Below are 62478 nucleotides of genomic sequence, written 5' to 3' on the forward strand. Positions count from 1 at the left end.
GTGTGCAAAATACTCCCATTTCCCTAAACCACAGTGTTTTCGCCTGTAGAATGGGGAGCTTGATACTGGTTATTTTATAAAATTTTGTGAGAATTAGCGGAGATAATATATGTAAGGCACTTGACAGATGTTAAGTGATAAATGGAACACCTCTATTTGTAATTTAGTTCCATTTCCCTGGATAGTGAAGGGTGAAGGATTCTATGAGTGTCAAATTAGATAAGGATTGGTTTCCATTTACATTGTTGTGATAGCTCTATTTTCTCTGTGCTTGTTCATAATGTTCTCATTTAGCGTGTAAATATGTTTTAGTCCTGACATAGTGTGCTCCTGGTTTTATGACCAAATCTGTTGCTACGCTGCCTATGGTTTTGTTTTTCATATTTTAATAAGAATCCATTGGTTTATCCTTTTCATCAGATTCTTGTGAGAATCAGCCAGAGCTAAATAGCAACGCTTCGCTAAATACCCAAGACAATAAAGAAGGAAAGGAGCAGGGCCTTGGCAGGAAGCTAGGTCACCCATAGAAATATGAATAATAGACTCTGGACACAGGAAGTGGTGGGAGTGTCATTCATACTAAAATAAACATGCTGATTAATTAAAATTTCACTCACCATGCTTTGCTTGCAGGCACTTCATTGTTACTCTCACCAGCAGCAAAGCTGTATTGTCATTCTATGATGTCCAGAGATTATGGTCTGAAATGTTGTATTGTAACTGCAAAAAGCAGCTCCAGAATCACCAGCCACTCCCTACCACACAACAATTAAAAAAAAAAAACCCCAAACCCCACATTTTGTGGGTTCTAACAGCCGTACGTAAACCAAACTCCTATGATCCGCCTGATTCGATTCCTAACCCCATATTCTCATCACACTCCGATTTGATGGTATTTATGCCAGGCTTTCTGCTCAAGCAAGCTTGTTAGAGCTTTTTCAAAATTGGGAAATATAACACACATGCAAAAAAATTGCATAAAGTTTAATTGGCGAGCATAATGAATAATCATAAAGAGAACGCCCAGGATGAGAAATAAAACCTGCCGCCTCCTGAGTTCCCTACCTCACCGGGTCTCCTCCAGGTGCTGCTCCTCTCCTGTCCTGCTTGAGGTACCATTGCCCTGATTTTACAATAACACTTTCTCTATGGTCCCCCCAGATGTGTGTGCATCCCTAAAAATTTAGTTTTTTGGGGGGTGGGGTTTTGGGGAACTTCATATGAGGGGTATCATACAAAATTTTTGTCTAGTTTCATGTATTTAATATTGTCTGTGGGAAGATTTGGAATCGGGCCAGACTTTACTTAGTTTTGTGACTGTAAGATATTCCAGTATATGAAGATACCATGATCATCCGTTCTACTCTCTTTGGCTATTTGGCTTCTTTCCACTTTGGGATAATTAAGAGCAAGGATGCTATAGACATTCTTTTACACATATAGTATTCTGGTCTGCATGAGCAAGAGATTTTAGGAGTTCTCTCCTAGGGTTAAAATTGTAGGATGATGACGTAGGCATTTCTTCAACTTGACTGGCGAATTCCAAATTGTTTTCCAAATTGTTGCACCTGTTTACACCTCACCAGCAGTGTATGCAACTCACACTATTCTCATTTTGGCCGATTTTATGGATGTGTAATGGTATTTCATTGTGGTTTTAATTCACCTTTTCCTCATTACCAGTGACTCTGAACACCTCTTATATGTCAAGCAACAATTTGAATTTCCTTTCTTGTGAAGTTCAAATATTTTGCCCATTTTTTAATTGTGTTTTATCTCTATTTCTTAATAGTATTTTAAAAATAAAGTCTGGCTTCCAGTACTTTGGAGGTCCCCCACCCCCAGTTTTAGGATATAATTGAGAAATAAAATTGTAAGATCTTGAAAGTGTACAACGTGATGATTTGATACATGTATGCATTGTAAAAGACTCCCCCATTGAATTAACACATCCATCACCTCACATATGAAATCTTTTAAAAAAAATTTTCTTCATTTGAAAGAGAAAGAGAGAGAGAGAGAGAGAGAGAGAGGGCTGAGCAGGGGGAGGAGCAGAGGGACAGGGAGAAGCAGACTCCTCGCTGAGGGCAGAGCCAGAGGAGGGGCTGGATTCCAAGACCCAGAGATCATGACTTGAGCCAAAGTCAGTTCCTTCACTGACTGAACCACCCAGATGACCCTACCTCTCTTTTTTGGGGGGGAGTGTGTCAAAACATGTAATTTTTTCAGCAAATTTTAATTTTATGATACAGTATTATCAATTATAGTCACCGTGTTATACAGTAGATTCTGTGACTTAATTCAATTTATAACTGGAATTATGTGCCCTCGTCTTGAATTTCTCCCACCCCTCAGCTCCTGGCAATCACTTTTCTGCTCTCTGTTTTTATGAATTCTACTCTCTCTTTTTTAGATTCCACATGTGAGTCATACTACTTAGTTTATAATGCCCTCCAGGTTTATCCACTTAGTTGCAAATGATAGGATTTCCCTTTTTGAAGGCTGAATAATATTCCTCTGTGTGTGTGTGTGTGTGTGTGTGTGTGTGTGTGTGTGATATTAAAAAAATTCATTTATCCATCTATAATGCTGAAGTTGTTTCCATACTTTGGCTGTTGTGAATAATGATGCAATGAGCGTGGCAGTGAAGATATCTCTTCAAGAGATACTACTTATTTCATTTCCTTTAGATGTGTATCCAGACGTGGGATTGCTGGAATAGATGGTAATTCTATTTTTAATTTTTGGGGGAATCCCCATACAATTTTCCACAGTGACTGCACCAATTTACATTCCCACCAACAAGGGTTCCCTTTTCTCCACATCCTCACCAGCACTTATTATCTCTTGTTTTTTTTTTTTTGTTTTTTTTTTAACAACCATTCTAACGGATGTGAGGTGATATCTCATTGAGGTTTTGACTTACGTTTCCCTGATGATTAGTGACACTGAGCACCTTTTCATGTATTGTTGGCCATTGGAATGCCTTCTTTGGAAAAATATTTAAGTCCTTTGCCCGGTTTTAAATTGGGTTATTTGGGTTTTCCTACTTTTTTATGGTATTGAGTTATATGAATTCCTTATGTATTTTGAACACTAGTCCCTCATCAGATATGTAGTGTGCAAATATTTCCTCCCATTCCATACGTTGCCTTTTCATTTTGTTGTATGCCAAAGCTACTCAGGAGCTTTTTAGTTTGATGCAGTCCCATTTCTTTATCTTTGCTTTTATTACCTTTGTTTTTGGTGTCAAATCCAAAAAAGTCATTGCCATGACCAATGTCAAAGAGCATACCTGTTATATTTTCTATTAGGAGTTTTACAATTTCAGGTCTTATATTCAAAACTTACAAACATTTCTCTTTCTGTTCTGTGACTTGTATTTTCACTCTATTATAATTATGTCTTTTAACGTACAAGAGTTCTTCCTTATTTTAATGTAGTCAAGTTTACTCATTTGTTTCTTGGATATGCCTTTTTTTTTTTTTTTTTTTGGTCTCATTAAGAAGGAAATCCTTCCCTAACCCAAAGGTTATGAAGATAGTTCCCTATAGTATCTTTTAAAAGCTTTAGAACAAAAACTTTGTCTTTGACATATAAATCTATAATCTACCTGGAGCGTTGCTCTTTGTATGGTCTGAGGTAGGGGTATGATTTTTTGTGTGTGGGGAGGGATGCCATTTTTCAATCAGGTAACTAAACTGAGAGATCATGACTCATTCATTGCTATTTAAAATAACCTATGAATAACAACAACAATAGCAACAACAATAATGATAATGATAAAGAATTGGTCTACACTCATTTAATAAAAATGTGAATCTCTGTTCCCAGACTCTTTTGTACCATTGTTTATGTGTTTACCTACTTCTATACCAATATTATCTTAATTGTTATAACTTTGTATGTGCTTAAAATGTTTAAAGTAATAATAATATAAAAACATATTGAGGGTATTGCAGGGTAGTAAAAACTAGGTATCGCTTAGTCAAGTGTCATAATTACGAATGGTCAATTATTCATGGTCTGCATGGTTAGAATCCATGTAAGACGTTTAAATTAGTTAAGTCAAGAAGTCATTTTTAAAATATGATGAATGATTCTGATGATCTGAGTCAGTTAGTTTAGGAAGGAAGATGATTTATAATAAAGAAGCAAAAGGGGAAGCAATGGACCTTACCCAGGAGTGCATGTCAGAATAAGTTATGGAAGCCTTCAAAGTTTACCTATGTTTGCTTAGTCCCCAGAAGTCTGAGATATAGGTTAGGCATGTATAGTTTGATGAAAAAAATATGTGTTTCCAATCATTGTTCATATTGATAATTACTCCAAAAAGTCAAAAGGTGATTTTGAGTGATGGATTGACCACTTACTAGCTGTATGACCTTGAATATGTTACCTAAACTTTTGGTTTCCTCAACTGCAGAATGAGGACACCTACCTAAAAGGGGTTTTTAAAGACTTGTACGCATCAATAAATTTTATTTCTCTTTCTCTTTTAATCTTGGTTTCCTGATCTGTAAAGTGGAGCTAATAATTGCCTAGAACAAGAGTTGTTGAAAGTATCTAAAAGAATCCAATTATGTAGAACTGGTTTATGACCTGTAAAACATTATTTAAATAGAAATATTTTCAGCTGAAGAGCCATGTCAAGGAAGGGCTAGGCAACAAGAAGTGATGAATTTATGTAATATAAGGTATGAATGCAAACTTTAAGAGATTTAGTGGCCTTTTATGCTCTTTCTAGGATACCATCTTGTGTGTGTGGTGATTTGTCAGGTAACATAAGTAGCAATACAGGGAAGTAGGCAATGATATTTGTATCAAGCCTTTGTATCAAGTCAATCATACCACTGGGGCTCCATGGTGCAACTCACATGTAGGTTATATCACTTGCTCTCTATTTCATTTATTTGGTTATTATTTAGTAGCCAAAGTGACTTGAACAGCAAACTGGAATGCGATAGACTTGCCAAATAAAAGTTAGGGGCAAGTCAGTATAGTTAGAAATAAAAACTAGCTGCATACCCACAGAGGTCCCCAAGAGAGCCTCTTCATCCTAATAAAATGGATAAACACAAATTTCTGCTTAAAGCAAATGAAAGTGCATTTGGGTGTCACCTATTGCTTTCAGATTTCTAATATACTGTAGATATCCACAATAAAACCATATCTTCTTCAAGAAACCTAAATATATTTAACAAACTTCTGAGTCTCCCGCACTGTCCTAAGGTGCTGCTTATGTACCAACAGCTGTATTTAAGGAAGAAACATCCTATAACAATTGGACTTGGAACCAACAAGTTAAAAAGAATAATTCTTGAATATGTTCGTTTTCATGAACATTAGCTGAGATTTCATTAACAGTTATCTTTGATTAATGTTAGCTCCTTTCTCAGCTAAACTATTTGTTCTTACTAAATGTTTAAAAATAACTTTTGCTTTGAATGTATAATGTATAACGTAGGCAAAGAAAAAAAGCAAAAAATTCTAATAATTTTGTTGTATCCTGTATGACTTGGCCAGATTAAGATTCTCCATAATTCTTCCTGTCATGTGGTAGCAGGCCTTACTGCAACTAATGCTCTTGCTCACTTTCAAGGCTTGGTATAGATGTCTTCAAGAAGCTTCGTTCAGTCTGAAGAAGGTAAGTACTTCCCAGAAAAGTGTGAACATGCATTTGGGATTACATTCACTACCTGCTATGAGTTAAAATGATACATTTCTGTGCATATCATCCATGAATTTAATGTCTGTCAAGAGTAAGGTCAGTCTTGTTTGGTTGCCAGCATCTTCCAGAGAACTGGGCACTACTTAGGTTACTCATTAAATACTAGTTGAATGGAACTGAACTGATGCTACCGTTTGCTGAGAGCCACAGTTTCTAGTATATTAGCTTACTTTGTTTTCACCTTGTTTTTCTTCTTTTGGTGACTTCTTTGAAGAGAGTCTAATAATGCTGAAGCATTTAGAGTATTATCTTGGCTACTTAATCATAAATTATAATTTCACTCAAGATGTGATTTTCATATTCTTCAAACACTATTTATTTATATGCAGATACAATCTTTCCCTCAAAAAGTACGTAAGGGGGGCTGGTGACGCAGGCGGTGAAGTGTCAAGCTCTTGGTTTCAGCTCAGGTCATGATCCCAGGATCGCAGGACTAAGCCTGCTCTCATTCTTGCACTCTCTCTCTCTAAAAAATTTTTTAAAAACACAAAGTACTTACATAGGAAAATAAGATGTCCTTGAAAAAAGAGTCTAGTTGTATGGATGTGCTCAAGCTGAAAGCTATATATACAACTTTTAAAACTTCCATTTGCCTGCTTGTGGGAAGTATAATAATCCAGTGTTTAACTAGACTTTTGTTGGAGTCACCCAGATGTGGGATTAAATTCGGCTTTTGCAAATGACTAACTGTGATTTGGGGGAATGCTATGTAATCTTTGTGAACTGCGACTTCCTTATCTAAAATAACAGCAGTGTCTAACTTATGGCTTGTTGCAGAGTTCTAAGCGCTCACTTGGAAACTTTAAGTACAGCCTCTATGAAATAATTTGTACTACTAGCCATTGATGACAAAGGATTTCTTTCCCCATAGCCCTTTTCCTTCATTGGGAATGAGGTTGTTTGATCGCTTTTGTTACTGTTGTTTGTTGTCATTTTGCATTAGTGCTTTCTCATTATATGTTTCCCAATTTCAAACCTTTTATTGGAAAGATAGACCACCGTCTTCCTTTCAACACTTACTGATTACTGATTTTCCCTATTTCCTTGGACCTCAGCACAATCTCCTGGCCTCTGTGGTCCTATGCTCTTTATAGGCCATATTGCATCTGAAGTCCACTCTGTATAGAGTCCATTAGTTGGGGCAATTTGCTTTCCTCTCCCCAACTTCGTTCACACCCAAATATATTTCTAAATATCTTATTCTGTTCCCAGTCTTAAACTGTCTTTTATATGACCTTTAAAAAATTTTCCCATTTGGAAAATCAGGTGCCTTCCCCCAGTTGGCTCCTCCATACCCCCGACTTCCCCAGTCTACCCCAATCTTACATTCTGTTCCAGTCAAACTTGTTTCCCTTTGGTCACATGTTTTAGCTTCTGCACCTTGCCCCAGTCTGTCCCTATGTGTGGCACAGGCCTCTTACTTTGCCATACCATGTCTTTCCTTATTTTTCAGGATAACCCCTCTGAGAGGACTTGTTACAAGTAGAACATTTTACCTGGAAACACTCCCTAAACAGGTATCCCTTTTCTATTAATTCATTCTTAGATTTACTTAAATAGAATCACATGATTTTGGAGCTTTTATCTATCTTAGATATAAAATAGAGATTAGATATAGATATACCATATATATAAGATGTAGATATATCTGCATATAATACAGATATTATTTAGCCTAATTTCCTTATTTCACAAATAAGAGTGCTGAGGCCAAGAGATATTGGTGCATTACAAGCGTTTCATTTATGTCTATGAAGATTACCTAGGGAACACCTGGGTGGCTCAGTGGTTGAGAGTTTGCTGTCGGCTCAGGGTGTGATCCTGGGGTCCTGGGATAGAGTCCCATTGGGTTCCCCACAGGGAGCCTACTTCTCCCTCTGCCTGTGTCTCTGCCTCTCTCTGTGTGTCTCTCACGAATAAATAAATAAAATCTTAAAAAAATATGTACTGGTGACCTGAGACCTTTGTTAAGTCCCAGCGATTTTTTTAATAAAAAAAAAATGAAAAAGATTACCTAGAAGGAATGCATGAATAGTAGTGTTAAAAGGAAATAAGCAATAAAACGAGACTGATGGAATGAGAGAAAATGTTTGATATGGGTGCTTACTCATTTCACTAATTTGTTTTAGAAGCCTTAAAATACTAAGGCTAAAGATAAAAAAAGAAAATAAAAAAGTAAGGGTCAAAACACTAGCAAAATTAAATTAAAAAAATAAGAAAAACAAGTCACACTTTTTTTTTTTTTTTTTTTGGTCATTTGGGAAAAGCACAATATTTTGCTTGATTACTCTTCCTCACTTTTCAACTAGTAATATAGATTGCATGAAAAATAAACAAAACAAGTAAACTTTAAATGTTTGCTTGTGTAGAGGTGAATAAGAACAATCCATGGATTTTGCAATCACAGAAATCTAGGTTTGATTCCTGTGGGCATCAATTTACTCATTTGTAATATCACGAGCTAATGTAGAAATAAGAACATCTGGTATCAGACCTTGAGTCAGACACATATTTTAATGCAACATTCCCACGAGGCAATTTAATAAAAAAATCTTTCTCTCTCTCTCCCTTAAGTATGTAAGAGGTAAATGCAAAGCCTGACATCAATACAAGTCTGTAGATCAGTAACTTTGTCTCTGGGACTTATTTTGTGCATATCCAGTGAATCCGTATGAGCATTAATACGACAGCTTTCACTGGAAGAAGCCAGAACACTGCATAGATATAATGAGAATGACAAAGTATGAAATATTGTGAGAATTACCCAGATGCAACACAGAGACATGAAGTGAGCAAATGCTGTTGGAAAAATGGCACCAACAGACTTGCTCAACGGAAGGTTGCCACAAAACTTCAATTTGCAAAAAAACAAAACAAAACAAAAACCACCATGTTTGCGAAGCACAAGAAATTAAAGTGCATCAAACCGGGTATGCTTCCTTATGACATTCTGGAAAAGGTAACATTTTGTGGAATAGAAAAGGGGTGAGAATATGCAGCTAACAGTAAAGGAACAAAACTAATATGAGTAATCAGATTCAATTTTTAAGTAGAATTCTCTAATTCACAAGGGAATTAGAGACACATATAATCCTAATGGCCATTTTCTCTCAACTTTTCCTCACTTCATTCCTTTCTACAGCCAAAATCAGAAAGAAGGTGAATAGTAATATTATGCCCTAATAATTTAACTTGTAAAGAGAGAAAAACAAATTATTTCTAAAGCTCTATCATAGGTTCAGCTCATTGCTTGGTTTAATAGCCCCGGACAGACCTTGGTTGGATTCTTGCTCCACCTGTGATGCAGCGTGAGGCTCAAATTTTACAACTTTGAGCTTCACGTTCCTCTTAGGGGAAGTGGTCTCCTTAGTCATGCATCTTCACAGCTACTTAAATATTTGACATACTACTTGGCACATGCTAAGTGTTTAAAACTTCTAGCTACTATCATTTTACTCTAAATTCATATAAGCTACACTGTAATTATGCTCTAATATTAAGACAGTTGATGGATTCATTTGTTCTTGGGTTTAAGAAAACCCAGTGGTTCTGTAGTTGCTATTGTCGTGCATGTTTATTTCTTCTTGAGTCACTCTGGATCTGTTGTTGATTCAGATTTTACTAGTAGTTCATCAACATTTATGGATAAAAAAAGGATTTTATATTCAGTTCATTATTTATGTAAAGATGAGGAATCAGCAGCCTACATAGCTGAACGAGAATCTTAGAAATGGCTATCTCAACAAATGTGCTGACAAAGAAGCACCTACGTGTTAAGGCTGTTCTCAAGTAGCAATTTGTTTCCATAGCACCTAAGTGGAGAAAGACAAGATTTCCCATTAGTCCCCTGAAGCAGAAAAGTGTTTAAAATTCCAGATTTTGGTAAGGAAAGATGATGAGATTTTCCAATGTACGTTAAAAGTTGGTCTTAGAATTTTTTTCTTTGTTCAGTTAACTTAAAGTCATTGTTAGGTGGAATCTGGATGCATACAAACACTCACAATGTAAAAAGTTTAATATTTGTTTGAGTTACAGGACTATACATGCAAGTCTCTGAAATCTAAAATATCATTTTTGCCTAGCTTAGAAAGGAAAATAACATAATAAGAGGGCAAACATCTCCTTGGTAAATATGAACTTAGAAGGAGGAGCCCCTCAAAATTTCAAGTTGTAAAGTCTGTATGATCATAAATGAGAAGGAAGGAAATTTATTGTTTATTCATTTGTTTGTTTAAGGAATATTTAAAAAAAAAAAACAAACTTCAAAGTATCTGGCACTGTGTTAAATTCACTGGGGATGGAGTCATGTAAAGTAGCCATTGCCTTCAAGAAGCTTCAAGAAGCGGAGGAGGAAGACCACAGGGTAGAAAATGTTTCATTAATAAGCAGAAATAGGATGCTGTGGGAACATCATGGGAGGGAGACTATGAGCCAAAAGAAAAAGAAAGAGGGATCCCTGGGTGGCGCAGTGGTTTGGCGCCTGCCTTTGGCCCAGGGCGCAATCCTGGAGACCCGGGATCGAATCCCACGTCAGGCTCCCAGTGCATGGAGCCTGCTTCTCCCTCTGCCTGTGTCTCTGCCTCTCTCTCTCTCTCTCTGTGACTATCATAAATAAATAAAAAGAAAAAGAAAAAAGAGAAACTGAAGAAAGACTAGAAGGACATAGAAGAGACTACTCAGAAAAAGCAAAAACCATTTTAATAAAGAAAATGTCTGCCCTTCTAAAATCAAACACATTTAATACTTCTATAATACACCAAAGTTATATGTTGTTTTTTAACATATCTTTGCTCCAAATGATTCTGAGGCTCAATCACAATTACAGAATGCAGGAAAGTAAGTATATTAACATGACACAACCACTGCATACTCTATTAAGTACATTATTCGTAAGACTCCACAAGGCACACGGTTTATACAAGTTAATATGGGCTATATGAAGTGTTCTCAGTTTTCAGGTATTTATTCCTGCTAGCCAGGGTGAACATTCTTTTAGCAGTATACTTTGGTGTCCTTCTCTGAGGAACGGACATTGAAAAAGTTAAGAATGAGTTACTATGTAGGCACTGATGTATGGAAAATACACTTTGTGTATTTGTATACTGTAAGCTGGAAACGCTTGTTGAGTCACATATATATTTACGCTAGAAAGCTCGACAAACACTGAATAGTCTGTGAAGAATGGAAAACCTCTTGCCGATTCAGACGAATATAATTCAACTATTTGCTGCGATACTAATTTGCTTGTTAAATTAATTACTCTGAAATCCTTTGGTTGTCAGGTACCAAAATAGTTTTGAAATTAGAGAACTGCTTTCCCACTTAATTCTTGTGGGTGGCCCAATTCCCCATGATATTCACAGCTGAGAAGTATTTTTTATGCATTTTTATCTTAAGTGATAATCAGGAGCAAATTAAGTCTGGTTTTAAATTTAAAAGAAAAAAAATGCAAACCACTCCTCAATGACTTTGGACTGTGGGTATGCAAGACATGGGCTGAGCTGCACATCTTGCATGCTGCTTTTGCATGCTGTCACCTTTGTAACAGCCTGAAATGATGTGTGTCATCACATCAGGATTGCCCAATCTAGTGACCATCTAATGCAATCAAATCAGGATGCCCGATCTAATGAGTATCAGACGTAATGCCTCTAAAGTCAGTCAACAGTAATATTTTAAAGAAATGTCATTCCAACGAGTAGAATATAAAAGTGTAGTATATGCAGATGTTTACAAAAAAGCACTTCAAGGACCTCTGGTCGAAACTCCTGCCAGAAGATTCCAAAGCCCGTACATTTTTGTCCCAGCGTAATTACGACAGCTACAATAAAAGCAGCAGAAAGCAAGACAAGCGAATCTTGGTCTCTTAAATGATTACAACCTCATTCCTTGGGGGAGCAGGTAATGAAAGTATGTTGTAAGTTGTGCTTGTTTTTAGACAGCTGTCCTCTGGGACCATATGCTACAGAAGTTTCAGATTTTTTCATTGTCATCATTGTTGATTTTCTTAAATGCGACTGGGCTTGCTTGTTTCAAAGAAGTCTTAGAAACATCTGTGTGCATGGTAGACATGGCTATCGTCTCATAGTCATCATCCCGAGACCGGAAATCACAAAAGTTAAAGAAGAACTGCAAGTCTCTCTGGAAATTTTTGTTCAGAAATCCGTAAAATATGGGGTTGACACAAGTGGATATCATGGCCGTAAGGTGGCACAGCAGGAATAACAGGTTATGGTTGCACGTGGCGATGATCTGATGATTCCAGTCAAACACAGTGTTGAAGATGGTGAGAGGCAACCAGCACACGGCGAACGCTACCACGATGGACAACAGCATGATGTTGATTCTTTTGGTTTCACTGGACCTGTACTTATTGTCTCTCATCTTGTCCATCATGTTGTTTCTCCTTTTCAAGCGTATATATATCTACAGAGAGGGGGGAAAAAAGTTCAAACAGAACCACTAATTTAATACGGGATTCTGTGGAAAGAAGGTTAAAATGGAAACGGTAGGGGGAAACGTTTTCTTACCTTGAAGTAGCAAATAAATATAAAACAGAGTGGGCCAAAATACTGCAGCATCAAGAGGAGAGTTGTATAGGACAACCTATGGGAGTCCGATGGAAATTTATCAAAGCACACGTATTTGTCCTTGAACGCGTCAAGTGTTACATTCTGGAACGGCTCATCGGTCAATACTTGATAGATGAGGAAAGGTAGAGACGAAACCACAGCAAGGACCCAAATGACCGCAATACCTACGTAAGCATGTCTGTTATTTGGTCTCCACCCTCGTGGGTTGATGATCAGCTGATGGCGCTCCACAGCAATGAGAACCAGAGAGAAAATGGACACGGTGATTGAAACACATTGCACAAAAGGATTCAATTTGCACATCGCCTCACCAAAAACCCAGTGGTCCATTAAGGTGTAGACAAATGTGAAGGGAAGACACATGATGGCAACAAGCAAGTCTGAGAAGGAAAGGTTCACAATCAGGATATTGGTAACATTTCTCATCTCCTTTTGTTTCAAGATGATCATGATCAAGGCCAGGTTTCCAGTGACCCCAAGAATTATTACAGCTCCGTAAGCAAGAGCTAATGTAAATATCATGGCCAAGGGCAGGTGACAATCATCACTTTCAAAAGCCAAAAACTGGGAATTCTCTGAAAAATTACAGAAGATTGAATGGTTTTCAACCTGGGAAAATGATGTTGAATTCATTTTGATTGGTTTGGTTGTTACGGATTACTCTAGACAAAGGGGAAATACGATTCTTCAAAGCAGATCAAATGTTCAGCTTATTCTCCGTATTGCAATCCACTTATCAAAATTATTCCGAATTCTTCATTCCCTTGAACTGAACAATCTGAAAAGAGAAAATGACCAGTGGCATTACTAATTTTACCGAGGGCAGTCCAAATGAATTCTGACGCATAGTACTGTTTTAAGTGAAGACACTGAAATAAAGAAACAAAATGTAATCTGCATAAACATCTTTTTAGAAGAGCAGAGACAGTGTAAACATTTTGAAAAAAAAACAAAAAAACAAAAAACCTCTCCTAATATTTTTAATTCGACTTGCAATTACTACATTTTGATTCAGCAAAATGTAGTAGCCTGTAAATCAGTCAGGTGTGCATAAATCTCATGTCCCAAGTCTTATATAAACCAAAATTAAGGAAACTAACTAAATGAAAAAAAAATCAAATAAACACATCAACAGATTCCTAAACATTGGAAAAAGATGAGTGGGTCACAAAAATTTTAGTGCACAGATTAACACATAAGATAGGAAACAAAGAAAAACAACAGAAGTTTCCCGAATTCTTCCTCTTACTATAGACATGAAATAATTCACTAAGTCGTACTAACAGCTCCACCATACACCCAACTGCTCTTTAAGGCAGGCGTTATTTAGCACGAGGTCACGCAAAAGGCGATGATCAGTAGAGTCAAACATCAAACCTCTGTCGTATGAAGGACTGTGGGAAGCACAGAAGACGTTTAATCCAGAAAAGACTAGGAAGGGTAGGGACCGTCTTCTCATGTCTGAATGGGGAGCATGTGCTGTAAGGACCTGGGCTTAGGATACAAAATCTAACTGTACAAGTTAGAAATACGACCAAGGCAAGTACACTACAGTGCATGCTCAAAACAAAACAAAACCAATTTCCAATTATGAGGAACACAAGTTTAATCAAATGAAATCAAGTGCCTGCAAAAAACTACGGAGGGCTCCAGACATCAAAGTTTGCAGCTACTACATAAAAGACTTTTGGGGAGCTCTTGCATTGTGTAGGAGATTTAACAGGCTCTAACTCTGAGGTTCTTTCTAGTTTTAAGATTCTAGAATTTATTAATATGTCAGAAGCTTTCAAAGGCTTTCTAAGGCTTTATGCATATAAATAACCTGCCTCCCCACTCGACTTTAATACTGATTCAGTGCAGGGACCTACATTTTAGTGGTAATTTTGATCTTTCACAGCATTTTGCGTTACAAAGACTCTTTTCTTACCAGCAAGAGAAAGTGCAGACAGTGGGTTTTTTAGAGATTAAAAGCTCCTTTTTAAAAAATCTGATTTCCTTGAGATTGCTAAATAAACATATGAGATTTGGGATTTCTTATGTTAATTAACAGGCCACTGTGCCTGTGTTAAGAAAGGGAATTGCGCTTACGTCTTTTTTTATGTGAGAATAAAGAAAATCATGCAGATTTACTTCCATTTCAAAGGAGAAAAGAAATTTAATGAACATTTGCCTTTTAAGCGACACTCTCCAATGAACCTTTCCTTGAGTGCTTTTGCTTTCTAGAATATGAGATGTTTCTTATTATAAAACCACAACTTGGCTTTATAAAGCTGAAGAATAAAAACAAAGGTTTCTAGCATTTAGTAAGAATGGAAGAGTTAACACTAAGGATGATTTCAAGTGTAAATGTTTTTAGAAGTATGGCTCTCTCCACCTCTGTGCAACCACCAGTAACACATAATGGCTCCTGAACTCATGCAGCCGTCACCCTTTTTTCTCTCAAGGATGCCAAAGGCAGAGAGAATAATCTCTGGCTCTTAGGGTCTGAGAACAAACCTTGAAGAAGTCAGCGATAATCGAACATTTCTTTGCAAATTCCTCACTGAAGAATTCAAGAAAATCTTTGCACCATACTTCCCACTCGCGTTGCTGTCAAGATATTCAACATGACTTACTGGTTAATTGTGAGTTTCTCTTCATTTTTTAAAGTAAAACTAGCATAATAGGCAAATGCATCCTCTCTGTCCTCTGACTTCTCACGGCTCCCTGTCACTACACACCACCAGATGAGGAAGTATTCTGGAATAAGACACAGGAGTGCAATCCTCAGCCTGACCCTTGAAGACCTCTACATTTTCCTGCCCTTTGCCTTTCGCTCCCTGCTCCAACAGCCCCATTGTGAGTGCTCTGTTCCCCAGCCCACCAAGCGCCTCCCAGCCTGTTGTAGCCTCTTGCACTCATCTTTGTCCCTGCCCTTGCCCTTGCTGGGTGTTTCTGTCTCACCACCAATCCAAATCCTACCCATTCTACCATTTGGTGCCCTTAAATCCTTAACTGGCTCCTCCCAATTAAACATAAGCTCTTTAAGATAAGTAGTGCATATACCTCATAGCACCTTGCAAATACTAGATTTAGAACCAAAACGTGGGGATCCCTCGGTGGCGCAGCGGTTTGGCGCCTGCCTTTGGCCCAGGGCGCGATCCTGGAGACCCGGGATCGAATCCCACATCAGGCTCCCGGTGCATGGAGCCTGCTTCTCCCTCTGCCTATGTCTCTGCCTCTCTCTCTCTCTCGTGACTATCATAAATAAATAAAAAAATTAAAAAAAAAAAAAAGAACCAAAACGTGTTGACTGACATAGCAGGCGCATGGCTGGAATAGCAGGTTCTTGTGTGAATTAATTCTGAACTCTGTCATAGTCCCTTTACGCGCAAGATGGATGCTAACTACAATAATCATTTTATGAGGTCGGGTAGATAGGGGAAAATGTTCCATTTTTATGTTTAAAAAAAGGAATTGTTTCTGTTTTTTTTTTTAATTTCTTATTCATTTATGATAGTCACAGAGAGAGAGAGAGAGAGAGAGAGAGAGGCAGAGACATAGGCAGAGGGAGAAGCAGGCTCCATGCACCGGGAGCCTGATGTGGGATTCGATCCCGGGTCTCCAGGATCGCGCCCTGGGCCAAAGGCAGGCGCCAAACCGCTGCGCCACCCAGGGATCCCAAAGGAATTGTTTCTGAAAGAAAGTTCATTCATCTGAGAAATACTTACTGAACACTTATTTTGTGTTGGGCGTGGTTTTATTGGGGACAACAGTGACCTTCTCATTGATTTACTGGTCTTGTGGACCAAAAGCCAAGAAAATATAAACTGATAAAAGGGATCATATGCCAGATGATAAGTATCAGACAGAAAAAATAAGGCAAAGAGGGGTTCTGGGGTTGTTGGGAGCTGCCCTTTATTACTGGGTGGTAGGAAAGGCCCCTGCTTGCTGGAAGAGGTGGCGTATGAGCTGAGACCTGAAAGTGGTGAGTGAGGAAGCCGTGTAGATACGTCAGGGACCGCATCCCAAGTGGAAAGAACAAAGGTGAATCCCTGAGGCTTGAGTGTACCTGGCGTACTAAACAGCAACGATAAGTGGAATAAATAAGAGACAGCCTAGTAGAAAATTAATTACAAAGGGTAAGCAGAAGAGGAACAGATTATGTAAAGCCTTACTCCCTGGGACAGTTTGACTTTTTTCTAGGAAAGACGAGGAACCACCGGAGAGTCTTTGGTAGAGGCATGAAGTTGTATGGGTTGTTTTATTTATTTCAGAGACAAAGAGAGAGAGGAAGAGAGTACAAGCAGGGAGGGGGGCAGAGGAAGAAGCAGCCCGCATGCCGAGCAGACAGCCCAATGTGGGACTCGATCCTAGGACCCTGGGATTATGACCTGAGCCAAAGGCAGACTGACCTGCCCGTGCGCCTCCATATGGCTTGTTTTAAATTGTTACTCTAGCTGCTGTTTTCAACAGACTTAAGGTAGGAAAGAGAAGAAGTAGGGAGATTCATTAAAAGGCAAATACAATAATCCAGATTAGAGATAATGGAGACACAGACTGAGGTGTTTATAGTGGAAAGGAAGAAAAATAGAAAATTTACATCCATTGACTTATCTTGACAAAATTCATCTACAACGTGTGGGCTACAAAGGCAGCTCCTTGCAGATGGTTTTACTGAAAACCGAAATGAAACTCTGATACCTCTGAAAAAATATCTGATGGACAGGAATGTCTCTCTAAGCAGACACTGACTTAGCAGCTACACTGAAAATGTAAACTACTTTTTTTTTTCTTTAAATGCTTGCAAAGCTTCCTTTTCTAAGTGCATGTTTGGTAGTCATTCCAGTTGGGTAAAACAGTTCTGCATTGGAGAAAAAAAATGCGCATTTTCAGCCCACCTGAGGATTACTTGGAAAAAGAATCACTGTCCGAAAACATCACCGAGAAAGAATTCGCATATATCTTTGCAAAAAAAAAAGGTGATTTGACACCCACTATCCCAATATTTAAAACCAGATATGCAACCGCAGACATTGCAAAAATTAAAGGCCGTTAAATCTCAGTGAATCTCCATATAGCTGCCCTGGGCCATGAGAGACCGGTGGAGACGCTGCATACATCACCCGCGAGCGAGCCCGCCGGCCGCCTTCCGAGGGGATCTGTCTGTCCAGCGGGGTCGCCCGCCTTCCGCCGCCTGCTGCTCTGGGCGCGGGGGCTTCCAGCGGGGACGCGCTCCGCTCAGTCGGCGGCCGGTGCACCTGCTCGCGGGCCGGGCCGAGCGCCGCCACCTGCAGGCGGTCACCGCACGGCCCCCGCGCCTCCCCGAGCCCTCCCGGGCTTTCCGCTCCGTCCTGCTCGCCCCAAAGAACCCAGTGGGGCGGCTCCGTGAAAATCCCCGCTGCCCGCTTACCTGCCCGCCTGCTCGCTGCTGGGCGCCGGCGGAACCGCCCGACTCTCCCCCTCCCCGCCCACCCCCCCCCCCGTTCGCGCCCATCTGTCAAGGAACACCTGCGCCCGCGGGGACCGGGCTGCCCAAGAATCCTCCGAGCCCCGGGACGGCGAGCGGGGCCCAAGCTCCAGTCAGTCCCCCGGACCCGCCTGAGGCCCTAGAACCTTCTCCCCCCGGGGCGCCCTGGGGCCGCGGGGCACCGCCGCCCGCCCGAGCCCCGCCCGCCGGCTCCCATCGCCGCCCGGCTGCGAGCGCAGGACCCGGGACCCACCGAGGCTCGGGGCCCAGGGCGGGGGGAGCCTGCGCTCGGCCCAGGCGCCGGGACCACGGGGCGGGGGGAGCCTGCGCTCGGCTCCGCGCCCCCCCCCCCCGGGGCAAGCCCGCCCCTCGCCTCCGTCGGCTCCCCGCGGGGCAGGTGCGGCGCGGGCGGCGGGCGCGGAGGATCCAGGGGGCCCGGGGGACCCCCCCCCTGCACCGTCCGGACGACCGGTGCCTCCGCGCAACCCCGCGCACCCTCCGCGCACCCACAGCGCATTCTCCGGGCAGCCCTCCGCGCACCCTCCACGCACTCCGAGCGCACCCTCCGCGCACCCTCAGCGCATTCTCCCGGCAACCCCAGAGCAGCCCCAGCGCACCTTCGCGCACCTCCCTGAGCACCCTCCGCGCACTCTCCCGCGTGCCCCCAGCGCACCCTCCGGGCACCCCCCAACGCAGCCCCCGAGCACCCTCCAAGCACCCCCCAGCGCACCCTCCGCTCATCCTCCGAGCACCCCCCAGCGCAGCCCCCGAGCACCCTCCAAGCACCCCCCAGCGCACCCTCCGCTCATCCTCCGAGCACCCCCCAGCGCAGTCCCCGAGCACCCTCCAAGCACCCCCCAGCGCACCCTCCGGGTACCCCCAGCGCACACCCCGCGCACCCTCCGAGCACCCCCCAGCGCACCCCAGCGCACCCTCCGAGCGCCCCCCAGCGCCCCCCAGCGCACCCTCCGGGCACCCCCAGCGCACACCCCGCGCACACCCCGCGCACCCTCCGAACACCCCCCAGCGCACCCCAGCGCACCCTCCGAGCGCCCCCCAGCGCACCCTCCGGGCACCCCCAGCGCACACCCCGCGCACCCTCCGAGCACCCCCCAGCGCACCCTCCGAGCGCACCCTCCGAGCGCCCCCCGAGCGCACCCTCCGGGCATCCCCAGCGCACACCCCAGCGCACCCTCCGGGCACCCTCCGCGCACACCCCGCGCACCCTCCGAGCACCCCCCAGCGCACCCCAGCGCACCCTCCGAGCGCCCCCCAGCGCACCCTCCGGGCACCCCCAGCGCACACCCCAGCGCACCCTCCGGGCACCCTCCGCGCACACCCCGCGCACCCTCCGAGCACCCCCCAGCGCACCCTCCGGGCACCCTCCGCGCACCCCCCTTGCACCCCGCTCCAGAGAAGCGCCGGGAGAAGCGCGGGCAGGGCCGGCCGGAGAGCCGACGAGGGGACGGGTCGCCTGCGGGCCGGGAGGACGCCGAGACAGCGGGGGCAGGTCGCCCGGAGCGCCCCGGAGCGCCCGCAGCACCCCGCCAGCCGCCTGCACCCCGAGCCCCGCTGCGGGGCGGACCCGGGCCACCGCGGGGCGCGTGCACGTTTCGGGGTCCCCGTCCCCGCTCTCGCCGGCCCTGGGCGCTTCCTCCCGCGTCCCCCCGAGGGTGCCCGGAACTCACCTCCGGGGGCTCCCGCCGGGCCCGCGCCCCGAGCCGCAGGACGGCGACCCCGCGAGCGCGCAGGCACCGCGGCTCCCGCTCCCGCTCCCGCTCCCGCCCCGCAGAGCAGCCCGCGGGCAGGAGACGCCCCCGCGGCCCGACTCCGCCCCGCGCGGCCACGTGACGGCGCCCCGGCCCCGGCCCCCGCCCCCGGCCCCGGCCCCGGCCCCCGCCCCCGGCCCCCGCCCCGGCCCCGCGCCCGCCGCCCCCGCGCCCCGCGGCCCAGCGCCCCCTCGCGGCCCACGCCCGCCCCGCGACCTTCCCGGTCCGTCCCTCGTTTTAAAAGCGATCGGGGGACGGCCTTACCCAAAACAGAAAAAAAAAAGAAAAAAAGGAAAAAAAAAAAAAAAGTAGCAGGTCCGGGGCCCCGAGCCCGGGGGCACCTGCCAGACCCGCGGCCTCCCCACTCGGGAACCCAGGTCGCGCCCCTGCCCACCGGGCCCGGGAGGAGCCGCAGGACCCCACGGAGAGCGCGGCGCCCGGCTCACGCCGTCCACGGTGCGCTTTCTCTATTAGGCAAAATAGACACTGTTTAAAGTTCAGCATCAGTCATAGCCGGCTTATACCTGGTGATGTGAACATCTGGGGTTGTGCCCCCCACCCAGGAAATCTTTCTAAAATATTTGTTATTAGACATATTTGTTTATACAATTGGAAAAGGGGTAGGATCCAGAATTAAAATATCCCTTGTCATGAGTGAACTCCCGGAATGGGGGCACACGCTGCTCAGAACCCCACTACTGGTGAAACAGAGTAAAATGGCATCTGTATTTTTTTTTTTAATTCTTCTCTTTCCTTCTTCTTTCTTTCTTTTTTTTTTTTTTTTTAACTGAGACTGAAAATATGATTTAGGGATTTCGAATCTTTTATGATTTAGGGATTTCGAATATTTTATTTTATTTTATTTTATTTTATTTTATTTTATTTTATTTTATTTTTGCGATTTTATTTTTTATTTGTTCACGAGAGGCACAGAGACAGGCAGAGGGAGAAGCAGGCTCCGTGCAGGGAGCCCGGTGGCAGGACTGGATCCCGGGACCCCGGGGTCACCACCTGAGCCAGAGGCAGTTGCTCCACCGCTGAGCAGCCCAGGTGCCCCAGCAATTTCAATTCTTGTAAAGAGTAATGACTCTTGAGGTTTCTGGTCGCCTTCTGTTTACTCCATTCCCTCAAGTCACATTCTGAAAAGTAAGCTTTTTTTTATTTTTTTTTTCTTTTAAATATTTTATTTATTTATTCGGGAGAGACCCAGAGAGAGAGAGGCAGAGGGAGAAGCAGGCTCCACGCAGGGAGCCGGACGTGGGCCTCGATCCCAGGTCTCCAGGATCACACCCTGGGCCGAAGGCGGCCCCAAACCCCTAAACCACCGGGGCTGCCCTACCCACAAGGTTCTGGCCTCAAATTGGCTATTTTCCATCTGCAGTGAGAATCACAAATGAAATAATCTGATTTTCTATGAAGAATACATTTTTAGGTAAGCTTTTTTCCTATGTCAGCAAATATTTTGGAGTCGAAAATATAATCTGGACTCATTAGGCATTTTCCTTTCTGTCTTTCCCAAGAATGCTGAATTAAGGCTTGCCTATAATAATGCCTAACTACTGTGGCCAGTGTATTTCATCATTTTATTAACTGAATTGTTAGGAAGTTTCCACCATAAGGCAAGTTTATAAAGCTATATTCTTGAAATACTAATATCAAATACCAATCTTTGAAAGATCATTGGTCTTAAAGACTTTTCTGTCAAGTTTTGGGTCCTGAGACACCTGGGTGGCTCAGCGGTTGAGCATCTGCCTTCGGCTCAGGTCCTGCCCCCCAGGGTCCCGGGATCGAGTCCCACATCGGACTCCCTGCTAGGAGCCTGCTTCTCCCTCTGCCTCTCTCTGTATCTCTCATGAATAAATAAATGAAATCTTTAAAAAAAAAATTATCGTACAAAAAGAAGTTTTGATATGCTCAACAACCACAGCAAATTGTATAATTCTCTAGGCATATATCATCTATTAAGGACTCTCTCAAACTGTAAAATAAAATAAATTTTTATAAAGTGTGAAATTAAAAAAAATGCAGCATAGTACAATAACCAAATACAACATAAATTCCTCTAATAATGTAATTTTATGGAAGGCTTGACATAGAGTAATCTGAGTTTCTCAGAAAACATACGCTGAAGAGTAATTTGAATTCCTCAAAAGATGTACTAAAGAGAATATACGTGTGAAATAAAGAAAACTTCTTTTTCTAGTCTTAAGAGAGCAGCCAGTTGCATACTTTCTTTCTGGGGTTTCAAACTAGATAAAACCTCACCTTTGCCAGGGACGGAGAGAGAACTTTTTCACTGGGTGTATTTTCTCCTGAAATTTTGGAGCCCTCTGACCTAGAAACCATGACCAGCAGAATTAAATCAATGATCTGTTCTCCCGTTCTCTTGGGCAAGTCTTTTGTTCTGTCATTTAAACAGAATAGGCCCTATTCATTAAATCCCTTTAAACCTTAGTTTTATCATCTAAAAAAATGGGCTGAACCTTCAAATTGCATGATTCGATGACTATAGAGATGAAAGTGTGTCACTAAACTTGCTCACGGAGTTTATCCATTGTAACTACTGGTCACTTGATGCATTTCTGCTGCTAAAGTTAATGATTCTAAAATGCTAATAGGCCTTGATATAGGAGAGTTGTCATAAATTATGACTCAGAAAACCTTGACAGGTGTTAACCTGTCATGTGAAAACTAGCTAGTGGATGATACCGTAGGAGAAAACCGCATCGGGGTTGAAGTTCCTAGGAGCCACCTTGGTGAATCAGTTCCTATTCTATGCATTAATTAGGTGTCAGTTTTTCCTTCTTTCTGTAACTTATTATTGCATTTATTTGAACCCATGATGTCACAGAATATAGACCGCAATATTATTTCAGGGACCCCTGAGGAAGAAAGAAAGTGCTTCCAGTAAAGCAATGACGCGCAATCCATTGTAACTGAATCTCAAAGTTAGAGTACCAAAATAGCTCCTTAAAATCCCCACTTTAGAACCAATGAAATACAGGAAGCAAAGAGTTTTGACTAAATCGGTTAGTACAATCAAATGGTCAACACAGTCACGTAATCCAGGTGTCCTTTTGAGAATTAACTCGCAGGAATAGCTTACAATTAATTTAGTTAAAAATGTCAGGATACAAGAATGTAGATAAACAATCTAATTAGCTTTTGTGTAGAGAAGCTAAGTCACATATACGGATTTGTTCTTGGTTTGACATGGGAATGCACTTCAGGGAAGTTCTCATTCTGTCACATAGACTACAAATCTAGAGCGTTTGTTTTAAAACTGTCAGAATCAGACTCTAGAGGACTAGGGCCCTAAAATTATTTAGTAAATACCCAAACATTTTCCTGCAGACCTCACCTGGTCAGACACCCTATAGACATTCAACAAAAATGTAACGTTATTTTACAAAGTGTCACATTATGTATTTGTTACCTGGGATAATGAGCAGAGCTTTGCCATTGTTCCTATTACTGCTTTTGATTATAACTAGTACCATTCCCTTCACATCTCCTTTCAAAGTTGTGGAGTAGGAACAGCTGGTGAGCAGGGCAAGTCTGAATGCCTCCTCCGACCTCCCATCATCCATGACAAAGATCTCTCACAGTTCTTGCCCCGCTTCCACCTTCACACCACCCTACTCCCAGATCTCAGGCTTAATAGGAGACCCTTTTACGACACAGCCAACATTGGGAGGCCACACTTGGCTCCAAAATGTAAAAGCCAGTTCACATCCCTGAGACAGCGCAGTTTTTCCCAAAGGAATGAAGAAGAAGAAGAAGAAGAAGAAGAAGAAGAAGAAGAAGAAGAAGAAGAAGAAGAAGAAGAAGAAGAAGAAGAAGAAGAAGAAGAAGAAGAAGAAGAAGAAGAAGAAGAAGAAGAAGAAGAAGAAGAAGAAGAAGAAGAAGAAAGAAGAAGAAAAAAGAAAGAAGAAGAAAGAAGAAGAAGAAAAATAGACTCCTTGGGTCCACGTGAACAGCAGCAGCAGCAGCTGGCACAAAGGTGGAATCAGGGACTCCAGGCCGCGGTCTGCTCAGGTAAGCAGCCTTGCTTTGTTCCTTTGTTTAAAGTCTAGCCATTGCTTTTCTTTCTCTGGATACATATAAATCCAGAAAGAGGGTAAGTATCCAAGGATGGGCCAGTAATCGGACTCTTCTGAACCCAGGAAACTGCTTGGCTACCCCCTCTACTAACACAGCATAAAGGTAAGGATAACTGCGCAGATCGTTGAAACTACAAATTCAAAACCTTAGCTGAAGTTCTTGAGCTTGAGTGGACTTCCGATCTCTCTCCTTTTAGAAGATATTTCCAGTTGTCCTCCTTCTCCCCTAGTCTCCTACCTCATATCCTCAATTTCCATAGGCTCCTCCTTGCTTCTGAAGTCAACAGCAACCTCCCTCCCACAGGCCTCACTTCAGCAGCAACTCCTCTGCCCCAGCTTTTGGGCCCCAGGCCTTGAGTCAGCCTAGCCCACTGGGGTTTCCCGGCCGACATCCCAAATGTCGTGTGACAGAGACAAGCCACCCCCGTTGTGCTCACCCCCTCAATCCAGGAGCAGAAAATCCATGTGTGAGTTGTCGTTTTATTCCACTAAATTTGTGGGGGCTGTTACACAATAACACAACTACAACACCTGTTTAGTCAACTGTGCCGCTTTCTTGGTGCAACACTAAAATGAAAACACAAATAAAATTGCTCACTCCTTCATGGTAACCCCCTCGCCCATACCCCAGCTTCTGTGCTGCCTTCTCCTTCCTGGGAACTCCTCCAGGAATTGCTTCCTCAGCATGGGCCGCCGGAAACCACCTCGGCCCATCCCACCAGTGACCAAAGCCCATGGAAAGGCTTCAGACATTTTTACACTTATTCTTTAGGGTGCAGGTGCCTCTCTTGACCACCCTACGCTCTTGGAATCTTCTTTCTCCTGATTGCATGAACGCCACACTTCAGGCTTTTCTCCTTGCTCACTGGACGGTCCCCTGTTCCCTCTCCCAGGTCTCCCCCTACTTCTCACACGTGTTCCTCCCCAGGATCCTGCTAGGTAGGGGGCCCGAGATGGCACCTGCCTGTTAGCCCACGGGGGCCCCCATACTGTTTGCTTCTTCACGGCAGCTTAGGACTAGTAGCCCAAAGCCAGACAGCACCAAACCCAAATTCTCACCCATCTAATTGCTTCAAACGTTATCCAAAGAAATCTGTTTGTAACCAGTGAGAGCCCATCCGAGAAACTGCACCCATCGTCTACGAACCATGGATAGAACAAAATCTGTATCCATAAACGACATCAGGCCGCTGCTGCCCTTCGGAGCTCTGGGGACCACCTCCCCACCTTGCTACTGAGTGACGTCACCTGGGCAAGTGAGCCCCTCTCCATTTTCCTCTTCTTCCCAAGAGGCCTCCGTCCTATCGCCCTTCTGGATGGTTCTTTGGAAGACGACTCGCTCGGAGGACCTTCCCCTCCCCCCATCCAAGACCACCCCCTGGAAAGCTTGTGTGTCACCACCTTATGTGGTCCTGTCTTTTCCCTGATTGACTTGAAATACCCAAATTTACCAGAGATCTCATTCTTGATCTTTTCCTTTTTTTTTTTTTTTTAAACCCTTAATGCATAATCCTGCCGCCTGTCGTCAAATACATGCTTGTGTGCTGCCAACCCCACATCTCCACCTAAAGGACAGGTCTCTCTCGGCTTCCTGGACAAATGTGCTTCTCAGCTGGTGAACGGGAATCTCAGTCTGGTCATCATCCCCATCCCTCAAACCGGAATCTAAGAGCTGTCCTGTGTTTCTGTCTCACACTCTCAAATTCAGTCGCTCACACATTCCCGTTGACTCTACCCCCTAAACATCCCTTACATGCGATCGAGCTCTACTTATTTCTCTGCTGAATGGGTTTCTGCCTCAGTGGGTTTCACGATGGTCCAGTTATATCCCCCCCAGCTTAAATAGTCTAGGTGCTCTCCAGACACTTCAAGTGCAGTGTCCTCTAACCGATATTTTCCGTATCATCCTCCACCACTTCCCACACACTCAGTCATACCAAACTCTTTGCACCTCTCTGATACACCCTCTCTCACCTTCATGCCGTGTCCCCTCTTCTTATTTACTCAGGCCCATCATTTGGGGATTTAACTCTCACCAGTTCCTCAAGCTTCAGTTCAAGTAGCCTCTCAACTAGGAAGCCCTCTTTCATACCTCTCCATCCCCCCCATAGGCTGAATGTACCTTACTCATATTTCTGCAGCCCTTTAAATTTATTTCTAACTCAGGATTGAGTACACTAGATGCAATTAATTGTGTATTTGCACAGAACCACACTGTGATCTCTGGAAGACAGTGACGACGTTTTTTCACCTCTTTAAACTTGCAGCCTGGATTCGATGTGGCAACAAGACGTTGAGCAAAGTTCTGTGGAAGGATTGAAGAACAAGGAATAAGGGAGGATTACATAAACTATGAACATCACAAATCAGGCCCACGTGTTCATCCGAAACATTTGAAACTGTCTTGGGCACCTTAGTTATGGTGGATAACTGCTGCTTCTATGCATGCACGGAATCCGTGGAAACATGTATCTTACATATATGTAAATGCTACACTTATTTTATGCATATGTGCGTTTATTACGTACTTCTCTTGATGAGTCTTCTTATTTTTTTATTTTCTTTATGTGTTAATTCTGCTTTCCTATTAAATATAAGCTTCAAAAATTCATCCTCCTGCCTTTAAAAATGCATATAATGTCCAGCAGAAAAATGCCTTAGAAGTTTTTCTACCTGCTGAATAATATACTTTTAAAAGCTGAATTACCTGTATGATAAGAGTAGGAATATGGTTACAGATACAGTTTCAAGGAACGTTCACTTCATCACTTAACCACATCAACTTTGGATTCTGGGCTTATGCTTTGAACAGTTCTCTAAACATTCTTTTTAAAGACTATTCAAAACAAACCAACATATCAAAAACAAATAAACCATTTCTCTTCCATTTCCACTTAAATATAGCAAAGCTATATTTAGACTTATAAGTAGATGTAAAATACTGACCATTAAAACTTAGCTAAGAAATGAAAATTTCGCTTTAAAAAGTAATGTTGGGCAGATACTTATCAACATCACCACTTTTTGGGTTGATTTACAAAAGGGAATAATATATGAACTATATATGGATTTACATGATAGAAACTGTATGTCCAAAAATAAATAAATAAATAAATAAATAAATAAATAAATAAATAAGAAACTGTATGTCCCCAAAGGAGTCTACATTGTCTTCTTTTACATATTTTGTGCTGATATTTTTGAAATAATATAATGAAACAAAGAATCATTTGTTGATATGTAAAACATCCACAACTTTTTAGAGAATGAATCAAGTATCATTATGTAGTTATTATAGCTGCAGCAAAAAGAATGTGCCAGTAAAAATGGAAAGCTATCCATAGTATTTCTTTTTTCTTTTTTTTTCTAATATGGAGAGAAACAATTTCTATGATCATTTAAATTTTCTGAAGATCCAAACAGGTTCTCTTTTTACATATGTATCTATAACGCATGCTTGTTAATGGCATAAAGTCCTAGAGAGTCAGACCTCGGGCAGCCCGGGGGCTCAGCGGTTTAGAGCTGCCTTCAGCCCAGGGCCTGATCCTGGAGTCCCAGGATCGAATCCCACCTCGGGCTCCCTGCATGGAGCCTGCTTCTCCCTCTGTCTGTGTCTCTGCCTCTCTCTCTCTTTCTCTGTGTCTCATGAATAAATAAATAAAATCTTAAAAAAAAAAAAAAGAGAGAGAGAGAGTCAGACCTCAAAGGGAGTTCCATATCTACTAGTCACAACATTTCAGTTTACAAAGAAAGTGAAAACTAAAAAGGCCAAGTGTTTTGTCTAAAGCGATGCCACTAATTTGAAATAAAGCCTGAATGAAATCCAGGTGTTCTGACAAGAGTCCAATATACAAGGACATTTGTGATACAGGATTGCATACCTATACATATGCGTACCACACGTATGTGTGTATGTATTTCTGGCACGGAGAATTTATTTAAAACAAAAGAATTGTACGTTCTGTCTGGAAATCAGTCACTGCTTTATACTTAATGATTTAATCATTAGGGAATCAAAAGGAAAGATAAAGTGTTGCCTAGTAGCAAAGTGCTTGTCAGAAGAAGACAATTATACCCCCTTAGGACCTCAAAATTCTCATTGTATTCTCTGGAACAATGGCTCTCTACACTCAGAACTTTGGGTTAACTTTTTTTAATTGCTCCTGTTCCTTAAAAAACTGCATGTATTTCCCAATTGTGTTTAAGTCCTAAATACTGATTATATGACAAACTATTACAATTGCAAAGAAATCAAGGCAGCAATAAGCATCATAAAAATATTCTGATGGCCTCTTCCATATGTTTTAAGAATTAAGAATTTAAATTAGCCATGCTAAAAACTATGGATGAAGACATGTCTACTCTTAATGAGTGTAACAAAAATCCTCACAGAAAAAAATGCATCAAATAAAATAGTGCCATTTTTTTCTATTTTATTTGTCACCGCTATTCCTATATATCAAGATGACATATCATTTGAGGTTATTTCAATGCACATTAGTAAGTGTCCTTCACAAACAGTAGCTGTTATTAAAATGCAGCAATAACTGACAGAAACAACAGACACGTTCCTCAGAGAAATACTACCTCAGGCATTGTTCGGAGCGTGCTTTATTATTCAATAATTTGTCTTAGGAGTCCTGAGTAGTTTTAACTTTCACCTTTACAGAAAGGCTTTCTTTCATAACTGATGAAGGACCGTGAGAAATGGAAAATAGCCAGTTTAATTTTGTAGCACACATAAAATCCAACTTAATTTCCCAAATGAGTATTTTATAAATAGTGAGTAGGAAAAAATACCTAGAGCAGAGGTGGACATTACTATTTGTGTTCCCAGAGGTAGTAGTCCACCTGCTTGAATTTACTCCATCAAGTAGGAACAAAATCCCGTATTATGTTCTACAGAGAGTGATGATGATTAGCCTTGAATCCCTCCTGGGAAATTTGAAGGTAAGAGCGCACTGCTCTTCGTAGCTTCCCCTTGATGTAGCACATTGTTGGAATTTGCAAGTTGACCAAATCTTCGAAAGAAGGATTTGTCCACCTAATTTGTCTGCTCCACGTAGGTTGAAGGTGCGTTGAAAGAAGGCTTCTTGAGGCTTGTATCCTTGTGTGTGCAGCGGGAAGGGAATGGTGGGTGAATCAAAATCTTTGTCTCACTGACATGTTGGCCTTTTATTTTTCATACTCTGATGGTAACAGTTACTTCAAACGAAGGGTCGAGATTAGCCAAAGAAAACAACGTTTTTGGAAAAGAAATAAAATCCATCTTGTATTTTTAACATACAAAAGCTTGTAGCAGAGACTAGTATTCCGGAGTTCACTTGGGAGCGGGGTTCACTTGGGAGCTGTTTCACAGACCACGCGTGTTTGAAGTAGGTGTGTACTGTGACTGCCAGGGACCGAGGGACAGAGATTCCCGTGGCGGCGTGTCCTGTACTGCCTGTGCCAACGCCGGAGTCAAGACAGTGTAAGAAGGAAACTGGTTTCTCCCCAGTCACCCTTCCTGACACTCCATCCCTCAGCTCCCGGCTACAGAGGCCGACCCTGCCTGCTATGTCAAGCATTTGGGGAGAAGGTGCTAGTATTCCAGAAATAAAATAGAGAAGGATGAAATGGGAACTAGGTTCCCTTGAGGTATTTAAAAGCTCTTGGATGACTCTCTGGCCGACACAACGACAGTCTGTACCGATTCCCTGCGAATCAGACACTAAGATGCAGCACAGGGGCCCAGGAATTTTTGTTCACTTCTGCTAGATTTACAGGTTGCCTTGCCCCCGAGGGGGACAGTCCCCTCCAGATTGGAGCCCCGGCCCCACTGGATCACACTCATCACCAAACACTTGTGGCTGCGGCCGTCACACAGTCGTTTTCAGGTTTGAAATGTACAATAAATACAATCTGTCGCCTGCAAGGTCGCGGCTACAGACACGTGGGCCTGTCTGCGACTCTCCAGTGTGTGTCTGTCTGTCTCTCCCCCCACCTCCTACACACACACACGCACACACACACACACACACACACACACGCAGCACAGAGAAGCCTCCAACACCTGCCAACTAATGACTAACGAAAATAAGGCGAACCTGCAAAACAGATTTGGAAACACTGGGGATGGAAATCACGCTGAGAAACAAAGGGCCAAATGTTTGCAGGGTATTGGGGTGGTTGTGTCTTCTCTTTTTTTTTAACCTATGACAACCCTTCCCTCCCCCTCTACCCCCCCGCAGTCTTTGTGTCTCTGAGCAGTGCCAGGGCGGGTTCGGTCCCGCCTGACCCCAGCCGTCGCCGTCAGGGGACCGCAGCCCCCGCCCCGCAGGTGCGCCTCCCCCCGCCCCGCTCCCCCCGCCCCCGCAGGTGCGCCCCCCATCCCCCCGCCCCGCTCACCCCCGGCCTCCGCAGGTGCGCGCCCCCCCGCCCGCTCCCCCCCTCCCCGCAGGTGCGCGCCCCCCCGTCCCGCAGGTGCCCCCCCCCCCCCCCCCCCGCACCAGCCTCCGCGCCAGGCTTGGCCCTTCCTCCTGCCGAAACAGGTGCAAAGGAGCAGCGTCCCCTTTGGGGGGTTATTTATTTGTTTCTTTATTTGTTCCGAACAAAGAGAGAACCCGGGCCTTGAAGCTTGTTCTGGGAGCCCCAGCCCTTGGCGCTGCCCCGGCGCCCCCACGTCCTCCCCTCGGCTCCCCCAGGCCCGGGGCCCCGCGGGCAGAGATCCTCCTGCTCAAGTTAACTTGGCCTCGGCCGGGGCGGGCTGCGGGGGGCCCCGGGGAGCCGCGTCCCCGTCCCAGGGGGGGTGGGGAGGCTGGGGGCGCGGCTGGGAAGGGGAAGGGGCGCCGGAGGGAGGGCGGGGGGCTGCGGGGGCCGGGCGGGGGGCTGCGGGGGTCTGCAGGGGGGCTGCGGGGGGCTGCGGGGGTCTGCAGGGGGTCTGCGGGGGGCTGCAGGGGGGGCTGCGGGGGTCTGCAGGGGGGCTGCGGGGGGCTGCAGGGGGGGCTGCGGGGGGCTGCAGGGAGGGCTGCGGGGGTCTGCAGGGGGGCTGCGGGGGGCTGCAGGGGGGGCTGCGGGGGGCTGCAGGGGGGCTGCAGGGGGGCTGCGGGGGCCGGGCGGGGGGCTGCGGGGGGGGCTGCGGGGGCCGGGCGGGGGGCTGGGGGGGCTGCGGGGGCCGGGCGGGGGGCTGCAGGGGGGCTGCGGGGGGCTGCAGAGGGGCTGCAGGGGGGCTGCGGGGGCCGGGCGGGGGTCTGCAGGGGGGCTGCAGGGGGTGCCGCGGGGGGCCGGGCGAGGGGCTGCCGCTGCTCCGGGCCCCCGCCTTGGCCGGGCTGGCGCGCCCCGAGCCGGGCGGGGGGAGGCGGGCGCGGAGCAGGCGCCCTGGAGCGGGGTCCCCGGGGTCCCGGCGGCGTCACGTGGTCCCGAGGCGCCTCGCCGCGCCCCGCCGCCCCCCCGCGCCCCCCGGTCCTCCCCTGCAGCCGCCGCCGCCCGGCGCAGCCGCCACCGCGTCCCCGGGAGCCGAGGCGCGGGCACCGGCCCGGGCGCCCCAGGTAGGGGCTGCAGCCTGCGGGGCCCCGGGAGGGCGCTGGGGCAGGGGGTCGGGGCGCGGGTCGGGATGCGGAGGGTGCGGGGTGTCGGGGCGCGGGGCCGGGGCGCGGGGCAGGTCGTCCCGGGGTGCGGCGGGCGCGGGGTCCCGAGCGGGGGCGCAGGCCGGGCCGGGCCGGGCCGGGGTCGGGGGCGGGGGGGGGTGGGGACCTCGCGGCGCAGCCGCACCCCTGGCCTCCGGGAGCGGGGATTTCCCTTGAGCCCCAAGTCCCGAGACCTTTAGCTGATGTTGGGGAAGCGCCGGCGGCCGCGGGAGGCCCCGCACCCCCCCCCCCCCCCTCCGGCCGGGTCAGTCTTGAATTTCGGATTTTCTCAGGGGGAAAGAAACTCTGCGGTTGGATTTCAGAGGGTGGCGCGTGCCCGCTGCCCGTCTGCTGAGCAAAGCGGTGCTGCGCTCTCCGACTCCGATGTGGCCAGATCCTGGCTTTTTACAAGGGGTCCTGGGAGAATTTGAGAACCTGGAGACCTCCCGTTGCCGGGGTCGGGGCAGCAGGGCGAGGGCCGGGATCCTGTCATTGCTGCGGGGACCAAGATCACCGAGATTTTTACGGTGCTCGCATCCTCTGTGAAAAGAGGTGCATTTCCCTAAGACAGGAGGTTATCCTAACAAAGGAAGCTTATTTAAATATATGAGCTGCCTCTCGCTATCCCTTGAATTCCTTGCAGTTCCTCCCATTATTCCTTTTAGGAACCAGCTACTTAAGGTACCTAAAGTCTCTCCGAAACCTTTCATTTGTCTTGGTGTCAGCTACAGATCGATTTTTATAAGGGAATTACAATATCAGAAAATTCCAGTGAGCCTGCAGAGACATTGCTTTTTAACAGTCACAATGTGACAAAGAACTTTTTTTTTTTTTTTTTTTTCCACTTTTTACCCTGAGGATTAACATTTGAGGCTGCAGCCTGGGAGTTCTGATGGTGGGACGGGAGGTAAAACTAGATACAAAAGAAGAAAATGTCACCAGTAAGCGCAGCAAAGGTTTCACACTCGGTATCAAATTTCTTCTGGTGCAATAATATTTCATCTTTAAATGTTTATTTCTGGTTACAGTTCATGATTTCTCTAGCACTCTAAGATGAAGAAAAGTATACATATTACATTACTTGTATTACGTATAAAGTATTTGTGTTGCATAAAATTGTACAGTGTCCCTTATAACACTTGTTATAAAAGCAGATCGCAATTAAACAGATCTACATTTCCATTACAGGTTTGCTTATTGTGCTTTTCAGGGAAGTGAAGGGGCAAATTTAAGAAAAGAAATCCTTTGTGCTTTTTTTTCCCCTTTCATTTTAAAGTAGTTTCAATTAAAACTGATTTTCAATTAAAAAAAGCAACAACAACAACAACACAAATCTCATTGGACAAACATTTCCTACTGTTTGAAATATCCCCCTGGCTACTGTCAGGGAGGAAGAAGTTTTTCTTTGCCCAAAGTTCTAGTTGGACTAAAAATTAAATTTCCGTGAGACACATTAACAGAAGAAAATCAAATTTAGCTTCCTACCTACAGGGAATCTACACAGACATGGAAATCCCAAAGAGAGGCAAAATGAGGCATATATGTCATCCTGAGCTAAGGAGAGGAGGAAGAGAGGAGAGCCATTAGCGGGAAGATGAGAGGAAATGTTTGGAAAATGAAGGTTGCTCTGATGGGTTTCTTAGGCAAAAAGGAATCTCTGTAAGTAGCTCTTTTCCTGGTTCAGGTCCTCGAGCTAAATTTTTCTTAGGCATTTGGTGGGGAGGTCAGAGTTTCTACCTGAGTCTTTTGGGTCTTGATTATTTTCAGCTCCAAATACTCTACATGCCATTGTGTTGCCCATTCCCTTCCTTCTCCCGGCCCCAGTGTAAGAAGTCGGAGCAAAGAGTCACAAAATGCCCATTTAGTGTGGAGCATGATATTAAGTGTTATGTGTATTTTTGCGTGTGGATGGGATGGGTTGGACTGGGGCTAGAGGGAGAGCAGCACAAGGTTGGCTACAGTCACACCAAAATCAAATGAATAAATGAATGTTAAGTGAGGGAGTGAATGTTTGGAGAGGGAAAAAAAACATAAGAAAAAATGCTAATTTGTCAATCTATCAATAGATGCAAAGAAGCATCCATGATATTGAGTAACAGTGTTAAGTGTTCATGCTGTTGTGAAAAAAAAAAAAATCCAACACTGGCAGTCGGGAGAATGTCATTCATTCATTCATTCATTCATTCATCATCCATTTAGGCCCTTTTATATCTCAGGCACTTGTAGTCTGTAATTACTCATCATATAACCTTGAAATAACTCCTCAGAATTCCTCCCACAGTACCTTGTACCGTGTATTTGTTATGTTTATGGCAGAGCCTTGCAGACCACATCACACAACAGTTGTTCAATAAACGTTAGTTGAATGAATAAAGGAACAACTAATCTCTCTTAGCTATTCCTTAATAAAAGGAGCCTCCCCTTGCAAATTATATATAAAGTAGTGTTTTTTAGGGAGGGAAAGAAGTGTTGCCCTCAGTTTGTCCTGTGTCCAGTGAATACTCAGAATGGCATTTCCTTCATCTGCTTACTAACAAGGCAATGGTTTTTATGATTTAATGAGTTCAGTGTTTTCTGTGCTCGTTTTATAGAAAATTTTTAGTGACACACCGAAATCTGATGTACTTCTTTTACATTTAAATAAAAACATATGTTGTAAACTAAATATTTTTTTGCTATTTTAGCTTTATGTTGCTTTGTCACTGAAGAGACCTCATTCAAAAATTTAAAGTGCTAAACTATCCCCATTGTCAGTGGATCTATCTCCTTATTTCATTGTAGGGCCATTTGGAAACCTGTCTAATTTTGGTGGTTCCAGTATATCTGTGTATGTAACCAGACATATACGTATGTTTACATACATATGGTCATACACTATCCTGAATTTTCTTATATTCCCTGGATGATTCATCCCTCTTCATTTAAAGCTGGGAAAAATTAAAGTGCTTTTTAAAATGATGAGTAAGAGTGTTTACTTAGTATCCATTATGTACACCATCACTCCATTAAGCATCATTTCTATCATGAAAAGAATTAAAACATTTTCCTTTGTCTCCATTAGGGTCTAATTGAGAAGACTGACCACTACACTGGAGTCGATCCGAATGCTAGACTCAAAACTACATTGTTTCTATTAGCGTAAATTGTACTGCATTTCCTCTTCCCTTGAAAAATTTTAGACAGTAACATTTTACTTTAAGGAAGTGTCATCCTCTAGTTACATGTCCCAAGAAAGCACAAAGCCGTTCTAGAACCAACTAGATTTGGTTCAATTTCTCTTTTGTCCTTCCTTACAAGCAGTAGTGTCCTTCCTTCTACAAGCTAGTAGAAAAAGCGACCAGTAGCCACTGATCTACAGCGAAAAAGAGTTGTCTCAAGAAAGTGAGTCAACAGAAGAACTAAGTGGGATCACAGTAACAAATGACCTACACGCATTATAAATGTAAAAAGGATTATGAACAAGGTTGATAACCAGAGGAATTATCAGAACCCAGGAAATTAGGCAGAAAGGCCAGTCAAAGCTACTTTGATTAGAAGCTCGCTAATCTATACAGAATAGTTCCTGCGAGGTTAGTATGATGACTATCTGACTCAGTAGGCCATGAGAGTGACCCTGCACCAGCTTACCCCTTCTAACTTGGGGCAGTATCAATGTAAATTGTTGGCTAGTGCCTAAGAATGAATGAATAAGATCCTGAGCTTTTGAATTAATTTATCTTTAAAGGGATGTGATTAGTTACCAGAAAGTAATTTAATCAACATAGAATCAGTTGTCAAAGTTCTGAAAAACTTAAACTTTCAAGTTTTCTCATAGAACAATGATGCCTATATCATCCTATTTGAAACCTGCTGTCTATAAACCTGAAGTTAAAATTATTTATAATGAATGTATGTACACAATAGGATTTTCTATTTGGAAATATTTTGGATCAGGACCTAAAAGTCCCTTATGAGGTAAAGATAATAGTATTCACCGTTAATTAAATATATATGTATTTTATAGTTTTAACTATAGTTATCCAACCGTAGACCTAGAAATACATACGTAAATATAAGTTGAAATGTAGTGTAAATGCTTTTTAAATTTGCATTATATGAGGATCTCTATAACAACATGAATATCCATCAGAACTAATTAACTATTGCTGTCCTGAGTATTCTATGGGAAACTCTTGTTAAAAAAAATAATAGTGCCTACTTTTTTATAATACTGTCAAATCTCTAATGTGTAGCAGGAAATAAGAATACCATTGTGCCATCGATAATATTACACTGTTAATTTTGTTTGAAATGGAAAAGAACTTATACTGGGGTGTGATATTAGCATTACTTCTGTATTTAATTTTAAGATACAGATTTTCCTTAGACGATATGAATTTATTCCATCTTTTTAAAGTGGAAAATTAGTTTCAGTTTTTAGGCCAAAAAAGTAAATAGGTAAATTTTGTTTTTCAAAACACTAGTGGACTGCTGGTCAGTAGCTATCCTAACTCATGATAATCTGGCACATCTCAAAGGACGAAGAATTGATCATGGAACGACAGCCATCCGGTATTGTACACACATAGTCAACAGTACAGCTTAATAAACACTTAGTTAAGTGCCTACTATATACACCGAAGTCCTAGGATAGTGTTTCTACACCTGAGAAGCTTACATTTGAACACTGCACGAACTAGATAATATTTAGGATACAAGACATTTGCTTGAATTTTTCCTCTTCCCATAAATATTTATTTTTGAATTTTTCATTTTTCCATAAATATTTATTTAGCACCTACAATTGTGAAGTCACTGGGCCATGGATTGTGGTAGATACCACGATGAATAAATAACAATTTTCTGTTTTCCATTGCTTATAAGTGGATAAGGTGGGCTGCTATGTATTTTAATTGCATTGCAAGGCAAATTGTGACATATGGCATGAGACAGCTATACACAGAGCAGTACGGGGGTTCCGAAGAGGAGATTGCATCCAATTGAGTAGACCCAGGAATACTTCAGGATAGGTGACTTTTAAGTTTGACCTTGATTGAAGTTGGAAACCAGCAAACGTTTTAAGATAAGATTATGTGACCACACCAGGAATAAGCACCTTGACTGGATGAATAATAGTAACGAGCTATTGTAAATTAGGTCTCTTGAAGTTCTTATATACTTCCCCTTTCATTATATCTATATAAATTTAAAAAACAAGATCTGTGACTTTAATGAAAGTTAATACATCATAGGAATGATGATAGACTCAGACTTACTGTCATTGTTATTAGGTGATATTTGTTTTGCACTTGGAACCAATGAAAGACCTCATGAAACCTTTTTCTTTCTTTTTTAAAGGAGATTAATAAGGGATGCGAACAAATTTTAAAATGTAGTCTCCCTCTCAGAATTGATTTATCGTAGTCATGTAATTTTTTAAAAGTTGGTAACTAATGTCTTTTTATTCCAAGCAGAACTCTAAGATGGATTTAGAACTCCAGGATTTTTATAACAAGACACTTGCCACAGAGAACAATACGGCTGCCACTCGGAATTCTGATTTCCCAGTCTGGGATGACTATAAAAGCAGTGTAGATGATTTACAGTATTTTCTGATTGGACTTTATACATTTGTAAGTCTTCTCGGTTTTATGGGGAATCTACTTATTTTAATGGCTCTCATGAGAAAGCGTAATCAGAAGACGATGGTAAACTTCCTCATAGGAAATTTGGCCTTCTCTGATATTTTGGTTGTGCTGTTTTGCTCACCTTTTACACTGACCTCTGTCCTGCTGGATCAGTGGATGTTTGGCAAAGTCATGTGTCACATTATGCCTTTTCTTCAATGTGTGTCAGTTCTGGTTTCAACTTTAATTCTAATATCAATTGCCATTGTCAGGTATCATATGATCAAGCATCCTATATCTAACAATTTAACAGCAAACCATGGCTACTTCCTGATTGCTACTGTCTGGACACTAGGTTTTGCGATTTGTTCTCCCCTTCCAGTGTTTCACAGTCTGGTGGAACTTCAGGAAACATTTGACTCCGCGTTGCTGAGCAGCAGGTATTTATGTGTTGAGTCGTGGCCATCTGATTCGTACAGAATCGCTTTTACTATCTCTTTATTGCTAGTCCAGTATATTCTTCCCTTGGTGTGTCTAACTGTGAGCCATACCAGTGTCTGCAGGAGTATAAGCTGCGGGTTGTCCAACAAAGAAAACAAACTGGAAGAAAACGAGATGATCAACTTAACTCTTCAACCATTCAAAAAGAGTGGGCCTCAGGTGAAACTTTCCAGCAGCCATAAATGGAGCTATTCATTCATCAGAAAACACAGGAGAAGGTACAGCAAGAAGACAGCGTGTGTCTTACCTGCTCCAGCAAGACCTCCTCAAGAGAACCACTCAAGAATGCTTCCAGAAAACTTTGGTTCTGTAAGAAGTCAGCATTCTTCATCCAGTAAGTTCATACCGGGGGTCCCCACCTGCTTTGAGGTGAAACCTGAAGAAAACTCGGATGTTCATGACATGAGAGTAAACCGTTCTATCATGAGAATCAAAAAGAGATCCCGAAGTGTTTTCTATAGACTAACCATACTGATACTAGTGTTTGCCGTTAGCTGGATGCCACTACACCTTTTCCATGTGGTAACTGATTTTAATGACAACCTCATTTCAAACAGGCATTTCAAATTGGTGTATTGCATTTGTCATTTGTTAGGCATGATGTCCTGTTGTCTTAATCCTATTCTGTATGGTTTTCTCAATAATGGGATCAAAGCTGATTTAATTTCCCTTATACAGTGTCTTCATATGTCATAATTCTTCATGTTTACCAAGGAGACAACAAATGTTGGGATCGTCTAAAACATATTCACAATGATTCTGTATGTACAACAAAGACATTTTAGTAACATGAAATTTAATTTATGTCTAAGAGTTCTGGATTTGAACGTCAGTTCGTAAATATGTGGAATATTGTTTCAATGTGTTATATATATAATATGATGAATTCACTTAGTTGTATAAAGTCAGTCTCAAGGCAATCTATAATTTCACTTTAAAAAGTAGTTATATTAACTTTCATCTTGTCTTGTGAACAAATGAATTGTAATTTTTGTTTAAAATAGAAGTCTTATCTAACCAACTCAGTGTTTTTTTTTTTTGTTCAAAATTATAATGCGGATCATTTAATTTCAAACGTGGGGAATATACCTGAACTCTTTTTCTTCCTTTCTTATTCAAAGGCGTCTTAATATTTAGTTTGTGAAAATGCAGAAAACGTTTAGTATGATCAGCAAGTCATAAGAAATAACAGATGTATGCCCAAGTCATGATTATAATTGTAAGCATTGGGTACAGTTTTGGCGGGAAAACACTTATTTCCTATCATTGATAATCGATCAAATTGTTCATTTGCCCCCACAAATGTCTAGTAATACACAATTAATTTACCAAATAAAAATAGATCTCAAATATTTTCTAATCCTATACCACATTAACACTACCCAAGAAGGATTGTTTTCATATACATCTTTTATAATCTGAAATGTGAAGTATAAATGGAATCTGTATTTCCAAATATTACATAATTTAAAAATACTTGAAGGGTCCACAAGGGGAAAAAAGGTTAATTTTTTTGGTCAAGATATAGAATGATCGATAGACTTTGTGCTATTTCAGTACTGAAGTCTCATATGCTATGTTACTAAACTTTTAAACACAAAACTTTTTATTTATTTCAGCCAGTTTTTTGAAAAACTGAGTCCTTGAAAACCATTGAATATTTTCACAAATGGCTCATGCATGCAAAATAACATTGCTGTCTTCAGTTCCTAGAACTGATTTAACCCTTCCCTATGTTGACCCCTCTGTTTCCAAAGGAAAGCGACAAAACAAAACAAGAAACATTTTAGGTTTGCAGATAGGTAATTCTGGTAGTTATTTAATCTACTGAAAATCTAAAATCTCTATATGGGGACTTTCTTTCACACACCCTCCCCCTCCTTCCCTAGATGCTCTCTACACAAATGGGGGAAGCTGAAAATGGTGCTGGTCCACAGGGTGCCCTATGCCGGCTCCTATTGACCACCAGCTGAGGAATAATTCTCTTGTCTGGTCCCCATGTTATGTCCACCTGTATAGTGTATGGGCTGTTCTCAGCAAGGTCAGGAGCTGAGCGTCCAGCCCCCAAATCCTCCATTGCTGCTGGCATTTCATTGATGGTGTGGTTGCATGGAGACTCAGCCATGCCTTCCATTTTGTTCTGAGCCTACACTTGTCTGCTCTATGGGTCTTGTACCTGCCAAGTCTAGCGACTGTTGGGACACTTTAAATTCATGACCAAGAACTCCTCAGGAGCTAATGAAATTCGATTCCTCACATAGATCCCTAAGAACTGAGGCAGGCAGCATAGATGGGCCGAGGCCTTCTGTGCCCAAACACTAAAGGTGTCATGTCTGTGCTGTTGTGCTCACCCTATGTTGCTATGAAAGCACTCTGTTTTTCAGTCTCTTTCTAGATTTTCCAATATGAAACTGTGTACAGTCCCCTCTACTTTTAGCTTCTCTGGTCTGCCTGGTGCTATATGAGTGTCCTCCCCAAGTTTTTATATGACAACAGGTAGAAAAAGTGAAAGAACGTTGGTTCACTTTTGTTTTTCTCTTTCTCTTTCTCTCCTTTTTATTCTAAGGGTCTCTACTTCTTTCTGCCTACCAAGAATGTCCCCTACATCTTTGTTTTTCTCTTCAGGGTGGCTTACCATAACACTATGTTCAGAACATCAAGATTTTCTTTTGGAAAAGGAAGCTTTTATGATTGAAAACCTTTGCCCCTCACAAGGTTTAGATTCAAGACTGTTGTCTTACCCTAGACCAAAAACAAGAAAGTTTAAGCCGAAGAATGACCTCTCATTTTTAAAAACAATAGGCATTTTCACTTTCCCTGGGGCAATTTTAAGGTTCAATTTTAGTGGCTAATGGCTGGGGGTGGGGTACGGGGGAGGGCGTGAGGTGGGGGAGGAAGAGTGGGGACTACTGATAAGTGCAAATATAAACATATAGGGAGGTATTTTATCCTGGTACAGTAACCTACATTAGTAAATGTGTAATACCCGTCAAACGTCACAGATTTTATGCTTGCTGAGAGATGAATTTAGTTAAACTACATAAACTAATTTTGGAGCTTTTAAACTATTGAACTCAAAGGAAGAAATTCATCTACCCTAACCAGAAGTAATTGAATGTTCTTAATAATTGAAAGTTGAGAAGTATAAACAGATTGGTGGATAGAAGTCATAAAGGGGGGCCAGGAGGATAATGGTTTTGGAAGTTTATTATGAATAATCACTTCTTCTATGTAGACTTGGTTAGTGAGTTAAGGAATTTATGTTCAGTCAACTCTCCATTGCTTGAGAGCTGATCATCTTAACTCTCCTATTCTCTTCTGGTATCTGACTTGATAACCTGTTTCACAGCATCTCCACAAAGCATGGCTGGGGGAAATAAAGAGAGATGAAATTATAAGCAGTCAACCTCATTAGTTTTAACAATGATTTTAAAATATTTATTTCAGAAGAGACGTGAAATTGAGTTTTAGCGGTTATTTAGATCATTCCTGCTGGCTATGTTGCCTGTGACTGTGGGTAATAAAACCCCAAATGGAAACAAAACAAAACAAACAGCTGGGAAATACACAAAGAACAACTAAAATGGTTAAATGATGAAATGTGTGTGAAGATTACTTGGCTCGGATAGCATTGAGTACCTGCTACAGACCAGGAACTCTGGTAGGTGCTTTAGGATATAGCAATGAAGAAAGATCCCTGCTATTTTGTGTTTGCCTTCTGGGAGAAGGGGAGTCGGGGACAGAAGGGGGGCAAGCAATAAGCAATACGAACAATAAGAGGTGAATTGGATACTAAAGCTATAGTGTACAGATGGAGGAATTCATTTCCTAAGGCTGCCTCAACAAAGGGCCGTAAGCTGGGTGGTGAAAAACAACAGAAAATTATTGTCTGACAGTTCTGAAGGCTAAAGATCTGAAATCAATGTGTCCACAGGGCAGCGCTCCAATGCACGTTCACAGAGGGATCCTTCCTTGCCTCTTCCTAGCTTCAGGCTTAGCCAGTGATATTTGGGGGTTATTGCAGGTACATAACTAATCTCGGCCTTCATCATCACAGGATTTTCTCCCTGCGTCTCCATGTTCAAATTTCCCTCTTCCTACAAGAACATCAGCCATTTACAGTATCCTCCACTACTGCCCCCACTCCAGTAAGAAGACTTCACTCTAATTTACCTAATTACATCTGCAAGGACCCTATTTCCAAATAAGATCACATTCTGAAGTGTGTGTGGGGGGGCAGTTCAACTCTTAACAATATAGTAGTGGATATTAGTAATGGTAAGAGCCATGGGACAATAAAGAGGAGAGTCAGAAAGGATGTGCATTTGGCAGGAGAAGCAGGAGAGTTGGTGGTAATTTCTAATGAGATGCACCCACAATCCTCATTGAGAAGATAACTTTCATGCAAAGATTTGAAAAAGACAACAGTTGGCTGTGTGACAGTGAGGGAAAAGAGCACTCCAGGCAGAAAATAGAGCCAATGCAAAGGACTTGAAGTTGCAACACACTTCAAGTGTTAAAAGAACAGGAAGGAAATCCCTGTAGCAGGAGTATAGTCAAGAGGAGAAATTAGGTAAGGAGCTAATTCAAGGACAGCTCTTACAGGTTCTTACAGGCATTTAGAAGGACGTTGGTTTTCACTTTTCAGAAAATTGAGAGCTATTGTGGATTTTTGACCAAATATAAGATATAATATGACTTACATTATAAAAGGATCACTCTAGCTATGAGAAGAGGCTCTGTTTTTCTGGGGCTTTTTTTTAAATGACATCAGCAAATATGAATGCTTAATGTCTATCTATATAGGTAGGCAGTAAGCGTCTGTGCGTGTGCGTATAAAAAGAGAGACATTAAGCATTCCTTTTTCCTAAAATCATATATATGTGTGTGTACATGCATGTATGTCTTAACTCCATAACCTTTTATATTTTTATATTAAATACATTAATGAATATGTACTCTCCTTATCCATTATTTGGCTACCCAATGGTCTGGTTCTTTCAGGAAAGAGAAGATGAATGCTTAATACCGTGTATTTCCTGGATGTCAGAAAGTGATCAAATCATGCATTTGAACACATTTGATGAGTCTGGATGGCCTTTATTGTCATTATTGAGGAAGCTCAAATAGTTTCATCTTTGGCCAGGGGAAGCCTCCATAAGTTGGCCCTGGGTCATTATTTATATTTTTTTTAGCCTAGTTTTTATGATTGCTACCTATGGGATGGTCAGGTAGGTCCAATAGAAGCTACTCATCCAATGTGGAACTCCGTTATGCACGTTCCAAACCATAAATGATAAAGAGATTTGGAAGATTGAGAGTTTCTCAACTATGGGATTTCAAATCTCTCTTCTTTTGTCTCGGAAGGTACACTAAGGCATTGGATTGCAAGAGCTGGGCAGTAAAACATAGAACCTAGATAATTTAGAAAGTGATTATTTCACATAGTCTGGTGGCCAGAGTGCTGCACTACTCTCAATTTACCACAGAAGTGCTCTTGAGGACGGTGATCTAAGGAAAACTGTTTCCTCTACCCACCGGAATATTTTGACACCAAATGTGTGGGATTTTCCTTCACACCAGCCACCAATTCTCCAACTCCTGGGGTATTAGTTGGGTGTTCTACAACTCAGTTCAATTCTGACGCTAACTACCTGGAGTTAGCACAGATCTCACAGGCAAGGGCCCGGTCCCACAAAGCTGCCCTCACTTCAGACACTAGTCATACATCTCAGGTTGTCAGCCAATTGACTATAAGTCTGGGATTCCCGCAGTCCCTCCTCAGGCTTGATAATTTGCTATAATGGCTCACAGAACTCAGGGAAATTCTTTATTTACATTTATTGGTTTGTTATAAAGGATATTATATAATATACAGATAAACAGCCAGATAAAGATGGAGATTGGAAGGATCTCAAGCACAGGAGCTTCTGTCCCTGTGGAGCTGGGATGCTCCACTCACCCGACATGTGGATGTGTTCACCAATGCAGAAACTCCTAATAAATACATTTATTTATTTATTTATTTGTTTATGTGTTTGTTTGTTTCCTAATTCTCTCCTAGTTCTGAACTTCACAACCTTTTCTTGGATTCTAGGTCAGGTAATCTACTGCCAATTAAACTCCCTAATCCTCGAGATAAGACCTCTAGAATGGCCATTGTTTTTGTCGGATGTGGCCAAAATTGGTCTCGGATGCTTGGACACCATGTAAGAGGGGATGTAAAAGCTCCTCCGGTCTCTGGAGGGAAGAGTGAAATGACTGGTGGTCAGTGTCTTCCCTCGAGGAGAAGAAGCCAGAACTGAGAGCAGCGTTACTGTTGACCTGCTCCAGTTGATTCTCTAAACCAGACACAACCTCTAGAACATCTTAAAACATATCGAATGGAAACAACCCTTAGACAGCACAATGCTAGTATTTAGCATGATTACAAAATAGAGTAGTCATTTATCATCACCTTCATCTTCATCATTAACAACAATAGATGCTTATCATTTGCCAGACACACTGACAACACCTCACACAAATGGCCTCATTTGCATCTTCACCTTCAAGGACAGAGCTATCTGGTGCTGCCTTGAACTGGTGTATCCTTATTGTGGTCTGTAGACCTTCGTGGAACTCATGGAAGTGTTTTGGGCCATTGAAATCTCTACAGATACAGATAGGTGCTGTTCAAGTGACTATTAAAATAATATTTATGGGATCCCTGGGTGGCTCAGCAGTCAATCGTCAGCCTTTGACTCTGGGCCCGGGATTGAGTCCCGCATCAGTTTCCCTGCATGGAGCCTGCTTCTCCCTCTGCCTGTGTCTCTGCCTCTCTCTGTGTCTCTCATGAATAAATAAATGAATAAAATCTTTTAAAAAAATAATGTTTATTATGTAAACCCCTTTCTCTTAACAGAACAGTTTTGAGAAATCCCACATGCATACTGAGCCAAAGTTCACGGTAGGCCCTATAAGCCAGAGGAGCGTGCTGATGACACAGTAAGTCAGCGGACAAAGCACTCCGCTGAACACTCTACACCACAGTGGTACTTTTCACCATTATAAAGTTTGTAACTGTTTTTAGTCTTGAATCAAGAGTCCATAGTTTTCCATGGACTATTGCTTCATAGAAGCATAAGGAACACTGTGTTAAACTGCGATGAGAAGTCGATGAGAAGGATGAACATGGTCAGTTTTGCAAATTTATCTCAAGATGCCAATCAATAACTTTAAAAGTTGCATTATCTAATAAAAAATCCTATAAGGCAAATTAAAATGTCTCTAAAACTAATAAAACCATTGTTAAAATAGAAAATAGTTGGGTCTATTTGTGGTTTGGTTTATTGGAAATAAAGGTTATCTGAAATCAGGATATTTTTGGAGTGAAGTGCTCTAAATAGAGTATCTAGAATCAAAATACAAAAATATTTGTGAAAAAGTTGGATTTATAAGTGCAAATTGAAATACGTTGAAGCATCAGGGTATGAAAGCAGGACCCTTTTTCTCTGGTACATGATTGACTTCACATTTAGTTGCATCTAAACCAATAGGTTAATATTTACCTGCCACTAAAAGTATAATTTTCATTTGTGAATTTGTAAAGTTATTCTAACTTATTTTAAAGTAAGTTAGAATATGTGTTAGAGGGCAGCCGGGGTGGCTCAGTGGTTTAGCATCTGCCTTCAGTCCAGGGCGTGATCCTGGAGACCCGGGATCGAGTCCCACGTCAGGCTCCCTGCATGGAGCCTGCTTCTCCCTCTGCCTATGTCTCTGTCTCTCTCTCTCTCTCTCTCATTAATAAATGAAATCTTCAAAAACAAAACAAAACAAGAATATGTGTTAGATGTAAAAAAAAAAATCTAAATCTCTCTAGAGATACAGTGGATATTGTTAAAGCTCATTGAAAAATAATACTCCCCTTTCCCATAAAATAAAATAAAAAAATAAAATAAAAGGTTGTATTGAGCAGTAGCTTTGGCAGTATCTATAAATAATTTTGTTGTGTATATGTACAAGGTGCTGAGCTAAGAGTTTCGGTGGCAATTCAGGAGATAGGAAAGAAAGGGGCAAAGCATCTCACTATAATCTTGTTCTTTTTGATTATTTGCTTCTTCTCCATTCAAGTCCCCTGACTCTGGCTTCCCACACTCAATAACAACTGATTTGAAGTACTCGTCTTCCAACTGATCTGTCTCACCTCTCTTTTCTCCTGGAGTTAACCGAGCGTCTTTTGTTTTATTGTTTTCTGTTACACTTTTCCTACATCTTTTCCTCGTATTCTATTATGTACCCTGATTAAAGCTGTGACAGATTGCTCCCTGCCCTCATTTTGATGATTTTCCTTAAAGAATAGGATTCTTACCAGAAAGAGTCTCCTTGTTTGGTTTATTAGAACATGATAATGAAAAGATTTGGTTTAAGTGGAATCTAATTCTGTTTTCATAGGAGATTTTGGTCGGAAAGAGTAACACTTTGGGGATGGCCAAAGTACAGCTGATCGCAGGGTATAGACAGCTAAAACTTACATTTAGACTCTCCTTTTCATTCCTAAATGCTTAAAGGAATACATGTCTACTCTTTGTCTCTATACTTTACCAAAACCCAAGTGTCTTTGCTTCTTTTCCTCCAACACCACAGATCACTTCAGGCATGTACCAATCGCTAGAATTTTCACATTCTATTTGCAAATATTTTAAAAGCTGCAGTAATCTGATGTGATAAAAAGTAATAGAGATGGGGGAAGGATGACATGGAGACACAGGTAACCCAAAGTTAATGTCCACCTGACTTTGCTATGCCTTTTTCACTTTTAGAAAACAATGTTTTTAGAAACATACTCAGACTCTTGATAAAAGAGATATGTTTATTAGCTTGTTTATTAACTTGACGACACTATGGCAGGTAATAGTAAGGAGTGGTGGACAGAAGCCCTCCGACTACTGAAGTGGCTCATCAGCCACTTCATCAAGGTTTGCGGCGGTTAATACCAGACCCTGATATCTGCACCACGTCATTTTCAGGTAGCCACGGGAAGCTTTAACTACCTGTGAGAAAAGGCAACTCTTCTGTAGTACACTCATTTTACTCCTGTTCCAGCAACCAGATTAAGCTTTTTTTTTTTTTTAATTAAAGATTTTATTTGTTTGAGAGAGAGAGAGTGCAAGCACAAGCAGGAGGAAGGGCAGAGAGAGAAGTGGACTCCACGCAGAACAGGAATCCCAACTCAGAACACATCCCAGGGCCCCCTGATCATGACCTGAGCTGGGGGCAGATGATTCACCAACTGAGCCCCCAAGATAAGTTTGTTGATGATAGCAGTTTTGAGATAGCATTAACATGCTATAAAGCTCCCCCTTTTAAAGTGCACAGTCGGGGCACCTGAGTGGCTCAGTGGGTGAGTGTCTCTACCTTTGGCTCAGAGTGTGATCCCTGGGGTCCTGGGATCCAGTCCCACATCAGGTTCCCCGCAGGGAGCCTGCTTCTCCCTCTGCCTATGTCTCTGCCTCTCTCTTTGTGTCTCTCATGAATAAATAAATCAAATATTTTTTAAAAATAAAGTGCACAGTCCAGTGGGTTTTATTGTGTTCACAGAGTTAGCAACCATCACCACTAATTTTAGAACATTTTCATTATCCTAAAAGTCTCTGTCCCCATTAGGAGTCACTTCCTATTTTCCCCTCCTCCCTTCCTCTGGCAATTACTAATCTACCTTCTGTTTCTATGGATCCGTCTTTTCTGGACACCTCATATAAGTGGAATCATACAACACGTGGTCTTGAACGATTGGCTTCGTTCATTAGTGTATGTTTTCAAGGTTCATCTGCGTGGCAACATCTATCAGTACTTCACTCACTTTTATTGCCAATTAATATTCTTTCATACGGATCTCCCGTACGTGGTTCATAGCAGTTCACCTGCTAATGGACACTGAGGTTGCTGGCATGAGGTGGTATCTCCCGTCGTTTTGATTTGCATTTCCCTCATGACCAACGGTGTTGAGCATCTTTTCATGTGCTCACGGGAAATCAGTCTTAGGAGAACTGACTATTCATCATTATTCTTTCTGTTGTTAAGTTGTGAGAGTTCTTTATATATTCTGAGTAAAAGTCCCTCACAAATGTAAGATTTGCAAATGTTTTCTCATTCTGTAGGTTATCTTTTCACATTCTTCATGGTGTTCTTTGTAGCACAGAAGTTTCTAATTTTGATGAAGTACAATTTATCTAGGTCTTTTCACTTGTGCTTTTGATGTCATGTCTCAAAAAGCTATTGCATAATCAAAGATCATGGATATTTATTCCTAAATTTTCTCTTAAGGGTTTGACGGGTTTAGATGGTACAGTTTGTTCTATGATACATTTTAAGTTAGTTTTGTATATGGCTGTGAGGCAGAGGTCCATCTTCATCACTTTGCATGTGCGTATCCTGTTGCGCCAGCAACTGTTGTTGAAAGATTATTCTTAAAAAAAAAAAAGAAAGAAAGATTATTCTTTTTCCATTGAATTGTTTCTGAACCCTTGTTAAAATCAATTGACCATAAGTATAAGGACTTATTGCTGAACCCTGAACTTTATTCCAAAGATGGCTATTTCTAGACTTAGATCAGTACCACACTGTCTTGATTACTGTAGCTTTGTAGTAAGTCTTGAAATCAGAAAGTGAGTCATCCAGCTTTGTTCTTTTTTGAACTTGTTTTTGGGCTCTTGCATTTACATATGAATATTTTGCTCTCTCTTCTCTTTTTGGAACTCCCATCATGCCTACTTTGGCCTAATGGTACATTAAATTTGTTTTTAAAAATTCTCTATATTTTAATACATTTGCCATTTTGTCCAGGCAATTTTTTTTCTTTTTCTTTTTTTAAGATTTTATTTTTATTTAGTTGAGAGGAAGTGAGAGAGAGCGAGAGAGAGCACAAGCAGAGGGAGGGACAGAGGGAGAACCAGACTGCCCATGAGCAGGGAGCCAGTCATGGGCTCAATCCCAGGACCCTGGGATCATGAGCTGAGCCGAAGGCAGACACCTAACCAACTGAGCCACCCAGGTGCCTCTGGGCAATTTTTGTTATTTAATTTTATTATGAAACAATATTATTGCTTAATTCTCTATGCTTTTAAATATTGTTACTTTCTAAATCTTTTGTGTATTTTCTTTGATTTATGCTTTCAATAAATTTGGTATTAGAGAAGCATACCATTTTCTCCTTTCTGATTATTACAAATACTTTTCACAATAACTTCCTTCTCAGGGTAAGCCCGCCTTTCTGGTGTGATGACAAGGGCAGGAAGAGCAAGCTAAATAATAGACTTCCTACCCTAGATATCTGGCAAGAATAACACAAGAATAAGCCCTTGCCTTTTTCCATTCCAAAGTTCCCTCCAAGCATCAGTGTCAGCTACATCATGAATATGTATAGTTGTCATAACTGCCTTGAACCAACCAGAGGGCCCAAGAGAAGGGGAATTCTCCTGGAAAAAAACATGCCTGGATTTACTTTTAACAGTGTTGCCTAATTAAGTGCTCACATTTGGACTTATAAAATCACAGCTTATAATCAATGCCATTAAATAAAGGGAGCAGTAGAATGTCTCATGCCAGTTGACTTTCTTAAGTGTGAGCAAACCATACACCTGAAGAACCAGATGTTTGTTTGCATTAATATATAGAAGCCACTGGAATATTACGCCACTCTGATTTTTCACTGTCCTTGTAATTTTTTTGATCCAAACCTTTCCCCCTAAGATCAAAATTACATTTTAAAATGTTATCTGAACATATGTTATAGTATCAATTCTGATTCACATCATCTTATTTTTCAATGCTAGAAGTACTCTTTTTTTCATAATTATTTTATCTTGGATAATTTTGACTTTCATTCAAGTATTTTGACTACTTAGCCAGCAGCACAAAATTATATTGAAAATCAACTTTAATGTTAACAAAACTTTAAAGAGGAAATTTCTTCTTATAGTAATTTCAGATATAAAGAAAAATATATTGTTCAACCATATGAAATTGCCAGCAATTATTTTGACCTACAAAAAAAAGATACCATAAGCTTCAATCTATAAATAAAAATAAAGAAGCCATCCAACATCAACAATGTATAGAGGTTCAAGACCAAATCTCCAAGACTTATTTTCTTCAATTTGTTTCTTTGTCTGATGTTTTAGTTTTATCAGCTATAAAAAAGCTAAGTTTATACACACAAAAAACAATGTTTTAGAAATCCCTTATCACCCTTGGACTAGAAATGGGAGGTCCAAAGTGTTAAGTCCAGAGATGAGGAGAGAAAAAATTGGCCAGTGGGAAAGTACCTGTGGCAAAGGTAACGAGATCCTGTAGGCTGGTGATCACCATGCTCACTCTTTAATTGCCAGCCATGCTGTGATTCCTCATTATCACCTCCTGAGGAAAATCTACAAAACACTAGACTTGCTTAAGAGCTGGAAGAGGAGGTAAATGAAGTGAAATGATACTGTGTGTCGGGGGAGTCCCAGCTATAGAAAGAAAGCAGAAGCTACATGACCAAGGAACATTGGTAAGAAGGCAAATAATAATGAGAAGCAATCTTCAGCATATATCAACTTGGGAGCAGATATGAGTGGAGGGAAAGAAAACATTTTCCCCCAAAATACCAGATGAAGTTGGCTCCTGAAAAGGTTATGCTTACGGCCATATGTTTCCTGTGTTTCTCTCTGATAGCTGACACAATTTTAGTTACTCTTTTGTCCTAGTTTGCTTCAGATTTCTCTGTTCCGCTTCAGTCCTGATGTTGTTTTTATTGGGCAAAATAAAAATAAAATCTCCTGCCAACCCAGTCCTCTTTCTACAAAGGCAGAAAAGAATTTAGAGGATTTATTGCTCAATAAGTATTAAACTAGACTTGATGCACATCACGGGCAATTTGCTACAAAGATGGTAAAGATGAAAGGAAATCTCACTTTTATAAAAATAGGCAGGCAGCTGCCATCCACTACCTACACATCCTCAAGATAAATGATAACTTGCCCATAGGTGAGAGGACTCAACACAACCTTTTGCTCTACATAGCTCATCTTAAATTCAGTTGGTATTGGCATGACCTCTGGGTTGGCTAATTGTCTTGAACCAACAGAAAATAGAATGCCATCTATCTCTAGAGCAGGCAGGCATGATTACATGCACCGAGGGTAAACTCCCGCAGAGACGGGGGCTAGGGTGCCCCCTATTTAATTACACATTAAAGCAACAGAGAAAGAATTTACAATGACATTCTTAAGGGGAATGACCTAAGAAAAGAGAAGGGGATCTCTTTCTCTTTTGGTATCAGAGGAAATTCAGGGTTTTTAAAAAGAATTGTTTTAACCCTGACAATGCATGACAGCAGTTCTCAGAAGGTGGCAAACTCCCCCTCTGCCGGATTATTTAAATATACCTGGAAGTATTTTTGGTTGTCATAACTAGGATAGAGAGGTACAGGCCTCTAGTGCGTAGAGGCCAGAGATGCTGCTAAACATCCTTTAGAACACAGGGAAGTCCCCACAACAAAAAGTTATCCAGCTCAGCATGTCAGTAGTGCTGAGGTTGGACAAGCCTGCCTTCCTATGAGAAGAGCAACCACATAATTTATCCTCTACTCTGGGATGCTCTGTAGAAGGGGAAGATAGCATCACCACTAGTAAGGGCGGCCCAGCAGAGCCATCCATACCCCGCGTGTGCATGTATACATGCGTGTGACGTCTGAGTCACTTTGTCTGTATACCAGTCGCCAATGATTGGACTTTTCAAGAATTATGCTCAGAACACTTTCATCACTGACAGAGTCAGTGATTTTAAATGCTAATTATAAAATTGTAAACATTTCTCTTTTGAAGTGTTCATTGCTACTCTATAAAGATTTTCTTATTACATTGACTTTCTTACTAGTAAACATACAAATTTTGTGCATAAATTCTAGTGAGTTACATGTCAATTATTTTGGATTTTCTACAGATAGTATTATGTGATCTGCAAATACTGATAGTTTTATTTCTTTCTCATCCTCCTACAGTTTGTTTATTGTCCTTGATTCATTACACTAGCTAAGTCTTCCTCTATAATATTAGTAGATTTAGTGATTGCAAGCACCCTCATCTCACTGCCAATCTCAGGGGACAAGAATTCATTTTTATTTTCTATGCACATGGCAATCTCTATGCTGGGTGTACAAAACCTAAAATTGGATGAAAAAATGAAGTCTTGCCACGTTGCTTCTGTTACATCCTAGTGTTCAAGGTTATCATTCTGACAAAATACAGCTTATGTCCTATTGACTTTACTTGAATTATAAGATGAAATTTGAGGAGTATTTCAAACATCAGACCAGTGGCCAGATGAACTAGTGTTAGTGTCAGCAATTTAGTGGTTTTTTTTTGTTGTTGTTTTTGTTTTTTTTTTTTCATCTTTGTATGTCAGTGCGGCTTACTGATCTCAACCAGTCTTGGAGGTTTATCTCATACTTATTTTACCTATGGTACTAGGTATCTGTACGCTTAAAAATGATGCAGTCACTATTATTTTAGTTTCTTTTTCCCTGGGTTGATTTTCAGTGGTCAAGGTTAGTTGAAACCACAGACTTTGGACCAATTCAAGCCTGGATCAGTATCTCACCAGACTCATTCATGTGTAGCCTCAGCCTGAGGGACCCACTTCTCTGAACCTCAGTATATTCATCTATTAAATAGGGATAAGAGCAATCATATTGATAAATGTGAGTATTAATCAAGATAAGAAAATATCTAGGGCCGCCTGGGTGGCTCAGCGGTTTAGCGCTGCCTTCGGCCCAGGGCGTGATCCTGGAGACCCGGGATCGAGTCCCACATCAGGCTCCCTGCGTGGGGCCTGCTTCTCCCTCTGCCTGTGTCTCTGCCTCTCTCTGTGTGTGTGTCTCTCGTGAATAAATAAATAAGATCTTTAAAAAATAAATATTAAAATATTAGAAAATACCTAGTATAATGCCTGAGACAATGAGTAGGTCCCAAATAAAAATTATTTATTACTAATGGCAAAGGCAATAATAAAATATGTCTGAGTTAGTGCAATATAATATAATGATTAAAACCAGCTGCACCAATTATGAACATGTAAATACACAAAATACATTCATACCCCTGGTAAGTTACTGAAGTTAACACCTCTAAAAATAAGTTCCCATATTTGTAAAGGAAAAAAAAAATAACACTAACCTTATAGAATGAAAATGGAAAATTAAAGGACATTGTGTATATGAGAAACAGCACCAGAGTGCCCGGGTGGCTCAGTCGGTTAAACCTCCGACTCTTGAGTTCAGCTCAGGTCATGATCTGAGATTGAGCTCTGCCTTAGGCTCAGGGCCGGGGTGGAGCTTACCTGAGCTTCTCCCTCTCTCTTTCCCCCTCCCCCAACTTCTCTCCCTCTCTAAAAACCAAGGAAAAGAAACAGCGCGGCTTCTATACATGAGAAGCCTGCAGTCAAAGCACTGTTGGATTACCAGTGCTGTAAACCCTGTGAAGATCAAGCCCGCCTATGGAAAGCCCCTAACAAGGTGCCTGAGCTAGGAAGAGTTAAAATTATTCCTATTGCAATTACCACCATTACTACCCCCACCACCACTACTGCTGAAGATTGATTCCGCAGTTCCAAACTTCTAAAGGTCAGGATTGAACAAATAAGTCCGATCGGTGGAGGATGTGAGTGGGACAGAAGAATTCCTAAAGTTTTCCAGAGTTTCTGCACACTCATCTTCAGCCTGTGGATTAAGCTTTTATTGGTAAATTTATCTTCTCAAAATGCATTTCTTTTGCTTTTGTTTATAAGCCCCCGTATAGAAACAAGATCTTATGTGTTTGTCATCTCAAAAATACTCCTTGGGCTTTCTACCAAAAGCTGTTCAGAACCGACTACGTAAGGGGTGCCTGGGCAGCCCAGTCCCTTAAGCATCAACCTTTGGCTCAGGTCCTGATCCCGGGGTCCTGGGATTGAACCCCCCTCCCCCACCTGGGGCTCCATGTTCAGTGGGGATTCTTCTCTCTGTCCCTCCCTCTGCTCATGCTTGTGCTCTCTCTTGCTCTCTCTTCTCTGAAATAAATAAATAAAATATTTTTAAAATAACTTTCTAAAAAAAAAACAAAAACAAAAAACTGGCCACCTAGGTGTACTCAACAAAACTCAGCAAGACTCCGACTGTCACTAGTTGGAAATTTGAAAGCCCCTGCATTTTCCTCTCTTCAGCATTTTTAACCTGCTGGTAATCATGTTGTCTGGACTCCAGTAAGCTTCCCTGCCTCTTACTTAATGATCTAGGACCTTCATTTCCTGAACAAGAGTAGACACACATGAATGAACTCTACCCATTAGAACACATTGAATTATTGTCCTAAGAAACAGCCAGGTTCAGTATTGGAGAGAACCCCAAAAGACTTCTTCCCCTTTCATGCTGTGAAACTAAATGCAGATTGTTTTTTGTTTTTTGTTTTTTTTTTTTTGTTGTTTTTTTTTACACCAGTAAATTAGAAGGGCTTACTCTTAAAGAGTGACTAAAGGAGAATCACTGGTCCTTAAAGGAAATGTGTCCCCAAGGACCCAGAAATGGACCAGAGATATAATGTGGGGCCTGCTTCTTGCTCTGCCTGTGTCTCTGCCTGTCTCTATGTGTCTCTCATGAATAAATAAATAAAATCTTTAAAAAATAAATATTAAAATATTAGAAAATACCTAGTATAATGCCTGAGACAATGAGTAGGTCCCAAATAAAAATTATTTATTACTAATGGCAAAGGCAATAATAAAATATGTCCGAGTTTATTTTTCTGGATCCTATCTGATCATCTGGGTAATCTGATTAAGTTTCTCACTGGGGATGTGTCATATTATTTTCTCACTAGTATAACAGGTTTGATTGGCAATCTGAAGAAAGGGACAGAGATTAAGAAACAGATGAAGATGAACTAGGAATTTTGACAGTTGTTAAACATGTTTAACGTTGTTTAACATTTATAAAAGTTTTAACAGCCGTTACTCTAGTTAACTTGTTACTACAGCTTTATGTGCTGTTATCTTCATGTTAGAGATAAAGAAACTGAGGTTAAAACACTTATTTACATGGGTCAATAGCTGGCTAGTACTAGAACCAGGGTTTGAGACTTCGTTGTCGGAGTTCAAGGTCTCCGTCTCCACCCTATATTGCCTTTCTTTTTTTACATCTGGCATCTCCTTGTTTAAATAAACAGACTTTATCCACCTCTGCCTCTACAGGGGGTACTTAATTCTGTAAGGAATAATCTCTGACCACCCCATCCCACTCAAACCTACTCTCCATGCCAGGAAGAATAATGCTGGAATAGGTGGCCAGAAAACCATACAGGTGTGTTTAGATGAACATTTGGGGAGTTTACCACCCAGGCCAAAGATGCCCATCTCAAGTTCTGCTTGGTAAGGGCTGTAGTTTAGCTGATTTGCTGATTCCTGGGAATGAGAATCTTGATTTCCAGTAGCAGTTGAGGCCTGTTACAAGTAGGAGTACTTTGGGGGCACCTGGGTGGCTCAGTCAAGTATACGTCTGCTTTTGGCTTGGGTCGTGATCTCAGGGTCCCCGCATCGTTGTCAGGCTCCCCACTCAGCGGAGAGTCTGCTTCCCCGCCTCCCTCCGCCTCTCCCCCACCCCACACCTGCCTATGCTCTCACTCAAATAAATAAATAAAATCTTTTTTTTCTTTTTAATGTAAGTACTTTTAGAAGAAGTACTTTTCAGAAGGCATTAAACCTGGAAGGACTCCTTATTTTGAAGTTTTATACTAACAGCATAAAAGATTTATTGACCTGGGCAGCAAGCTGCAAATGTAGATCTTATTGCTCTGGTTTTATATGATGCTCACATAGCATAGAATGACCCTTCTAGAATGATAGTCTGTGGCCGAGGTTTATCACTTTGTGGGCTAGGTAAGACTCACCAGGATATGTCTAGTTCAGATAACTCTTTTTTATATATGAGAATGCTCCTTAAAAAAATCCTTATTTGAAATACAAAGCCACATATATTTGATAGAACTATGGAAGGGTCAATGTTCATGCCAGTTGTATTTAGGTGGTAAGATTTGGTGTGAAGTTTTTACTTTCTTCTTTGCCTTTCTGTACTATTTGAATTCTTTATAACAAGCATGTATTATTTACATACCCAATATAAAAGGTGACTCCTATGGTAATGATATAAAAGTGTTCCACAAAATTCAGTTTCTTAAAATGTATGTCATGTTACTGAAATGGGTAATAAAAAATGCTATTTTTCATTTAGACTGCATTCTACAAACGTGCAAAAGAAAAGATGGTAAAACCTCCCGTGTACACAGATGACCTTACACTGAACTGAGAAAGTTTCATCCCAAATGATCACAAGGTAACTACTTCCAAACAACCCGCGCACATTAGCCCGTCTCCACTCGAGCATGAGTGCTGGGTAAGTGATGGGAGCCAAATCATAGGACACCCCGACTTGCATTACAGCAAATGTGCCACTGAGGTGCTGTCCTGCATCTAATATACTAAAATAATAATTTTTATATGACTGAGGATAAATGATGCATGTTATTTAATTTAGAGACTCCCCACCCTAGAGACGGTATCTTTGGTAACTCAGTGTATGCTCTACTCTCCATCTAAAGTAATTTTATGGATTTGCCCATTTGTTGTGTGTAGAATAGAAGCCATAGAATAAATAAAGCTAAGAGATAGTGAAGATGCAAGTCAAATAGGCTAAATTGACCTACACAGCAAAGAGGGAGGAGAATGACAGACACAACCATGTAGGCGGGGGGCGATGGTGCACCTGGACGGTTCAGTAGGTGAAGGGTCCAACTCTTCATTTTGGCTCAGGTCGTGATCCTGTCAGGGTCATGAGGTTAAGCCCCACATCGGGCTCTGCCTTCAGCATGGAGTCTGCCTGAGATACCTCTCTTCCTCTGCCCCTCTCCCACCAATCAATCCATCAATCAATCCATCAATCCATCAATCAGTCAATCAATCAAATCTTTTTTAAAAAACCATGTAGGTGGTTTTAGATGAACATTCAGAGAGTTTAACATCAGAGGAGTTCCAAAGTACCACGTATGTGTGTGTATACAATATATAATATACCATATATATGATATGTGATATATAATTAATAATAGGTATAATATACACTCCATATACACCCGCACACGGGGTAGAAGCAAACAATCTGAAAGGTGTTGGTGGTATTGACTAACTGCCTTTAGTGTTCTTTAAAGAACTTCAGTAAATGCTAACATTTCCTTCTTATTGCATCTGGATTTCTAGACTGAGTGTCTTTGAAGCTCACTTGGTGCCGAATCTGAGTCAGTGGACTCCATGTTCCTAGTCGATTTGAGATTCAATAACAACAGAAGTAACTTTCTGGCATTAGCAATAACCCTTATTTAAAGAGAAATGGTGACATGGTTAAGAGTGAATAATTGGGAAATATCTCTATTTTCGTTTCCTTTGGATCTTCTTATTTATTCATCTGTTTTGCTAAAATGTGATGATGACTACTGTTCTTCATCAAGAGAGTCATTTCCTTTATTAGACATTTCGACTAATTCCAGAGGCTCTGAAATTCTTCTGTTCATCTCATAGTAGAGAGTATTTATCAGCTGTCCTTCCATGACTCTAATTATTGCTCACAGTTTGCTGCTGCAGTGATCAATTCAAGACCAAAAGGCCTTTCAGCTTTAAAGAGGACAGCAACCTGGAGGTGATTAGTCCCACATGATCACAGAGATACCACAACAGGGCTTCCCTGATGTTCACTGAAAATGGAAATGAATAAACAGATATAAAATATTTACTTCCTGGTCTTTTTAGAAGTAAGTACTCTGAATGCTGTGTTTTTTTTTAGAGTCATGAACTTTTCTTTCCAAACGATTTCTAAATACAGATGGTCATGTGGAAATTTTTGACTGAAAGTCAAATTTTCAAGTTCACTTGGACTGTGTTGTGTTTGTTTATTTTTAATACAGTAAATATATTCATCTTAATAGATGGTTCTTTCTGTAAGAAACATAGAAGATACAGATATATTGAATTCTATTGCTTTTACAAAAACTTGACTTGGAGAATTTGCAGTTTTCACAAAAAAATAAGTAAATTTCTTATTAACAGATGACTTTCCCAGAAATGGACTTCATTCATAAGATAAATATTTTATCACTCTTGGTACATTATTTTCAATATTTTTCTTTTGAGGAAATTGGTAGGATTTGGGATATGTATACCCACAAATGGTTAATATGTCTAACATTTCAATTAAATACATAATGGCTGAATATTAACTATGTAGTTCAAAAGCTCAGGACATAAATCAGTTTTTTGCCACAAGGCCTCTTGTTCATTGTGAATGCTTTCTGTCTATTTGGAAAAAGAAAGCATCACCTATTACTCTATTAGAGTTTTCTTGTTGTTCTTTCACATTTCATTTCAAATTTTTCTTGTGTGTTCACTCCTCTAAATACAGTCCTGCTGGCTTTCTTTCTTTCTTTCTTTCTTTCTTTCTTTCTTTCTTTTTTTCCTGCTGGCTTTCATTCACTTCTTTGGCTTCCCAGCTTAAGAGAAGTTTTTAAAGAAAGAGGTCGCATATTCCCTAGCAACCCGGTTTGAGGGAGTTGATGTATCCTGCAATGTAATAAAGCAAAACCAACATCTGGAAGATTTATTATTACTAGCCACTTCTTCACTGATCATGTTTTTCTGGTGAAAAGTAAACAATACTAGGTCTTAAATAAAGGACCTGGAGGTCCCTCCTAAAAGCACTCTGTGCAATGGCAAGAATAGCTAATTATTCTCAGAAGAGTAGATTGGCAAGAAACTCCCAGGTTAGCATGAGCTATCTTTTTATAAAAAAATTAACTGTCAAAATATGTAGGCTGAATATGATTAGAATAATAGCCTGAGGACTTATGAAACTGCAGATGCTACCCAGTAAGGAGTTATAAATTAAGCGATAGTGTCACAATCTCAGTACACACATTGCCTCTTTTTGTTCATTATTATTAAAGAAAGCAAAAGCTCACATACGTTGCTACACACAGGTACTCACAAATAGTACAAAGACATCATGTTCTCCTCGCTCCTATGCTCCATTTGTGCTACTACATCCCAGACATGTACGAGTTTTTCCAATAGCAAAGGGCTTCCAATCATGGATTAGAACTTTTCCCCTTTATTTTATTCTCTACAATTTCCAGATTAAGTCTGGAGCCAAAAATATATACACACTTCTGCACCAAACATGTATCAAAAAATTAGAAAAACTAAAAAGAGCTATTTATGAAAAGGCGGAAACATTTCTCAGCATTGTATATCATTCCTATTAGTACTTTCTTTTTCTCTTTATCATAGGATTTCAGCTTGGTCCAAGAGAAGGAAAAAGATAAACAAACAAAGAAAATTCCAGCTAGATGAAAGAGACATTTTGGGCCTTGTGACAGCTGTATTATTGCAAAGCTAGCAGGCACCAGCTCTCTGGTAGCTTTCTATATAAATCATCCCAAAGTGATAATTGTCCAATTTTCCCTACACTAAGGAAAGGATTATGTTATAGCAAAATCTCCACCAAATTCCAACAGCAAATTACTTTTGGCCAAAAGCTAAATGGACTCTTAACCATCATCTTATCTAAATAGCTTCAGTACTGATGGAATAGATTAGAAAGAGAGGACTAAAAGAGGTTCTGAGTTTGATTTATTAAGAGGAAAAATTAAGAGTGAGTGCTCATGTCCTTGCTTCCAGGATAATTACATTTTGATTATTATGATGTTACAAGGTAGGAATGTTAAGAGAAAAAGATTTGCACAGGAATTCAAGGGGATAATAAATTCATAAATAGTGTGCATGGCCTGTGTTCTCTACAAAGAAGACTAATTATGTGTCTTATTAATGTACTGCTTAGTACTGTCTACCTTCCTTCTACTCTTTTTTTTTTCTCCCTTATGTTAACATCTTTTCCATGTCTAACTCTACTAATCCCAAAAAGATAGTCATGATTTCAACATTGTCTGGTAACTCTCATGTACTTCTCAAAGGTCTATAAATCCATGCATCCTTTCAGGAGTATAATTTAAAAATACATTTCAAAACCCTTAAAAATGTATTTTTGATCTAGGAATTGTATTCCAAGAAATTTTCTAGTAAGAAAATAATCAGGAATTTACACAAAATTAGTTATAGGATACTCATGAAAAGTTGTGTACAATAAAAAATATAAATAATCAAAATGTCCATTAAGAAGGCATTGTTAAAATTAATTTTGAGCAAGATGGCAGGATAGAAAACCCTAGACTTTCCTTCCCCTCCACAGACACACCAGTTCAACAATACTTGCACCAATTCACTTTGTAGGAAATCTAGAAACTGGGCAGCCCGGGTGGCTCAGCAGTTTAGCGCTGCCTTCAGCCCGGGGCCTTGATCCTGGAGACCCGGGATCGAGTCCCACGTCCGGCCCCCTGCATGGAGCCTGCTTCTCCCTCTGCCTGGGTCTCTGCCTCTCTTTCTCTCTCTCTCTCTCTCTCTCTCTCTGTGTGTGTGTCATGAAAATAAATAAAACCTTAAAAAAAAATCTAGAAACTAGTTCAGAGGCTCCTGAACCCCAGGTGAGTCTGAAACAAGCCACATCAAAGCTGGTAAAAACAAACAAACAAACAAAACCCTGAGACATCCTCTTACCCTAATTTCACTCTGGCACAGAGCCATAGATTGGGAGGAAACCCCAAGTTCCTAGCTTCTTCCTAGGGAGAGAAGAAAAGGACTACACATTACATCCAGCATTTGGCTTTTAGGGCAGCTTCCAAAGGAACTCATTTCCGTCTTGCCTGAATCGAAGTCTCAGGAGCTCTAAGGTTGGGAGCTGCTGACTCTGGACTAGTGCAAGCACTCACCCTAGGTCCTTCCCACAGCTCAGTGTAGAGCAGATGATAAACTTCGAATCCCAGCTTTACCCTGGAGAGGAAAAATGTTAGACTAGGCATCAAATATTCCTCTTTTATGATCTGCCCGAGAGACTGGCTCTGTCTTGCCAGGTTCAGATCATTGCCAGGACCCAGATGCCTGAGAGTCATTGAAAACAAAGATGGCAGTTTGGACCATCAGGCAAGCATTTGCCTTACCCCTCTCCCTGGCTCGGCACAGAGCAAGTTTCTTAAAACAAACAAACAAACAAACAACAACAAAACAAAACAAAACAAAACACAAAACCCAGATCCCAGCTTCTCCTTGGGAAAGGAGAGTTGGCCTATATATTCAACATTCCATCTTTTCCAGGGGCTGCCCAAGGGACCGTGTTCTATCTTGCCTGTCTCAGAGCACTGATGGAACAAGGCCCCCTCTAGATGCCTGGGGGCCACTGAGAACAACGGTGGGTTGGGCTCGCATGCAGTCATCTACTGGAGCCGCTCCACCAGCAAGATTCTAGGCCCCTGACTTATCTATGGGGAAGAAAAGAGGAGACTGAAGCATATGCCCAATGTTCAGAGCTTTTGGGTAAAAACCTAAGGCAATAAATAGTTTCAGCCTTTGCAGTCTCAAAATATGGACAGGACCCAGCATACTTGACATGTCTGGGGGCCCCTGAGAACAGAAAAAGGACTTAGAGGGTCCTGCTGACCTGGAAGAATTGGAGTATAGCAGATGGACACGAAAGGAAGCAAGAGATTGTGAATGCTTGAGGAACCAGCAAATCCCACTAATTGGGAATTTATACACACAAGTCCAGAGAAGACATACACACAGAGAAGGCTTGAGAGACATCTTAAATCCCTTGCCAAACTGATCAGAAATGGTTGTGTCCTGTATAAGGCCAGTCTGTGAAGACCAAGAGATGTGTCTGGTTTTTTCTGCCACACAGATACCAACACAGAGTCAAAGAAAACAGGGGAGCATGGCTTGAAGAATAAAGCTCCAGTAACTAACCCTAATGGAACCGTGATATATTAAGTGCTTGACAAAGAATTCATAATAACTACTATAATGGTGCAGCCACTCTGGAAGACTGTGTGGAGGTTCCTCAAAGAGTTAAAAATAGATCTGCCCTACGACCCAGCAATTGCACTGCTGGGGATTTACCCCAAAGATACAGATGCAATGAAATGCCGGGACACCTGCACCCCGGTGTTTCTAGCAGCAATGGCCACAATAGCCACACTGTGGAAGGAGCCTCGGTGTCCATCGAAAGATGATGGATAAAGAATATGTGAAAAAAAAAAAAAGGTGAAGATGTGGTCTATGTATACAATGGAATATTCCTCAGCCATTAGAAATGACAAATACCCACCATTTGCTTCAACGTGGATGGAACTGGAGGGTATTATGCTGAGTGAAGTAAGTCAATCGGAGAAGGACAAACATTATATGGTCTCATTCATTTGGGGAATGTAAATAATAGTGAAAGGGAATAGAAGGGAAGGGAGAAGAAATGGGTAGGAAATATCAGAAAGGGAGAGAGAACATAAAGACTCCTAACTCTGGGAAATGAACAAGGGTGGTGGAAGGGGAGGAGGGCGGGGGGTGGGGGTGACGGGCACTGAGGGGGGCACTTGACAGGATGAGCACTGGGTGTTATTCTGTATGTTGGCAAATTGAACATCAATAAAAAATAAATTTATTATTAAAAAAATAAATAACCGCTATAAAGATGCTCAACATCCAGGAGAAAAACAGGTGAACAAGGTAAGAATTTCAACAGATAGGAAAGCAAGGAGACATATTGAAACTGAATAATACAATAACTGAACTGAAAAGCTCACTAAGAAAAAAAGCGAGAAGATTCAAATTAATAGAAATGAAAGAGGAGACATTATGACGTGATATCACAAAAATGGTAAAAATCATAAAAACCACCAGGAGCGATTATACACCAACAAACTAGATAACTTAGAAGAAAGGGGAAAATTCCTAGAAACATACAACCTACCAAGACTGAACCACGAAGAAATAGAAAATCTGAACATTGATTCAGTAATTAAAAACATCTCAACAAAGAAAAGCCCAGGACCAGATGGTTTCACTGGTGAATTCTGCTAAACATTCAAGGAATTAACGCCAAAGGTTCCAAACTTTTCAAAAAAGTTGAAGAGGAAAGAACACTTTTAA

At 41.6% G+C, this 62478-nt stretch overlaps 2 protein-coding genes across 9 annotated transcripts; one reads left to right on the forward strand and one right to left on the reverse strand.

Annotated features, from left to right (window-relative positions):
• Nucleotides 1-10412: 10412 nt before the first annotated feature.
• NPY1R (neuropeptide Y receptor Y1) lies at nucleotides 10413-19561 on the reverse strand. 7 transcript variants are annotated; one of them, XM_072773812.1, is made up of 3 exons: nucleotides 19462-19561; nucleotides 12262-13102; nucleotides 10413-12157 (listed from the first exon to the last, which is right to left on the reverse strand). In XM_072773812.1, exons 2-3 carry the CDS (start codon nucleotides 12955-12957, stop codon nucleotides 11705-11707), a joined length of 1149 nt encoding a protein of 382 aa, XP_072629913.1. In that variant the 5' UTR covers nucleotides 12958-13102; nucleotides 19462-19561; the 3' UTR covers nucleotides 10413-11704. The 7 variants fall into 7 exon arrangements, with proteins under 7 accessions (XP_072629913.1, XP_072629920.1, XP_072629915.1 ...); XM_072773819.1 differs by lacking the exon at nucleotides 19462-19561 and adding an exon at nucleotides 18027-18046; XM_072773814.1 differs by lacking the exon at nucleotides 19462-19561 and adding an exon at nucleotides 17717-17769.
• An 11540-nt stretch (nucleotides 19562-31101) lies between these two features.
• NPY5R (neuropeptide Y receptor Y5) lies at nucleotides 31102-38377 on the forward strand. 2 transcript variants are annotated; one of them, XM_072771584.1, is made up of 2 exons: nucleotides 31102-31171; nucleotides 36703-38377. In XM_072771584.1, the coding sequence occupies exon 2, from the start codon at nucleotides 36712-36714 to the stop codon at nucleotides 38050-38052; it is 1341 nt and encodes a 446-aa protein (XP_072627685.1). In that variant the 5' UTR covers nucleotides 31102-31171; nucleotides 36703-36711; the 3' UTR covers nucleotides 38053-38377. The 2 variants fall into 2 exon arrangements, with proteins under 2 accessions (XP_072627685.1, XP_072627686.1); XM_072771585.1 differs by lacking the exon at nucleotides 31102-31171 and adding an exon at nucleotides 32628-32908.
• The last annotated feature ends 24101 nt before the right edge of the window (nucleotides 38378-62478 follow it).

Source organism: Canis lupus, chromosome 13 (assembly GCF_048164855.1).
Source record: "Canis lupus baileyi chromosome 13, mCanLup2.hap1, whole genome shotgun sequence".
Taxonomy (NCBI): Eukaryota; Metazoa; Chordata; class Mammalia; order Carnivora; family Canidae; genus Canis; species Canis lupus.

Excerpts from the sequence above, each read along its gene's own strand:
- NPY5R (XM_072771584.1), top strand. The coding sequence starts at position 36,712 with ATGGATTTAGAACTCCAGGATTTTTATAACAAGACACTTGCCACAGAG.
- NPY1R (XM_072773812.1), bottom strand. The coding sequence starts at position 12,957 with ATGAATTCAACATCATTTTCCCAGGTTGAAAACCATTCAATCTTCTGT. Across the intron at positions 12,158-12,261 it reads TATTTATTTGCTACTTCAAG|ATATATATACGCTTGAAAAG; the intron begins GTAAGAAAACGT and ends CCCTCTCTGTAG.